Source organism: Silene latifolia, chromosome 4 (assembly GCF_048544455.1).
Source record: "Silene latifolia isolate original U9 population chromosome 4, ASM4854445v1, whole genome shotgun sequence".
NCBI classification, from domain to species: domain Eukaryota; kingdom Viridiplantae; phylum Streptophyta; class Magnoliopsida; order Caryophyllales; family Caryophyllaceae; genus Silene; species Silene latifolia.
Window position 1 is genome coordinate 6,319,869 of NC_133529.1, and position 72,089 is coordinate 6,391,957.

Sequence of the window (72,089 nt, forward strand, 5' to 3'; positions counted from 1 at the left end):
TGGAGGTTTTCGCGCGCACAATCAGTGATTGCAAGGCGGAGGTGATCGTGCCCATAAGAGCACCTAGTATTAACCCATCTTGTTTCAACCAAGATAGGTATGCAGGGTTTGGGGTCTCGTGTTTGGCATCATCAACAATGGTGGTGGGTGGTGCTTTCTCAGATCCGTCGAGGAATCCAAGGAGACTGAATCCGAAAAGGATATGGGTGAGTTGAAAGTGCCAGGCCGTGTAATTGAGAGGGGTTAACTTGACACAGTGGTTCAAGTTCAAGGAGGTTAAGGGTTTGGTTGTTTCGTGAGGGTTTGGGACAGAGAGGTCATTGTTGGGGTTTGTCATGGTGATTGAGGATGGCGGAAGCAGGGAGGTTTTTCGTTTGAAGGAGGGTCGTTTAGGTCGGAGGTTAATTGCGGATCGATTAGGGCAACGTGATACCATATAAGACTTGGTTTATTGTATTGATGAATTGTGTTTTTACATTGATATGGGAAAGCATATATATAGCATTACATACAAGAGAGACCTAGAATATTTACTTTGATTTACAAACTATCTTTTCTATAATTACAATATTTATGAGATCAATAACTTGCATAGGAGGGAAGGGTAGATATGAGATTATGTCTTGGAGAGTGGAATATTATTTTCTTTAGATGAAGAGATATGGTTGATATATTCTAGTCATCGAGTGTCATGAATCGGATGCTAAGCACGCGCAATTCAAGTAATAAGAAATTGCCGAAAGAATAGATGAATTTCAATTAAACTTTTAAAGAAATTCATTTAAATCCCATGTCGGGTTTTGTATGACCTATGAATGTCTAATTCATTTAGCATGCATTCTACATATTATTAATTTAGCCAAGTTGTGATTTAACAACGATAAATGATATAACAACATGTCTACATCATAAATTGAATAAAACGAACTAAACATGCAATTTAATTCTAACTATTTCATAGCTAAAATAAAACGAGTCATTAAAACATGTGAATATAACTAAACTAATTAAAATTTCATTTTAATCAATTTAAAGCAAGTTGATTCATTTTACAATTTAAACATGCAATTATTCTAGTTAAACATGTTATCGTCATAAATTGAAAAAAAAACATATGATTGACAAGCTATTTATTCTAAATAGCGATTAAACATCATTAGCATCATAATTATGAAACATATTAACTAACATGAGACGATAAATAAAAGACGATAAAAAAACAAATAAAAAGGGATCCTTGGCGTGTATTAACAAACACGAGCAAAATGGAGGATTGATTCGGGATTTTGTGCACCCTCAACTTACATGTAGACTTGGACACCACTCAGGATCCCATATGCAAGTGTTTCTTAGAAGGCGCGCCTTCGTCGATTGTAAAACAAATATCGAAACTATTTAACAAAATTAATTTCGAAAATCAAAAACAAATTCTCGCGTAAAAGGCACTTCGTGCAGCCATTTTCAAATGAAGATTGTGACTTCGTTTCTCAACCGAAATCGATTTCGAAAGATGTTCTGAAATTCTTGGACTCCGAATTTTGAAACTTTAGCAAAAGAACAGAAGTAAAAACGACTTAAAAACAGAGATAAATGGACGACAACAGTAGCAGTTCAAAACTCGAGAAAACACGTAATCAAATACTCCACACCCACTTTGGTCTACTTGTAATCAAATACTCCATCTGTCCCGGTCATATGTTGTCTTTTTCCATATTGGGGTGTCTGAATCATTTGTTATTCTTTCTATTTTAAGAATGAATTTGATGAGCAATTTGATCATTCACACTCAATTTGTTCCACTTGTCATTTAGTAATTGGCTCCTTCCTCTTTCCTTGGTCTTTGTGCCAAAACCAAAGGACAACAATTGATCGGGACGGAGGGAGTAATTGGTTCTCTCATCTTTTAGGTCTTTGTCACAAAATTAAAGATAAACAAATGACCGAGACAGATGAAGTATTAATACAAAATAAGTACTCCGTATATGATACTCTAGTACTACTAGAGCCTGACATACACATAAATAGTGTGTAAAATATATGTATCCATATCCATTACAAAACTTTGTATACCAGGATAAGTGAAATAATCCATTGTCATTGTACGTTGTGACATTGTACATAATAGGACGAGAATTGTAGAGAGAATAAATACTTTTACTCAAAAACGAGTTGGGTACATTTCGACTCCATATTATCTCATGCTTTAAAAGCCATAGTTTTTGAATGCCGAAATCCCGCAGAAATTCTCCACATTCATTACACTAGATGCATTTGAAAGGTGTCATACAACAAATCGTACGAATGTTCGCCATAGATAGACCCGTAAATTTCAAAATATTTAAATTAGTTGAGTATTATAAAGTCGATGTACACCATATAACAGTGTTATTATAGGAGAATAAAAAAGTATTGATAGTAAACAAATCATCAAAATGTACATTATGTAGAATCTAAAGGGATGGACAAAACCAAAAAGGACAACAATAAGAGGAATTTGATCTATGTCCATCGTACAAAGGGAGAATTGTTCTATCATCCATCTTAAATATACCCATATCATGCCCTTTGAACCTGTTTGTAGGTGGAACTCGATAATCATCGCAAAAATATACGCAATTAGCTTCACAACCAACCTCCGTACTAGACACGAAATAGCAAGCATTATCACCCACAAACAATGCAACGTTACCCAAATCATGCATTTCTTTTAATTTTTTGGTCTCAAACTTAATCTTATGAACCCTAAAATTGAAAGTCAAGTGACTCTCAAATTCACCATAATCTTCAATTTTAAAATCTTTGTGGTAACCAACATCCGTCCTTGGCATAATGTAGCGTGCAAGTATAAGCGTTTCGCCACCCAACTCAACAAAGTAGATTTTATCTGACCGGATTGACGGTCTTTCCATCCAAATTTTTCGACCCTTAAAATATGGTATCAGAACTTGAGGACGTTCCATGTCACGAAGGTCGCAAATATAAACCTTCATATTATTGTCGACAAATAGTAGCGATCTCAAATGAGTGCAATATGTGACGTCCTCCAAGTAACAAAAGTCGCTATCACGGCGGGATGGCCTAAGAATTGGTGTCCATGAGGAATCCCCTGGCTTGGCAATAGATGCAAGAATATCATGGTGTAGTACCACCACAAGCCAAATGCCATCATTGTGATCAAGAGCGGAACAAGGTGAGTCGCGGCTTATATGACTATGACAACCATCGTCTCGAGGCACTAGAAGTAAGACTGCTCGTTCCATAAACGTCAATCGAATAGTTTTTCCACTCGCTCCCTTCCATGGAAAGGGGAAGGTCTTTTGGGAAGGGAGGGGGAGGGTAGCTTTGGTAAGAGGGTTTAACAAGCACATTTGTCGATCACAACCTAAGGTCACAATCCAACCATAACGCGATCCCCAACAAGACCTCCCATAGGCTTCAGGGAGACTTGCTTTGTAGCATTTATTCTTCCCACCACTCAGGTTCAGCATACATCTTGTAGCATTCTTCGTCTCTTCACCATTATTATTATTATTATTATTATTATTATTATTATTATTATTATTATTATTATTATTATTATTTTCGTTATCTTCATCACTATGAGGATATCGGTGTATCTCCAAATCATAATCCTTGACATAGTCTTTAACATTAAATAATCGTCGCACATCATAGCTATTCAACGATTTATAGGCATAGTAACTCCTATACTTTTTCATAATATCATATATTTCAGTGTTGCCATCGGTTAGCATTAGCAACGGCATTTGGCGAGTCCACTTTTTCCTTAGTTTGGACGTATCCGAATCACAAGCAACCGAGTACCAAGATCGACAAACAGAAGAGAACATGACATAATCTTCAACTGTTGCCATGTAATTCTCAACAATTCGCCTCAATAAATCATCCTGGAGTCGAGACCAATCAACCCGTCTTATCTTTGTGTTTTTCAATTTCTTCATTTAGATTGCTAAAAAATAATAATGCTCAAACGTTATTATTCACTTGTAGGCCAGAAATGAATAAATTTGCTCAATAATTATCACAACTGCATTCTAGAAAACAAAAGATAGCACCGAGTTTGAACTTTAAAGGTCATCGAATGAAGACGCCTTTCTCGATTATGTAGTAACGAACTAATTACAGTTACAACCATATAACTGATGTTACTTTGACACTTCATATGAACTCGTGTATCCGTGTCCGACACTTGAAGCTGGACAATGATATTGAAACTCCGACACTTCATTTTAGACCAGAAATTTGACAAATTCTCATAAAATAGCCGAGTCCTACACTTAGGTACGGTAAACCTGGCAAAACGGGTCGGGTACGGGTCGGGTACGGGTCGGGTTAATTCGGGTCTCTCGTTGAGTTCAGGTTAATTCGGGTCGGGACAGGTCTGTTTCGGGTTGTTGTCGGGTCTGTTTCGGGTCAAGTGGGTCGGGTTGTTTCGGGTCAGGTCAATTTCGGGTCAATGAATAATAGAGAAATAGTCATTTCAAGTCTTTTCATTTCAATTAGAGTTATATTTTGTCGGGTCATTTTCGGGTTTGGTGGTTTCAGATCGGGTCATTTTCGGGTCGGGCAGTACGAGTCAAGAAAGTTCGGGTCGGGTCGGGCCAAATCGGGTTTTCATGTCACTATCGGGTCACTTCGGGTCTCGGGTCAGTTTTTCGGGTCGGGTTGCTTTTGCCAAGGTCTAGTACGGACCCGTTTTTGTTCAACCCTTTTCGGGTCGGGCAGTACGAGTCAAGAAAGTTCGGGTCGGATCGGGCCAAATCGGGTTTTCATGTCACTATCGGGTCACTTCGGGTCTCGGGTCAATTTTTCGGGTCGGGTTGCTTTTGCCAGGTCTAATACGGACCCGTTTTTGTTCAACCCTTCGAACCGAGTCTGACTAACATAACTCATAAGCATATAACTACACTGACAAGCGGTATAAGACTTGGAACCCGACTAATTGTAACTCTAAAAAGGAGCATAACAACATGCATTTGTCCAACAATCTTCTCACCCTTAAGACACCTACACGATGGCAGTGTATATAAAATAATAGCATCTACTTGGTGTGTAAGTTGATTAATGCGGATTATATTTGAAGAAGAGATGTGACAAGGGGACTGAGGGATACAGATTATAAATTATAATCAATATTATAGATATATTAAGGGTATATGAAGAAGAGATGTGCCAACTAAATATCCCTCATACTTGGCCGGTATATGAAATCAGATTAGTCCGATATCATAATCACACCTTTTATGCTAGGAATTAAATTGTGAAAAATTCATGTGTCATTCGGGAGGACGGTACACCTTATGCCTAAATCTTTATAATATTTTATTTGGTGGACAACTTTTAGGTGTGAGGAGGACAGTTCTCCCGCAAAACACAAAAATATTTCTTAAATTGTATGTAAGGGACAGAAAAATAAATAAAGACCGAGGAGACTAGAAAAAGAAAGAAGAAGATTAAAGCAGGGAGAAGTTTGTGTGTACCTTTCCAATACTTGAGCGTGGAGACTTACTTAGCTTCTTGAATTGGCGTGAAGCCGTGAATGAGCGTGAAGAAGACCTACTTATTGACTTGAGTATATGTAGGTTTCGGCCAAAATAATAACCTAGAAACCTTTCCGTATTATTATTATTATTATTATTATAGAAGGATGCGCGCAACTTTCATTAAAACAAAAATAAAAGTTTACATGAAATTGGTGGGGAGCCGTGAAACAATCTGAGCTCCCACACCCTTAGCAACAGCAAAGCTAAGTCTAGTAAAAATGTAAGCGGCAACCCGAGCCCCTGCATCCTGAGATACCGAGAATTTCTGGATCCGCTTGAGCAAGGCAACAGCATCCGAACCCAGCTCCCCTAGTGAAGAGAAAGAGAAAGGAAGGAAACCATAACCCGCTACCGCGCACAAATCCCCATACTTAGCACACTTTCGCTGAGCAGCATCAGCAACAACCCGGCCCGGCACAAAATCTGCCAACCCGTCCCGAGTCAAAGGTGAAGAACCCGTCGGTCGACGCACACATCACGCCCGTCCCAAGAATAAAGCAATAAATCCGCAGACGAAGAGAGCCACCATGCCCATCAACCAAACCGATATCAACCTCCTTCCCGCGAAATACCGGATCTATAGCGGATGTCGAAAAGGGTGTCCGGACAAGGTTATGCCGATGTTTAACACCCACAGTGACATTCAAAAGACAAGAAACGTGGTCCCCAAAAACATCCCCAACAAAACCCGAGAGGAAGCGGGGACGGGGGCCTAGATACCGTGAATAACGGAACACCAGACGATACCCCAAAGACACTCCGGTAAGTCCTCCCGTTCATAGTCCGCCCAACCCCGAGATAGGAACCGCACGTAACCAATCGAGAGGAGTGAGAACCTGCCGAGAGGCGCCATAAAGGCAAAGTGGCGCGGTGTCGAGGAGAAAACAGACAAAGAACCGTCGTGAAATAAATGTCGCCAATTTCTTCATAAGTTTGGGGGCGACAATTTCACTAGGGTGACCTAATATATCGAGAACTCGTAGTCGCAGAAACACTGCGCGGCATCATCAAAGCGGGACCAGCGGCTACAATACTAGAAGGGCCGAAGAGCTTAGCCTCGCAAAACCAAAGAGATCGCAAGCGGGACGCAATAAAAGCATAAAATAAAACATCTCCCGCCGCATAGACACCAAGACCACCAAGATGAAAAGGGAAAGTAGCAAGGCGCCACCTTTGCCGATCCCCAAAACCCGGCCCTGACGCGGTGACAATACGTTCCAAGCTAGAACGAAGAGCGGCATCAAAAGGAAGATGGACAGACCCAAAAACACTAGGGGAGCAAGTACGAAGGGAGAAGTAGAGCTTAGAGATACCAGTACAAGCTCGAAGAAGAAGCAACTCACATTGCGGGTCCTCAATCCTCGCAACCAAGTCCATTAGCTCAATGGTCTTAGTTACTCTCGTCGCCACAATCTCGCCGCTAAAACCAGGACAAAACCGACAGTCCTCCCAAAGCTGTAACACCACGCAAAGGCCGAGAAATAGAAGTGGGGAAAACCCGGGAAGCCGACTCAGGGATCTCTCAGCCAAAAGACCTCCGTCTTGGAGACATTAAGATGCAATCCAAAAAGAGGGCCATCCAACCTAATCAAGTCCAAAACCTTCCCCACCTCCAAAGTATCTCCCACAATGGTGCCATCATCTAAGTACCAGGCCTGCAAAGTGAGATCAAAAGTGTCCCGGATCTTGCAAACCAAAGGATGCAAAACCAACGCGAAAAGCAAAGGCCCCAAAGGATCACCCTGCTGAACACCCTGACAAGACCACAAGCAGTGCTCCCCATAAAAAAGGCGGGCCGGGCTGGAATAACAAAACTCCACCCAACGGGAGAGAGCCGGGCACCGACGGCGGACCTCCTGAAGCATGGTCGAACGGTCAACAAGGTTGAACGCATTCTGGAAATCAACCAGCAACATAGAAAGCCCCACCTGTTCCCCCCGAGCCTCAATGAGCCGGTTCAAGGCATGCAAGATAGCCTCTCCTCCACCGGACACACCCACCCCGAACTGAAGCCCATCAAAATAAGAAGATAAGGACGGGCCAACCATAGAAGCACCAACCTTAGAGACAAGCCGTCTCCAGACCGTACCGACAGCAATAGGACGAACTCCACCACCCGGTTTAACGAGTGGTGTGAGAGGGCGCTGGCAATGTACTCACCCAGAGGAAGAGGGCACCGACCCTCAAGAAAAAGATTAACCACCCTAGTAATAGAAGTGATCAAATCATCGGAGATAGCCACAGCAGCGCCACTCAAACAGTCCATAAGGTGCTGGGCACGAAAACCATCCCTCCCACAAGAAGTACCACGAGGGAAGCTCCGAATCATATCCAAGACCACCGCGGAAGAGGCAACCAGAGGATGATGATCCCCAGACAGAGGAGGCAATGAAGGAGGCGGGGCGACAGGATGCTTCTCACGCAGGGCCACGAGAGTGGCATCGGAGTAGGGGGCGACCCCAGAGGAAGAAAGCACTCGTACAGCAGCAGTATAATGGCCATCTGATATCTTCCGCCGGCATTGGCGGAGGTTAAGGTCACTCAAATCGAGATCCTCATCCACAGAAAAAGAAGAAGGACCCTCATCAAAGCACTCCTGTAACAACTGCAAACCCCCCCCCCCAGGCGTCCCCCAAGCAAGAATAGCCCTGGCAATACTCTCCTCCTGATGCTGACGCCGAATAGCAGTCCGACACTCATGATTACTCCGAGGAGCGAAAGTCCTGAGCAAACAAAGAGGTAAAGCAAGCAAACGAACCCAGCGGGAGAGATCACTAGGGGCATCAAACACCGCATCCAAGGCCCCTTTCAAAGCCCGAGCAAACCCAAGACGGCACTTAGGAGGAATAGATTTCACGGTGCGAAGGCCCAAAGACAGCAAACGATCCAACGAAGATATAGACCACTGAACGAGCTCCACACTATCATCAGAAGAAACCGAAGTAGAAGGAGCCAAAGGTCTCGGAATACCATGAATATGGAAGGTGTAAATGCCATCAACACACCCCGGATGCTCCACAATATCACCCCGATTATGCCGACATCTAGCACCAAGAGTATGGGTCATAAAACACACCCCACACAACCAGAGCCCCATCCGTCTCAAAGAACTCTCGGCATTGGAATAAACAGTCAAACTATCAGAAAGAGTCTGCCGCGTAAGGTCCAACGATTATTATTATTATTACTATTATTATTACCCTCTTCCATGTACTATTTTATTCCTTACTAGATTTTGTGCCCGTGCGTTGCACGGGTTTCAAATTTGTCCTTCCTCTAATTGTTTAGATCTTTTAATATCATTTTGAATGATACGTGAAAGTTGTATATCTATTGCATTATCAATAAAATTGATTTAAAATCTATATTAGATGATGGTTTGAAAAAATAAGACTCTTCAATGTATCTTCAAAACTACTTTCAATGAGGGCTACTTTTAATTATTAATAAGTCTCCCTTAAAACGGATGTATCCGTCATAATATAAGTTAAGAGCACCCACAATAGAGAGGAAGATCTCATTTCTTTTATTTTCAAATCCCTTCTAATTTTTTGACATCTCACACCCTCTTTGATTCACCTCATTTTCCACTATTCCTCTACATTTATTTTTCTCTCACAATAAAGAGATCCTCTTATATTACTTTTCTTATTTTATTTATATTTTATATTTAATATTATAAGTCATTTTATATTTGTTTAATAATTTACAAATCAACAAAATTAATTTAATATTGAACATGACAATTAAATATTATTTGAAGGGCACAAGGGCGTATGTCTATTTTCCTCTAAAATTAGAGAAAGACCCATCTTCTTCTAAGTAAGAGGACATACAATATAATTTAATTTTCACAATAGAGAGGATGTCCTTTTAGAAGAGAGTCTATTGTGAGTGCTGTAAATATCATCCCACTTTTGTATATAAGAAAAATTTGTTGTTTTTTCTATGCATTCTGTTTAATATTATCTTAGTCATATTATTTGATCCGTCTTAAACTTGAGACGAATATACCTATCTTAAATGAGAATTTGTGTTTTTTAAGTTATTGTCATATCAATATAGCAGCGCAACTTATAAATCACTTTGTTAGCAAAAGGCGGCATGGGATTAAGAAGCTTTGATTTCTAATACAACTCGATACTTGTTTATTTCATCTATCATTGTACTCTTGTGGAAATTGTAACAATATTATAATATTATTTTGTGATATGAACATACTTGGACACTGATTATAGTTCTCATAGACCATTCATAATAATAAATTATTGACCTCTTAACCATGATAGCCTCTAAGTTTGCAATGTATCAATATGAGCTATAGTATCAATGGGGACATGAAGAAATAGCATCTGGAATATGATCGAGTTAACAGTGCTCATCTTCCCTAGGATTCACCCTAACTAAACGATTCTCATGACCAAGCGAGTGCCTAAAGTATGACTGAAAAACAGCCATTTTGTCCCTCTCGTGTCTGTGACGGATGGGCCCAGTGGCTCCTACATTGGAGTTAGAGGGGAAGCTATATATATATATCCCTCCATCACCTTGTGTACCAGTAGACACCTGTGAAGCAGGAGATGCCTATGCTTGTGGGTTTTTGTATGGAATATTACGAGGAGTATCAGATTTGAAAGACGTGGGAACATTAGCAGCAGTAGTTGTTGGGCAACAGGGCACTCGGCTTAGGATTCAAGATGTCGTGGATTTAGCAGCAGAGTCCTTTGCTTTCCACCTTGAGAATTCTGGCTGAGCATTAACTTTAGACATATTAATAACCTAATATTGTCAAGCAATATTAAACCTCTATATATGTTTTAAGAAAGGTAAATGATAATGATAATTGTTACCTTTAGGGGGTGTTTGGTTCATGTAGTGGTATGGGTTTGGAATGAGGAATCATTCCAAGGTGGTATGGGTTTGGAACTTGATTCCTCATACCATGTGTTTGGTTCATTCTTTGGAATCAATTTCATTCCCATACCTTGTGTTTGGTTAAAAAACATACTGGTATGGGTATCAAATTAAATGATTTATGATATTAGTAAAATAAACTCATAATATTGAAAGTGTAAAACAAAAAATGTAACTTATACAAACCAAGTACTAAAAAAGACTTTATTTCACCAAAGTAAGATTCAAATTCTCAAACTTCCACAATAGAAATGACAATCAAAGTGAACGATAATTATTATGAAGCATTATTGTTCAATGTTTATTACCCAAACAAGCTATTATAGTTCTAATTGCATGATAATTTATAATCTTAAGAAAATCATTTAACCAATTATCTCAGGACGGTTTAACATGTCAAGCACTACTTCTTTCTTCCAATCATCATTGGGACTTGAAAAAAAAATACATCCATTTGACTTGTGTTTGATGCAAACAAGCTAGCAGCTCGAATAGCCTCAACTTGACTAATACCGGGCAAAGTAGCATATTATTTTATCCAAAAAGCAATATGAAGAGCATGACATATTATCCAAAAAGCAATATGAAGAACATAGCAACAAATTAGACGATACTCACAAATCGAAATTTCGACACTAGGATAATGATGATTATCCAAAAAGCAATAGGAAGAATATAGCATATTATTATTTTATAATAATTAAAATTTTAAAAAAGCAAAATTACCTTGATTAATGGTGAACAAGGGTTGAAAAATGGGCAAGCAAAAGTGACAAGCAGAGAAGCAAAGTGACGGTAGTAGGTTTCTATATTGTTTCAATTCTTTTTTTTTTCTTCCTTTTTTTTTTTTTTTTTTTTTGATTCCTAAGGGTTTGGAATGAGTGATACCCACCTCCCCCCATGGGTTTCCAAAACCCATACCTCATGGGTTTGAGGTATGGGTATCAAAATACAAAAATTACCAACCAAACACAAGGTATGGGTATGAGTCATTCCAAACCCATACCTCATACCATAATTGCTTGAACCAAACACCCCCTTAATTCGTAAAGAGACTACACAATCATCAGAATGCACTTAGTCCACACTATGTAATTAAACGTAATTGTGCTGCAAAAAAGTAAAACCAAATTATTCAATCAGGAAAAATATCATGAGCAGAAGAAAATAAAAATTAAGTGAAACATTGATGAAGACGTGTATATATATAGCATTAGAGATTGGTGTAATTTATAAGATAGATATTTAATCATATTAGACTTCTATATCACGTTTATTTTCTCATAAAGTCATAAACTCTATCTTGTTTTATTTGCATTTTTTTAATCTATTTTTATGTAGAAATATTATATATATTATCTTTTTTTCCTAGGTAGATATAGATAGATATTGAGTATTAATCATATATTATTACTTTTTTGAGTTTAGGTTCCAATAAAATTCATACGGAATATATACTAAAATTATTCTTTGATTTTTTATTTAGTGACTTTTTTTTATTTATGTATATTTTATTTCAAGTGTTTTAGAAAAGTTTGAGTCTCTAAAATTGCCTGAAAAAAGCCTCTTATATATATATACTAGATTTAATGCCCGTGCGATGCACGGGCCACTTGTAATATTATGTTTTATAAAGAGTTGATTGAATATCACATATAGAAAACTGATGTACTAAAAAATTCCAATGACACTCATGAAAAGACTCAATTCAAACTGCGATCCTATGTTGATTAAACTATGTCTCATCGTACATATTATTTTGAAAACGCTGAATATAATTTCGAATTTAATTGAATTATTACTAACTCTAATCGTGCGAATGAGTAGACACACGATAAAAAACACTATATGAAAGGCGTTTCATTTCACAAATTTTCAAGGGAGACGGTCTCTCATTAATGTTAGTAAGACTAAGAGACTTTTCTTATAATAGGTAGTTATAATTTTTAATTTATTTCTAATTTTTTAATTAGTTTCTAGGGTATTTATTACTTATTTCTCATTAATGTATTAAGAGACGGTCTCTCAGAAGACTTACTGATTTTATTTTTATCCTCTCTTCTCATTGTCTTCTACAGTAATCTACAATTTCAAATAGTGATGAAAACTGTTCTAAATGTTTGGTTTGTTCATAAAAGAATCCTATTACTAACTCTAATATCGTATTAACTTTTCTGTTGTTGTATCAGCTAATCTGCGGAACACATCTTGAAAATTTGTAGATAAAATATGAAGATAAAATCTACTCCATTATTAAATTACTCTAAATTGCCAAAATGGTTGTAGATATCTAAATTTTTACTTTTGAAATGTACTCCCGTGTGTCCCGGTCATTTGTTGTTTTATTCCATTTTGGGTGTCTCAGTTAATTGTTGTCCTTTCTATTTTAAGAATGAACTTGATGAGCAATTTGATCATTTACACTCAATTTGTTCCACTTGACATTTAGTAATTCACTCCTCCTCTTTCCCCGATCTTTCCACTTGTCATTTAGTAATTGACTTCCTTCTCTTTCCTTGATCTTTGATAACAATTGACCGAGACGGAGAGAGTAGCTTAATAAGAGTCTCAATCGAACACAACTAACTTTCCAGACTTGAACTTGAAATCTTAACTTAAAAAGTAAGGGAAACAATCTTCATTAATACATCGATGATTCAAAAGACACGTTAAGTTACATGTTAGATTGTGGACTCAAGAATTAACATTGCTTACATATATTGAACTTATTGCAAGACTAACGCTATGCATATTTGTATAATTGTATGCAAGGATCTCATAATAATGCAAATCTACTCAAGAAAACTTGTTAACAACAACCACGCGATTATAATTATTAGGGCTTCTTAATATCTAATGATCTAATAGGTAAGTAATCCCAACCACTAACATGCACATTTACAATAATATAGTACAAATTATTTATGAGCAATGCTATAGATTATTTTTTTCAGGTTTTCTCCGTTCTTGTCTTCTCGTAAAGAAGATAAATAATACTCCATATAAAATTTTAAGGAGAAGGTAGTAGAAAGAGAGGGGTTTATCATTGATATTACATGTATGCTAAGAACCGTCTCATCACTCATGTAAGATTTTGAATTTGATGACAACTTTTAATTAAATACATTCACATTGTGTTATCTGATCATTATTTTGATGTCAGCAAGTTGACGATTGATTAATTTGTGAACTCTTCCGTTTACACAATCACCTTACTTTCCGAGGACTAAAAGATACAACATGTGCCATACTGCTGGAGTTTACACAAACATGGCTTTCGTGTATGAACATCCAGGTCAATTGCAGGAGTTGAACAGTAGAATGCCGGTGGAGAGAATTAGCACCCGTGATGGGTTCACTAAATGGAGTATGCTACATCACTTTAACTAATCCACACAAACAAATTAGTCACAATCCAAGCCGACGAACAACAACAAAATATAAACAACTCGGTGAGAAAAGCGACAATAAACATACAACAACATGAAACATTAGAGACAATTATATTCATTGTTGAAGATTAAGAACATTAGGATTTTTGCAAAATTAACGAAGAAGAATTTTTGAGATAGAGGATAAGAACGTCATACCATACACCATGATGATTCTAATCTCAGATAATTGTGATCTACGGTGGGAAGGTTGTGTTTATATACACTGCCAAAAGCAAGTTGTTTACAAATTCAAAGTCTAATCAATTACTATGAGATAGAATTCTAATCAACTACTTTGTTTAACCGTAATTGCCAAATAGGCTAGAATATCTTCATAATATATTGTACGACAAAGCAATATTAGTAGGACTAAAGTTTAAAAAAGTTGGGAGTCTTTAATTAATAATAATAATAATGCTTGAAAGTCTTTTGGGAATGTTGGACTCTCTATAATCGCTCGAAAAAAGCTTACTTTATTAATATAGATAGATAGATATTGATTTTCTAAAACGATTATTCAGATTTTCTTCTCCTTTCCTTTTTGGGAAATTTTTTATTAATATTATACTCATACCTCTCTCTAATCATCAAACCCCACCATATCCTTTATTAATATTTAATCATAATTATTCCTACCTCTCTTCAATAACAAAACTTCACTCATCTCCTTTATTAATATTTAACTAGTTGGAAAGCCCGTGCGATGCACGGGACTCCTATTAGGATTATCTGTAAAAATATATTCTTAAGTTGATAAAAAAAGTCCTACTATGTTATCATTGATGGAAACAAAATTCGTGATTGGTAATTTGGTATAGATGATAACAAATGAATTATTAGTGATTTTAGCATAAACGTTTTGCCAACGATTAGTATAACATCAAGTGACATAGTTATAGCATGTCGCTAGCTTTTAAATTTTTACAGGCACAACCGATTTTTAATTAAATACAAAACGCTTTCTCTATAAACATGGTAGAGCTCATCAATATGAATCCTTAATAACGGAGACATATCTTTATGAGTTTTGCAAATTATTTTACAACTACGTAAAACTGAATGATGTTACAAAAAACAGCAGGTATCATAATTATATATATTTAGTGCGTTGAGAGGAAATAGTAGATCTCTTACAACATAATTATACCTTGACTATTTACGCTTAAGAGTATTTGCTCATTATAAACATCACCCAATATCTCTCATTCTATTACATAGAATGCACGAGCACCTAGTAGTATTATTGTGACAACATCAGTTAGTAGTTTATGTCATTTTTTAAAATAGTTGGGTTACCAAGTTAGTATAATAATGTCAGTTAGTAGTATATATTTTATAGCACCGCAGAAACGTTATTATATACATTACCATGGTCTGGTAATAGAAAACTATTAAATTTAACAAAAAGTCAAACTATGCTAAAAATGGAAGCAACCAAAATTTCGGGGGTTGATTTAGATGAAGACAGATTAATCATGAGTTCCTATAACAAAAACGCAACGAAAGCGTTGTGGCATTTGCTATTTAACTATGTCAGTTGTATATATACTAACATTCAGAGATATAGTTGGATTATAGAGTTACCGTTCTTATTGTTTTAGCACCATCTATTTTTTTACCGAAATAGTCTTTGACTACTTATCCTTAAAAACTCCATGCAAAATATATAATACGACATCTTAATTTGGTAAATTATGAAAACTTCTTTGTAAACAATGTCCTTCATGTGGCCGTGATACATTTGGTCTCTATCATCGATGTGACGATGTAGAACGTTAATCTCTCGGATGACGTTATTCTTGAAACTACATAAAGCTTGCCATTAATATGCGAGGTATGACCAAGAAGAGTCCAACAACCTTGACCTTTTGCATTGGTGGCGAAATCAAAGGAGGTCGCTTCCGGTGATGTCGGCAATAGCAAGGGACTTCTTAAGCATTCAAGTGTCTTCCGTTGCATCCGAAAGTTGTTTTAGTGGAGCAAAAAGGGTATTAGATGAAAAACGAACTCGTCTAAGATCCGATACACTCAAAATGTTAGTGTGCTATAAGGATTGGATGGATGCCAAAAATCGACAAGAAGACTTTGTCCATCATGAACACGAACTTGATTCCGACGAAACAAGCACCTCGTCAGATTCATAGTTGCATATCATATTAAATAAACTTGTATTTTGTATTTTTTTCTTATTATTATATTAGATTAATATCGTTTCTTAATCGTTTCATCGTTTTTTTAATTAAATAAACTTGTAGACGTGTAGTTACATCGTTTCATACATTTTTAATAAAAGATTGAGGTATTTTTTTTTAACATTGTTTCTTAATCGTTTAATAAAAAAACTCTTTTTTTTTCATCGTTTCTTAATTATTTGATTAAATCGAATATATTAAAAATAGAAGTAATCAAGTACATTAATATTTGATAAAATATATATTTTATTTAAATTATTATATTAATAAACAAAAAGTACTGAAATCATACAATTATTATAAAAAGTTCTTTGTTTAAAAAAAAAGGAAAATAGCACGATGGGTCGGCCCATGAACAAGGCACGGCCAGCCCATGGGCCAGGCACGGCCCAGCACGAAAATAACCGTGCCATGGGCGGGCCGCGGCTAGGTTTGTCAAGTACGGGCCAAGCACGGCACGGCACGGTGGGCCAAATAAGCGTGCCTGGGCCGGGCCATTTTTGGGGGGTGGCACGGTGGGCCGGCACGCGGGCCGGCTCAGCACGGCCCACTGCCATCTCTAGGTGCCACTTTGATTTTTTTTACGACTTTGATTTTTTTTTTCTTTTTTTACCACGTGTTATTGTACTGTTATTCTGCTATTATTGTGATGTTATTCCGGTGTCACTTAGATTTTCTTTACTACTTTGATTTTTTTACTCTTTTTTTTTAACGCATGTTATTGTGTTGTTATTCTGGTGTTATTGTAATGTTATTCCGGGGAAAAAAACTTATTCACAGGTCGATCACTCACCCCTAATATAGTAATCGATCAACTCAAACAAAATCCTCGATACGAAACGAAAACGATAATCAACAAAAGTAGAAATCCCTGCATTGAAACATGTATCTTTATTTTTTGTTCAGGTTATTAATCTCATCTAACTCAGCTATTGAGCCATAGTACTGGAAATATTTTGCGTCCAAAAACAAGATAAAAAAGTCGAATGCTTTTGAATTCCGACAGGCCAGCATGAACATGAACCGTCAAACGGAACCGTGACAGAGAGCATTTTACGCACTACAAAAAGGAGGAATGAATTGAATCCCATCATTCATACCTGGCCATCTTACCTTAAAGTAACATGCGTAATTTAGCATAAAAAATCTGAAGTGTGAATACTAAACCCATGAACATAGTAAAGACCAACAAATCACCATTGCCGCCACAGAGTTCCATCAAAATCGACCACCAATTCATTCACTACAAACCTGAAGCACTCCACCGCGACAAACAAATCATTAACCATTATGACATTATCTGAAATCCACCAACTCACCACAATAAACTACCATCAGCGTTCCGACTTGAACATATCTACGCCTTGGTCACCAGTCGACAATCGTACCATCACGCATCACCAATTAGTCACCATCGTGCTGCTCACCTTGTTCACTACCACGCTGCTTCTCCCTTGCTCATTTACTATCCTCCATGAACAACCTAACGGACTTGGAATCTATACTCCGAGCTCAGTTTGCCACAATTGCAGACCATCACACTCTCCCCTGCTCCGTCTCGTGGACCAATTCTCATAAATTCAGAGAATCAACAGTCACCGTCCGTTATTTATCTTCGATTAAAACTCTTCACAAAAAAATCTGCTAAGAACAATGCTAAATTGCTTAATGAATTAGTTAAAAATAGCATTAACACGAATTAATGATGTATAAAACAAGGCTGAAGGTTTAATGTCCTGAAAAGCAACGACATTATCATCCTGATTAAAATAATAACAAAAAAATTAATTACAAATTTTAAAAATAGAGAAAATGCGAAACCGTGGAGGTAGAAAGGACGAGAAGAGAGAGGAGAAGAAGTGTAAAAGTCAGCGCTTATATACATGTCGAGCAATTTGGCAGAATATACATGTCGCCGCCGCCATTGATTTATCTAATAGAAGAGTTTAGAGAGAGATAAAAAAAGGAGACTCAGTAATACAATGAGTAAAAGTCAGCGCTTGGAATTTGACATTAGTTGTTTGGTATAATCTCAGTCGTCCGATCCTAATTATCTAATGGTTGAGATTTGTAAGCACATAAACTCACAACTCACCATAAGAACCAAACTCACGAGATCCCGCCTATATATATATATATATATATATAGATAGATATAGAGAGAGAGAGAGAGAGAGAGAGAGAGAGAGAGAGAGAGAGAGAGAGAGAGAGAGAGAGAGAGAGAGAGAGAGAGAGAGAGAGAGAGAGAGAGAGAGAGAGAGAGAGAGAGAGAGGATCCGGGATGAAGGAAACCTCATTATATGGCGAGGCGGCGGTCTCACCAAATTACTACCTTATTAACGTCAACTAGAAATAAACCGTCGTGTGAATTTGACTTCCAAGTGAATTTCTTCGCCTTCCTATGTTCCACCACTTCCACTGAGAAACTCTGCAATGACTTGTTCAAAAATCCCCAAATTTTCATCTTCAATTGAATGGCGTCACTACTCTCAATTAACGCCGACTATTGCGGAATTAATCCTTCATGATTATCTTGTTCGAAGGTATCTCAACTGCTTATTTAATTTTTTGTTGAACAAGTTGACGTTTTCTTTTTGATTTGTGTCCTTATCTTCATTATTTATTATCTGCAATTCTTATTATTTTGGCAAAACTTACTAATTGAACCGAAGAAACATCAATCTTTTATGAATTTGAGATGTTATTTTTTTGAGATTGTTTTGCTATTCTCCTTATTTTGTGAATCAGATAGCTTATTTTGTAAATATAAGAGCTAATTATGTGAATTTGATAGGTTATTTAGTGAATATAGACTATAAGATTATGAAGCTTGGTTTGTGGCAAAGATTGTTTAACATTGTCTATTTTGTGAATCAGAGTGCTTATTTTGTAAATATAAGAGCTAATTATTTGAATCTAGTAGGTTATTTATTGAAATATAGACTATAAGATCCCCGAAACTTGGTTTGTGGCGAGATTATGAACCTTATATGCTAATATTGTGGAACTTTATTTGTTAATCTCCTATCTTGCACTTTTGATGTTTTACAGCTTAGTTTCTATTTCAGGAACTTTATAGTAGAATTTTTTGTTGTTACTTTTTAGCTTTTTTCCTTATTTGGTGAATCCGAGACTTTATTTTGTGAATCTTAGACCTTGTACGGTGAATCTGAGAGCTTGTTTTGTGAAACTTGGTCATCATAAGTGGTTAAAATCACCTATTTTGTTCTTTGCCTTATTTTGTGAATCTCAGTCCTTATTTTGTGAATCTCATTCCTTATTTAGTGAATCTTAAGGCTTGTTTTGTGAAACTTGATCATCATAAGTGATTAAAATCACCTATTTTGCTCTTTTCTTTATTAGGTGAATCTCAGACTTTGTTTTGTGAATCTCAGACCTTGTTAAGTGAATCTTAGAGCTTGTTTTGTGAAACTTGGTCATCATAAGTGGTTAAAATCACGTTTTTTGCTCTTTTCCTTATTTGGTGAATCTCGGACCTTATTTTGTGAATCTCATATCTTATACAAAGTGAATCTTAAGGCTTGTTTTGTGAAACTTGATCATCATAATTGGTTAAAATAACCTATTTTGCTCTTTTCTTTATTAGGTGAATCTCAGACTTTGTTTTGTGAATCTCGGACCTTGTTCGATGAATCTTAGAGGTTGTTATGTGAAACTTGGTCATCATAAGTGGTTAAAATCACGTTTTTTTGCTCTTTTCCTTATTTGGTGAATCTCAGACCTTATTTTGTGAATCTCATACTTTATTTAGTGAATCTTAGGGCTTGTTTTGTGAAACTTGGTCATCATAAGTGGTTAAAATCACCTTTTTGCTCTTTTCTTTATTCGGTGAATCTCAGACTTTGTTTTGTGAATCTCAGATCTTGTTCAGTGAATCTTAGAGCTTGTTTTGTGAAACTTGGTCTTAAAATCACCTTTTTTGCTCTTTTCCTTATTTGGTGAATCTCAGACCTTATTTTGTGAATCTCATACCTTATTCAGATTTTAAATGCATATAATGTGCCTTATACGGTCATCGACGGAACTAGTTTGTCTTCAGATCATTAGAATTGGTTTTTCGCGCTTTATAATCCGTAACTATAACTATGTTATCATAATAGGATATTGTGTTATAATACCTGGCTTTTGTGTCACGGAATATTATTTGGCTCTATGGAATAACGTAACAAGTTAATAGAATAACACGGTTACTCTATGTGATAACATGACAAGTTACTAGAATAACACTACATGCTCTTTGGAATAACATGAGAAACATATGACTCGAATACTCAGGTGAAGTGGTGACTTATAAACTTATATTGTGGCCATTACATCAACTGTAGTGTGTTGGTGGAATATTCAGTTTCTACTAAACTAGCTCATTAGCTCAATTGGTAGAGCATTTGTGCAATTGCATAAAGGATGTAGGTTCAATTCCTACATGGGCTTCTATTATCAATATATGTAACATAAGTGTTACTTTATCAAATAAACAGTGTTATTATATATACGAAACAATGTTACATTATCAAATAACTAGTGTTATTCTTAGCTAGCATCACTTTGTTCGATAATTATTGTTACCACATAGAACAACTAATGTTACTACAAAGTGTAACTAGTGCTTTATATATGTTCGTCTATGTGGGGCTCGAACCCACACCATGTGCAATAACACATTGCTCTACCTTTTGAGCTAATAGACGACAATGGCCAAATCCGATATGAAAGTAGACAAATAACAACTTATACTCGTAGATAAGAATTTTTCAACCCAAACTAGCACTAACAAGGCTCGGTGAGTCGGTGCATGTGTAGCCCTTTTCGTGGTATAGTAGAAAACCTCTACCGCATTCGGGTTAGTCCAATGTTAAATTACATATGTAAATGCCTTAAAATTCCATGTTAACATCCCAAGACACCCCTATCTCCATTTATTAAGATTCCCATGATTAAGTGAAAAGTATTGACAATATGCTATGTATCCATGAACATGCCATTTAAAACATGAACTTCGCATCTGGTAAAAGCACAAAACAATGTGTATAGAGCGAAGGTCCCTGTAAACAACATAAGAACCAGATGAGCGCAGTAGATTAAGATTAAATTCAATACTTCCATAATCCGTTACCTAAATTGTGAGGCAAAGTTTTTACTGAGACTAAAACAATATCTTTTTGGGTGTAAAGTGAGCCGCAAAAGCATCTTTGATGTCGATGAGTTTCAAAGCCCGATCATGACTCATGAGTACTAGGCCTATTAGCACTCATTGATTTACCGGGTAATTAAGCTAACCTTTGCAGACTAAACATTAGTATTGGAAAAAAGGCAAGAGAGAATTCGGTAGAAGAACTTTAGTATTGGAAAAAAGGCAAGAGAGATGACCTCCACTGTTCCAGCTGAGCATCAAAGGAGCAGTCATTGTGATCCCCCAGGAAGTCATGAAATTGGCTAATGTTGCTACACTCCCAAAGATGACTCTTTATACTTACGGGAAGGATCTGTTCGAGCAAACCGGATGCGAAGTTCATCGATTGTTGCAAAGTAAAGTTACAATAAGGTGTTCATCTAATCTAAAACGATAGATTTTAAATACTTTATCCAACAAACTCGAAATGAAAGTGACCCTTTTTTATGTCTAACCATTTTACCATCGACTGAAACTTTACAAAGACTTCAAAATCAGACCGGACTTGCAGGGCATGATAGCTCCTAACTACGAATGAGTTGGGGTGCCCACAGTACCAAATGAAAGCTACAAGTATTTGAGTATAACTACCTGAATACTAAAATCGCCGCCAAGCGAAACATTATGAGAAACCTCAGCATTAAAATCACCAACAGTAGTACCTTGAATCATCATCTGCCTTTCTTTACGATCAAGATCCCAGCAGAGCGGCCAAATCGAATTCGCTGAAAAAAGGACCTTGAATCATCGTATTCACACAATGTCTTTCGCGCAAAGTTTTGCTTCTTGTACTTCGTGGTATAACATTCCTCCATTCTTTGGATCCCTCCATTGTTTGACTGATCGAAATTGAAGTGTGTGAAGGGGGAATTGAATTATTAGCTAGGTTAATTGAAGTGGAATTTGAGGATTTGTTCGATTGATTTTGTCGGAGATTGAGAAGAATTGGATGAAACCCTAGATTTTGAAGATTTGTTCGATTGATTTGTGAAGGGGGAATTGAATTATTAGCTAAGTATATTAGTGATTAATTGAAATGAATACTATTAATCAAAAGTACCTAAGCTGAGGACGATAACGGAGGTCGGAAGCTAGATGAAACGCAGTAGTAATGGCGGTTGGAAGCTCGATGAAAGCTCGGTATTAATGGCGGAAAAAAGAGTGAGCTGAAATCCAGATTGAAGAGAGAGAGAGGAACATGCAAAAAAAAAATGAACGAGTAATGACGATGATGAGTTAGTTGGGGAGTATATAGAGGGACACGTGTCATAATCTGGTGACTCTATAATTCTTAGATCCGATGGTTTTAAAATGAGTCCACCGCCTCACCCTAAGAAGGGTGCCTCACATGATTCAATCTCTCTCTCTCTCTCTCTCTCTCTCTCTATATATATATATATATATATATATATATATATATATATATATATATATATATATAGAGAGAGAGAGAGATTGGATTTGGTGTTTTTGGTTCTTATGGTGAGTTGTGAGTTGGGTGAATCTCAACCATTAGTTTAAATTAGAGATGAGTGGCCAAGATTAATCTTAGTTGTCATATAAAAGCATTGTTATTTAGTTTATTTTCTCTTTTTTTCCTTTTTCTCTCTCTCTCTTCTTTCCCTCATTTACTCTCTAACGATTTCTCTCTCTAATTAATTATCCACATTTACTGTTAACCGTTTATATAATTATCACCACTGCAAAGCGTTCCTCTCTCTTCTATTATTCCTGTGTTATTCTTCTTCAACTGTTCGTATCCTTCGCTTTTTTCTCCCGTTTTCTCTTCGCCGTTCATCGTCTTCCTTTCTATTGTAGGTAATTTCATGTCATTTTCCTCTTTTATTTTGTAATTTTGTTTAATTTCATGCTTTTGTATGCTTTTTACTTCGTTTTTCAGTGTAATTATCGCTAGGTTTACTTAATCGAGTACTTTAATGTCGTTATTATCCGCATTTTTGAGTTTTCTATAGTTTTGAAGTGATTCGCATGTTCTATGTTCTCTCTGGACTTTAGTTTTGTGTTACTCCATTTGTTATTCTATCGCTTAGTTTGTTGTCAAGTTATTTGTCATGTTGTAATTGTTTAATGTGTTTTTCTAGGGTTTTTGTGTTTGTTCGTGTTGTCTTCATTTTTCAAGATTTACATTATTCATTTGTTATCGGGTCGTATGGTGTCATTGCGGTAGCCGCCATTGCGGTCATTGTAGTGTTTTTCTTTGTGTTGAATTTTCTCGCTATTCTTTTCCTGTTATTCTGCTGTTATTCTAGTGGTTTTGTTTGTTTGGCTTTGTTTGTTTGTAGGTTTCAGCATTACTAATGGACTTAGTTTGTGAGGGATGGGCAATAAATATAGTGAATGAAGATAAATTGTTATTTGCTAGCGAGTTCGCATTGAAAAGAAAAAAATTGGGATGGTTATTGGACGATAAGACTGAAAAGTGCTTTGAAGTTAATGTACGAGTTCGTCGTCGTAATCAATCAATGTCGGCAGTTTTAAATAGCCAGGACCTAATGGAAAGAGTTTTCGATTATGTAGAGACTACTTTGGACAAGAGCAATATGTCTCTTGTTTGTAAGAAATGGTCACAAATGTTCCTATTTCATAAAAGTTCGCCCGGTGTTCACGCCGAATATATGAAAGTTCTAAGAACAAGTCACAGTCAAGGTTTTAAGATTTTGTCAAGGGGCTCGACAGTGGTTTCCAAACGATGCAAGTGCTATATGCTTGCAAGTGAGCCATCAAAGGCGGTGTTGCATGCTTGCCAGTATATATACGATCATGACAAGATCCTTGATGCACTGTATCCGAACGGATGAGTCTAATTCACGAGTACTTTGACGCACTCAGGGACTTTCCTTCTGCTTATGATCTTGCTCACCAATTGTATTATAAGTCAGTCGATGTTGTTGACGTTGGTGACTTTTTTATGTTATGTCCTGTATTTTCGGAAGTACATTTTGGTTCTTTGTGGGAAAGAATGTATTTTGGGTTTTATGTAATTCGAAACCTTCCCTGGCTATAATTTAGTACGTTATTTTGTTTTTATGAAGGCTTATGTAGGCTGTATGTAATTTTGAAACTGTCTTTGACTCTTTATTCAAAGAGGCTTTTGTTTTGATTCTCTTTCGTGTTTTTGTTTACACATCCATCATGTTCTTTTTGTGTTTTCGCTGCTGTTATTTGTTATACTAATTGTTAGTGTTCTGTTATTCTGGTGTTACGGTACTCTCATTCGGGCGTCATTATTAAAAAAGTCTAGCTGAATAGCTATTTATCATTGAAAGTGATCCTTATCTTTATTTTCTGGATAGTAAAGCAGAAAATGAAGTTAAGAATCAAATCCACCGCTTCATCAAAGTCTACTCAACCGTCATCATCAAATTCTCCGGGTCCGTCTCCATCCAAATCCCGTGTCACATCTCCATCAAAGAGCACTGCTTCTCAGAGAAGGAGTACTCGTAGTCAAGAAATATGTACAACCGAACCACCCACGAAAAAAACCAAACGAAAGGCCGAGACCCAACTTGTGAAATTGTCGTCTAGTCCACCCAAGACTAGTAGTAAGTTGGGTGGCAAAGTTAAGCATGAGAAGGGAATTGTGGTAAGTAGCAAGCAACCTCAGTGGAGTTCTTTAGGAAATATCCCACTTTGTATGTACCTTTGTTATTCTACTTTTATTTTGCTGTTATTTAGCTATTAATATGTTACTTTTCGTGTTATTTTTTGATGCTCTGCTGTTATTTTGCTATTATTCTGCTGCTTTTGCTTATGTCATCTTAAATGTTTTAATGCATTGTTTATTTTTTCCACCCTTTTGTGTGGACAGTGCCGATCCATTTATTAGCTGCTGTCGGCCTGCTTTTCTTTTCAAAGTTATTGAAGCCCTCACCGAGGAGCAGAAGGAGGCTGTTAGGGAGATGGGATTCGGGGGTTTACTTGAGTTGAAGCTTTCTTCCCTCCCCCATGTCATGTTTCGGGAGTTTGTATATGCTTTTAGGAGTGGGAAGTATTTTGAAATATCTGAAACGGAGAAGTTCGAGTTGACTGCAGATGATGTGCACGATGTGTTTGGTTTACCAAATTCTGGTGCGAAAGTGGATTTGGTTATTCTTTGGATTTCTGGTTCTGCCGCTATTTGAAGGAGAAGCTTTGAAGCGTGCTTGGCGGGAGAAGTATGGTATCGGCAATAACAAAAGTGGGATACCACTTAACAAAGTTCGGAGACCCCTTTAGAGTCTGCAGTTGCGGACGATGAGTTTAAGAAGACTTTTGTTCTGCTTGCCATGTCGTGTTTCCTTGCTCTGTGTCGGGTTATGTGCTTGATCTTAGACTTCAAAGCGCTGTGGAAGATGTTTCTAGGATCAAGGAACTTAATTGGTGTCGTTTGTCTTCTCGGACTTGGTGACTTTCAGACGTGAAGCCCTTATCGGGAGGAGAAATATTCGTTGTAGTGTAGTGTTGTTGGCTATCACCTATTTTCACCGTTATTTCTTTAGCGGTGATCGGGTGAATAATGAGCTACCGCTCATTAAACATTGGGATTTTAAGTCTTTCAATGAGAGGTTGCGGCGTGAGGCACTGCTTTGGTGCTGGGCAATCGGGGAGCGTGTTCGACGTTGCTTTCCCATTGTCTCGCCCAAACATCGTTGGCTCTGGTCAACGTACTCAACGTCGATGTCTTGTTCGGATCTACCGATGATATTCTTACGGATGAGCAAGTACAGTCCGCGCGGTCGACGTAAGCACTGTTTGATTGTTTTTAAACGAATCATTCTAAAATGTTATTCTGTTATTGTCTTCGAGCATTAGTTTTCATCTTTGCTATTATTTTACTATTATTCCACCTTTGTTATTCCTCGTTTTCCTACTTTGTCATTCCACTGTTATTCTAATATTCATTTCAAGTGTTATCGCTTTGTTATTCTCTTTGTTATTCTACTACTACTCCACTTTGTTATTTATTCTAACATTGTTAGTGTCGTTATTCCTTTGTTATTTTATTACTTCCTGTCGTTCTACTATTAATCCACATTGTTATCTATTTTGCTGTTAGTGTACTATTATTCCTCTGTTATTCTACTATTATTGTACTGTTTTAAGTAAAATTTTGGGATTTTAACTTGACAGGATGTTCATCAACTTATACTTCTTAATGAGAGGGACTCTCAGATTTTATGTCGCCGATACTTGGAACGGGCGGAACTTATAAAGTCGAAAATGATGAAGACCCAGAAAGGAGGCTATGGGTCAAGCACTGCCGCTAAGTTGCTTGACCAAGTAACCCGACGAGACTAAAGAAAGCACAAACAAACAAATCGAGAAAAAGTTGGTTGTGAAGGGTCGAGAATTTGGTTGCCACCCCATCTTTCTTCACGGATCAAGTTATCCGTGAGTGGATTTAACGGGTAAAGCATGTATTGGCTATGCAAGCGGCCAATAAATCGCGATCAATCTGTTCTGAAGAACCGACTTCCAAAAAAGCTAGCCATGAAGATGTCATCATTGAACCCCATCATTTAACCTGTTTTCTCAATTCTATGAGGAGTGTGTCGGGTCATCGGATGTGCGGCCGACTATATCTCGAAAAGAAGGGTGTAGCTGAAAAGAAGGGTGTTGAACATAGTCCCGTCATTCAACAAAGTGCAAAGGTGGGGACTCCACAATTGTCACCACTCGGTTTAGATTCTATTACGACGGATATCTGTGCTGACATTGAGTTTCGTTATGGAGAGCCAGCTGATGTCGGTGAGAAAGTAGTTGATGTTGGGGATATTACCATTGACGTGGAGGATGTTAACAATGATGTGGAGGACGTTAACATTCAAGTTGAAGACTATCTTGTTGATAATCCGCCAGAGGAGGTGGCTAATACTGTTGAGTGTCCACCGGTAGAGGTTCAAGCAACTGAAATTCCAAAGGCGATGCTTGTTTGCCGAGACGGAGGTGACGGATACCCGTGCTGACATTCCATTGCGTAATGACACTCAGCATTCCACTCAAATTGGCAGTGAAGCATTCGTGACTGCAGAAGAGGAGGTAGCGGATGTGGTGATGTCTTGTCATGCAGACTTGTTGCTTGGGGCTGCGTCTGAGATAGATAAATCTGATAAACAGGATTCCGAGGTTGTGTCGGGAGGTCGGCATCGTTGTTGGTGAGGTCTGTCCCAGAGGACAATGGCGTTCTTTGGGTTGAATGCTCCTACTATGTGTACAAGTTATTTCTTTGCACTCTGCGCACATGAGGAGCTACTCGTTGTCTGTCATTGTGCCTCGGAATTTGGATGCGGCTATGATTGTGGTCCTGTGGCTCCGAGCTAGTTGTCTGTCAAAATCAATGATAACGATGGGACATGTTTTCAACCCAATGCTATCCAAGCGGAAAGAGGTTGCGATCATCGCTTCTTGAATGATCATAACCTTTCGCAAGGGTAAGAGCTTGTTTTTATTGTAAAAATTTTCGCTTTCTCGTTAAATATATTATACGCTTTTTGTTCTTCAAAAATATATTCATGTGACTCTTATTTTGCCTTTTTATTCGGTTTTGAAGGGATAATCTTGTCACTTGGGGTGTGGACAGATTACGAATCGTGAGGATATGGAATCGATGGTTCCATTCAATGATAATGCTTGGTGTTGTGCACTTTGGTGGTCCCTCTTTCTTAATGATACTTGTATAAGAGGAAGCCCAAGTCGACTTTTCTTTGGGATGGGTGCAACGGTTAGTTATTCTATCTTATCTTTTCTTTTACTTTATTTTTCATGTTTGGATCACGTTTCAACTCTTTTCTCCACTTCTTGTTTAGTATCCATTGCGGCAACTTTGTATGCCGTCGAAAGATGATAAGGCTTCCAGGAGTGATTTATGTGCGGAAGTCAAATTGTCATTTATTGTCTTTGTCAATAACAACAAGAAAGAGTGTGATCTTACTTCTGATATGGTATGTTTTTTCGTACTTTGTGTGTTTTCTACTACTATTCTCTTTGTTAGCCTACTATTACTCTGCTGTTATTCGATGTGTTTGCTTTTTTAAAAAGAACCACATAATTAGTAAAAATTTTTTTGGCCAAATATTTTCCCAGCATTTTCATCCCAATTCTTTTGCATGAGCACTTTAGTTGTTTGTGCATCAATTTCATTTCGAAGAGGGTTGAATATCTTGATAATGTATTTCAAGAGGCGATGTTTGCCGATGATCAACAAGCGTGTGTACGTTTGGTGTATTGTCAAACCTATTGTAAGTCATTTATTGTGTTTTAATTTTCTCTTGGTGTTTAGCCTAGTTTTGTTTAAGTATTGTTAGTAATTATGTTTTCTTTTTCCTTTTTTAAAAAAAGGTGAACTTGATGTCTGATTTCCTGGTCCACAAAGGAGTTGCCCGAGGTGGGGAGGTTAAAGATTATAAAATTGTCAACGTCCCTTTTACCTGGCAAACGGCTGAGATTGAAAATTTGGACTGCGGTGTATATACGATGTTGCACATGCTCTTTTACCGTGGAACTGTTTTTGATTGTGACTTGGGTAATCTTGATTCAAGAGCCCTCTACCGCTACCGAGATCGTTGCCTTGTTGGCGCTGTCTGATATGAACGAGTCCAGGGAAGATTTGTTGAAAAGTTTGGAGGAGTTGAACAAGACAAGAAAGGAAACCCTGAGCGTGCTTGAAGAGAGACGGCGTATTGAGGATGCGAAAAAGAGGGCTTCTCAAAGCGGTAAGAAACGTCGTGGTTCCGGCAGGGTGAAAACTGTTGGTAAGAAGGTTAAGACGTCGCAGCCTGTTGACGAGCCCGTCGCTTCTCCTACTGTCATTGACGGCCCTAAATTCTCTAGAAAGACCCCTACTGCCAGCCGTCAAGTGGGAAGCAGGGGTGTGGATAGCCCCGTGAGTCCACAGTCGGCTTTGGGTAGTCGTAAAAGGGGTAGGGCAGACGACGGGCTGGGTTGCTCTATGGATTGCGGGCCAGACGACAGTAGGTTTGTTGCGGTGTCGGATTTGTTTCGGAAGAACAAAAAACAGTTCTCTAAGATGCTGAAGGTGCGGAAGCAAGTGGTGGACTTTGTTCTTCGTGAAGACGCTCAGTTGACAGACGAGTATGTGTCGATTTTCATTTCTTTGATTGTGGTGTTTCTGTTCAGTTAGTCTTTCTGTTTCCCCTTTGTTAGTCCGCCGTTAATCTCTTTGTTATTATCTGTTATTTTTGTCAACCTAGCGAGCCGTCTAATTTCTTTGTTAGGCCCCTTTGTTATTCTCAACATATTATTGACTGTTATACCACTATTATTCCATTTGTTAGTCCACCGTGTAATCCCACTTTGTCAATCCCGTTTTGTTATTCTCATTGTTATACCGCTATTATTTTTTGTTATTGTTCTGTTATTGAACTGTTATTCTGCTGTTATACCACTGTAATCCCACTGTTCTCATCATATGTTATTTTTTGTGAATGCAGGGAGCTGTTAGTGTTGTACAGCGACGACGTCGGCGTGTTTTTGGACAAGGGGGATATTGTTTCCCTTGTAGATGCAGCTAGTATGATGTCAACAAGAGTAGTTGATGTTTGGTCGGTTCTTTTGAATTCGTTGGAGTTTGAGGAACGCTCAGCACCAAGCTCAATGTTTTTCGGAGTTCGTCATATGGTATTTTAGTTTTTTCCTTTGCTATTTTGCGTTATTACCTACAGATTGACTCACAAGTATTGATATAAAGTTAACACTTGTGCACTATTTTTGGTTGTTTATGCTTTCTCTTTTGTAGGATCCTCTTTATTCACTCTTAGAGAACTTTGATTCCTCAAGTCCTGTTGACGGTCCGGGTAAGAAGCTGTTGGCATTCTGGAATGTGTTTTACGATTCTGCAATGGAAGATGTCCCTCGAACTCCGACCTTGTGTTTGTGCCGATTCTGTACAATGATCACTACTCTTGTTTCTGCATCAACTTTTTGAATGAATCGATTGATATTTTGGACAACATGACTCACGATTCCAAGCAAATAGCCGATTACAGAAGATTGGCCGAGATTGTGGCAAACTATATGCGTGTTTTTATGGAGGGTCATAATGTTCTGAAGGGTGAAGATTGCCGCAATTTCGAAATTGTTGATGTGCCTTTTAAATGGAAAAAGAAGGAACTGCTGAATTCGGAGTCGGGGTGTTTCTTGCTGTACACGATGGCGGAATATGGTGGAAGCGTGTTTGAGTGCAATCTTCACAGCAAGATTGCTCGTCGAAGCTACTGTGTTGAAATGTCGGCTTCCCTGATCTTGGCGGATATTAATCTTCATAGGCGAGTAGTTCTTGACAAAGTGAAGGCTTGTGAGATGGAAGGCCAAGACGTTGGGTTTGGCGGCAGAGGAACAAGTTGCGAAGTGCCCCAGTGCAACCCCAATCATCTCCGTAGTAGTGAAGAGTCGCATCGTCATGAATGCGAGTACCTTTGGATGTTGTGTATCCAGGGAAGTCAGACTAAGTTGGTGTAAACTGTGTTGTTAGACTATTAGTGTGCTGTTATTGCACCGTTATTATGTATAATTACTAGTTTATTGTGCTGTTATTCCCGTATTACTCTAGTGTTATTCCAGTGTGTACTCTAATTTTAATTGAGTTTTGATATTCCTTGTACTTTTTTCAAACACCATCCATTTTTACTCTAATCCCCTTTGTTCGTTATTCTAACGTTATTCGGGATAATGAGCGAGTTTGTTGTCTTTGTTATTGCACAATTAGTCTCTCTGATTTTTAGTCTAATTAAGCTTTCTTATTACCTTTGTTTTCTAGAAACACTATCCATTTCTATTCAAGTGTAAATTTAGTCAAGTGTAAAAGCAGTGGTTTAGACTGCGTTTTTGCCAGTGTTATTCTACCATTATTCTGCTGTTATTGCAGTATTACTCCGCATATTAAGCAGCTACTCTGCTGTTATTGTACTATTAGTCTACACTTATTCTGCTGTTATTCCACTAGTTTAATTAAGTTTTACAAATTCTATCCAATTTCTACGAAGAATATGCATTTTCTATTCAACTGCCAATGGCTGTTTTTTCTCAGCTGTGATTCTATTGTTATTGCACCGTTATTCTTCTGTTATTACACTATTATTCCGCATAACTAGTTTATTCTGCTGTTATTACACTGTTAGTCCAGCATTATTTTGTCAAAACTATTCATTTTTATTCAAGTGTAAATTTAGTCAAGTGTAAAAGCGGTGGTTTAGACCGCTTTTTTGTTAATCGTTATTCTACCATTATTCTAACATTATTATTGCAGTATTACTCCGCATAATTAGCGTTATTATCTTTGTTATTGCACTATTTTTCTGGCAAAGACTTCTGTTATTTCAACATTACTTAGAAATAGTTTTAAATAGCACTTAAAGATAGTACTTACATAATAAACATTAACGTTCTAAAATATTAAAGCCATTATTTCTAAAGCAATATAATATTTTAAACATATTTAAAAGCAGCAGCCCTGGACCATCATCGTTAGATTTTTTTATCTTTATTCTATTCTCGACGGCGCGCGCCGGTCCTTGGACGGTGCTCTCAACTTCCACCGACTCATCCTCAAAAGGGTTTTTGTACGCTTCCATTAGTTCCATGGCTTTTTAATGGTGTCCAATGGCCGAGAGATTGAGATTGAAATATCGGCCGGTGTAATACTTCTTGAGCATTCACACCAAAGCAATGAATTGATTGTCCATGTCGGCTTCCGTGTAGTTCCTATTTTTCTTTTCCTTTAACTGTCTACGCATACGTTCATTTTGAAGTTCAGCAACCTTCAATTGTGCCTTTACACTGTCGACCTCTTTTATTAAGTCCTCTTCACGGGTTTCTGCTGCCTCTAAATTTGTCCTTGTGTCGATCAACTCTATTGTGAGGGACTCTATCGTCCGTTTGGCTTCATCGATTTCCTGCCTTGTCGGGGACCTTCGGCTATCGTCAGTTACGTCACTCATCCTGCAGCATTGGAAGTATGAAACTTTTTGCATTATAAAAAGATGTTTAAAATTTTTGAACCAAATTAAAAGCAAACCAAAGCATAAGAAAGAGAATTACCTTTTTGGCAGCATAGAGAAGAGTGTTGACAGATATGAAAAATAAACATGAAAGAAAAATAAAGAATAGAAAGATAAAAAATTACCTTTTTGCAGAGGAGATAAAGTTTTTTTTTGGAATGGACTTTTTCAGTGTGTGTGTTTGTTTTTTTACCTCGAAGTAGCAGTAATTTATAGGGGCTTGGGGAATAGAATCAGTTTTTCTGTAATAAAGTATAGAAAGATAAGTAATTAACTGTCTACCATCAAAAAAAAAAAGATAAGAAATTACCTTTTTGCAGAGGAGATGCAGAGTTTTTTCTTGAATACAAACAGTTTTCTGTACTTATTCAGTGTGTGTGTGTTTTTTTTTAAAAACCACGCAATAGCAGTATTTATAGGGGCTTGGGGAATACAAACAGTTTTCCTGTAATTATATTAGATTAGGTTAGGTAACTGTTTTTAATAAAAACTGAAAAGTGGAACTGCTTTTTATAAATATTACTAAGTCGTTATTATTCAAATCGTTATTGTAGTGTGTAATTTGCGGTTTATTTTTGTGGTTGGTTTGTGAAAAAAACAGTCAGATAATATTAACAAAAAAAATTAAAGTAACTAGTATTAATTCTCATATAATGTAGGTCTCACTTTATTATCTAGAAGATACATTTTAGGTTAAAATGTAATTCGAACAATGACAAATAGTAAAAGTCTTTGACTTTTTTAGGCGAGGTCTTCATCGTAGTCATTTTGTCTTTTGTGTCTCTTTTGTCTTTGTTAGTTCATGCATCTCGATTCTATTCCTGCAATTTTTGCTTAGTATTTAGCAGCTACATTAATAGCGCAGAATAGCAAAGTAGAATAACATTGATAGCAAAAGTAGAATAACAACACATTAATAGCAGAATAGCAAATAATCTAAATTTAGCGACTACTGCATTGTTATTGCAGAACACTATCCATTTCCACCAAGAATATCCATTTTCTATCCAAAAATAACAACACATTAATAGCACAATAGCAGTAGAATAACACAACAACAGCAGAATAGCAGAGTAACACGGGAATAATAGGGGAATAATAGTAGAATAAGAGGATAACATATTCCGCAATTTTTGGTAGTTCATGCATCTCGATTTATATTCTTTGCAATTTTTGCTTAGTATTTTAGAAGCTACATTAATAGCAGAATAGCAGTGGAATAACATTAATAGCAGTAGAATAACAACACATTAATAGCAGAATAGCAAAGAGAATAACACAAACAGTGAGAATAGCAGAGTAACACAGAATAATAGGGGAATAACAGTAGAATAAGAGGATAACATTAGAATAATAGGAGAGTATTAGTCCAGATTCATACCTCTTCAGTTTCTGATTCTTCTTCATCTTCGTCATCAGAAGGGGGACTTTCAGCAAATGGAAGAGTACAAGTTCTACTGTTGTGGTTCACCCACTTCTTGCGATTACCGCATCTTCGCTTCCTCTTTTGTTGTTTGGTTTTGGCCTTTTCTTTGGAGGACCTTAATCTTTTGCCACTGCCCTTATTCTTGGCCTTGTTTGGCGGTCGAAGGTCAATGTCATTTGAAGTGTGATGCCTAGAAGAGCCTCGATTTCTGGTTTTTAGTCTTCGGTTCAGATTGGTCTGTGATGTTCTCCCCGAATCGTGTCGATTTTCTGCAGATTGCTTCATGTGTTTAATAAAGAGCATAACTTGTCCATCACCCCGACGATTTGCATAAATCTCAGACCAAACCTTTGACATCTCAGCTTTCTTGATGTCAGCCTCATCAATCTCTTCTATCACCTTTCCATTTTCATCTCGGACAACTGGCCTGTATGATTTCTTTGTCCATCGAGCAAGGACATAAGGGTCAGGTATCCTGTGGACCTGCCTACCATTCCACACCCAAAGTATATGGCGACAAACAATGCCATGCCTCTCAAACAGCTTACATGCACATTTGCTCTCGTTAGTTTTGGTGTTAAATTCAACTCGGAAGCTCCTGTGCTTGAGTCCATCACGAACGTCATGATACTCCACCGCCCCCATGTTGTCAAACCCCCACCCCCATGCTGCATATGGCATGTTTGACTTCATTCTGAAAGTCCCCAAAGATAGGATGGGTGTAGACAAGTGAGGCATGCATCTCCACCTTAATAATAAAGAATAGCGGTGGAATTACATTAATAGCAAAGAGAATAACAACACATTAATAGCAGAATAGCAAAGAGACTAAATTTAGCGATTACTTTTGTGTTATTTGAGACACTATCCATTTCCACAAAGAATATCCGTTTTTTATTCAAAAATAACAACACATTAATAGAAGAATAGCAGTAGAATAACACAAACAGAGAATAACAACACATTAATAGCAGAATAGCAAAGAGAATAACAACACATTAATAGCGAGAATAGCAAAGAGAATAACAACACATTAATAGCGAGAATAGCAAAGAGACTAAATTTAGCAGATTACTTTGTTGTTATTGCGGACACTATCCATTTCCACAAAGAATATTCGTTTTTTATTCAAAAATAACAACACATTAATAGAAGAATAGCAGTGGAATAACATTAATAGTAGAATAACACAACAAGCAGTAAGAATAGCAGTAGAATAACACAACAAAAGCGAGAATAGCGAGTAACACGGGAATAATAGGGGAATAACGAGAATAGCGTGGAATAACATTAATAATGAATAGCGGTGGAATACCTTCATCGCCCTACTTTCTCGAGCATACTATGCTCATTGGCATTATCCATCCTCCTTTGTGTATGCCTTTGCTGCTCTATTGCGGAATTGTACCTCATCCAAATGGCTTTCAAACCGCTTGAAACCATTTGTTTTGAACTTTCGGATCTACGGGTTGTTCGCAACAAACAACCTAGAGGAGATCCCGAAAGTATGCCGGTATCCACTTTTGTCGATTGCAAAGACATACTTCAACCACCGGTTGCTTTCCATACCATGGGCTTCAATAACAGATCTTCGATTCTGTTCAAATTCGTGTGGCTCGAGGTCGACATCCCACACAACGGCATTTATGTCGGTCATAAATTCCGTATCATTGCAGATTGCCCTTCCCACTTTCTCGGGCATTTTTCGCATGATATGCCACATGCAATACTTGTGGACAGAATGGTTGAAGACATTTGGGCAGGCTTTTTAATTCCCAAGGCACCGGGTCTGTAATTACACATTGAGGTTGTCACGCCCATTGCTTCGAGGAATTTTTTAAAAATCCACTCAAATGAATGCGACTCTCAAAGTCAAGTAACCCAGCTGCAAAAGTCACCGTCTTCTTGTTGTGGTCTACTCCGGTGAAGGGAGTAAACACCATGAAATATTTGTTTGTCCCATAAGTAGGGTTAAACGAGATCGTGTCTCCATATAACTTGTAGTTGTTTATCCCTTCCTTATCAGCCCAAATAACCTTCGTCAAGCATTTGTTCTCATCCTGATCATAAGCAAAGTAGAACCCTTTGTTTGCCTCAAAGCATTTTGAAATGCCCAATGAACATTTTAGCATCGTTATCCCCAATGTAACACTTGATATTTCGTTTGAAGTTTTTGAAGTCTAGCAAAGAGGCACCGATATTCTGATAACCATTTGAGTATTCCTTGAGAATTCTGAAGCTCAATGTTGGACCTATGTTGAGCTTAGTATGATCAATAATGGTCCTCTTAATGTAGTCATGGACGTCCCTTGAGAGCTTCACGGAACTCCCCTGTTTTTTTTGTGAGTAAAGAGAGTGATTGTGAACGTCTACAAAGACATCCACAATATACCCAGCCGGTCTGTCGCCCCTGTTTTTCACAGTTCTCAACCTCATGTTCGCCTTGCGGCCACACCTTGTCGAGCATGCTTCTTTGTGTCTTATTCGCGGTCTTTGTTCTCTACTGTACTCAAATTACCAGCTTCATGATTGGTTGCTTCAAGTCGCATTTTTCTTTTCATATCCCTATACCCCTGTCCGTTACAGACGAGTGATTTGACGGTGACGCCCCCCTTATATTGCGCATTTGTGTACCTTCTCACATCAAATCCGCAAGCCAGTGCATATATCTTTGTAGAATGATCGCATCCTCCAAGCTAAGAAAGAACATGCCACGTTTAGGCGTAAAATCACTCTCAGCAGTCCTCACCACCGCTTTCAGCCCCCGGGTGTCTTCTTTGTAATGAAGAGTTGAGACAAACTCATCGTTTTCTTCGTCTCGAACAGTTGGGCTGGTGTATATACTTGTTATTAGAAGAATCCCCATTAGGTAAGACCGCATTGTCTTCAACAATAGACACAAAAAAGAGAAAGATCTGCATGATAAATTAATATAATGAGTACGGTCATTGGACAACAAAATCACAATAACATCACAATAACTTGAGAGCACGGGGAGAGATCAACATTGCAAGAATGTGACAATAAAGATGATAACAAAGGTGTGAAACAGACGACAATCAATAACATCACAATAACACTAAATGTGTTTATCTCATGCTACTCTCTTATCGTAGTATATTTTCACGCTCTTTCGCACAATAATATCACAACAATAGTAGCATAATATCGAATAAGAGTACAATAATATCAACATGTTTCTCTACTTTTTTACAATAATAGTACAAAGAATATCGAATAAAGACTGACTGGTTCTACTTTATTACATACGATAGATAATCGTATTTATTATGTAACTCTTTTGCAAGGCATATATTTTCATGTTCTTGCACAATAATAGCACAATAATGTTACAATAATACCACAATAACAAGACAATAATATAATCATGTTATTTGCACGGTTACAATAATAGTACATTAATATCGAATAAGGTTTTTTTTTTACTCTTGTAATGCAAGCCGACAGTACAATAGTATCGTAATAACAAATTTGAGAAACACATAGAAATCAATAATTGATTTATAAACACTCAAGCTAATAATAGTACATTAATATTAGAATAACAGTTCTCTTTTTGTACTCTAATACAAGCCAGAGAGTACAATAATATCAGAATAACAGCTGAGAAACACATAGAAATCAATAATTGATTTATACACACTGAGGCTAATAATAGTACATTAATATCGAATAACGAGTTTTCTTTTTCTACTCTAATACAAGCCAGGACAGTACAATAATATCGAATAATAAATTGGTGAGAAACATGTAGAAATCAATAATTTATTTATAAACAACGGCGGATGAAGAGATAAGAATGAATAAGCAGTATTACTGTTTCCATATTCACCGTCGAGTTGATTTCTTCGCTAACATTGTTATTGATCTCATTGTCCATCTTTTATACCGAAAAACAAGTAAAATCAAGTATCGAATTCAATTAAAATCAACGAATTTACACTAAAAATCAACGATTTTTACATTAATTAGGTTTTTTACATTAATTTTGAAAATACGATTGAATATACTAAAAATCAACGAATTTACATTACCTGTAATTCGATTGCGGCCTACAAATCAACGATTTTGTGTAATTTTATTAGGTTTTTTATGAATTTCCTATAGTCGGCGTTCTGATTTTTGAGTTTTCTCTGTTTTTGATTTGTAGAGAGATGTAGAGAGAGAGAGAGAATATCGTTAGAATGAGGTTGGTGTTTTCATGTTTCAGCGCTTTTGTATTTTTCGATTTTTCTTTTTTTTTTTTTTTTTCTAATTTATCTTTTAATCTCAGCCCTTGATTTCTTTTAATCTCAAACCCTTAATTTCCCCAACTCACAACTCACCATAAGACCCCAACTCACGAGATCCATATATCTATATATATATATATATATATATATATATATATATATATATATATATATATATATATATATATATATATATATATATATATATAAAATTTTACTTTTTAGTATATCTCATAGATCTTAATTCTTAAATTGATTGATAACCCATTAATTTTCAATATTTTTCATTCTCCCATTTTATTTTTCATCCTCACGAAACTAAATGATATCAATTTATATATTTTCTCAAATTATTTAAATGAAAATATTTATTTTTGTTACAAAGCTAATAATATCAAACCAAACTTTTTTTTTTATATTCTAATCATTTGAAGATTTTTTAGAAAATGAAAATGATATCAATTTATATATTTATTTTTGTCATGATGCTAATAGCATCAAAATCAGAGAGAGAAGAGGGAATGAAGAAGAGAAAGAAGAGTTAATAATACTGTAAGGTCTATGCTTGGTTAGGGTTTCTAGATGATTGGTTAGGGTCTCAGAGGGAAGCTTGAAAAAACAGTGCTCGTTATCAAGCTTCTGAGCTTCAATGCGAGCTCGAGCTAGATTCGAGATCAACTCCAGCCTACGAGTATATATAATTGTTAAATTTTCATTAATAATCACTACTAGAAAAAAGGCCAAAGAAACCATTGCAAATTGACCTAAGAAACCAACATAGAGATGGTCTCAAGCTCAAAGGTCTCTTAGGGTAAGAGACCATGTAAATAAAAATGGTTTCTTTGAATAAAAGTTAGAAAGCATTCATCCTAGATAAATGGTTTCTTTGTCCATTAAAAAAGAGACCACTAAAGTCAAAAAATGGTTTCTTAACTCAAGATTAAAAACCATGGAATAGAGAAAAATGGTTTCTTTACCCAAACCAAGGATTAGAGAAGAATGATCTCTTTGATTTTTTTATTATTATTTTTTCGCCTGACCTATTGCGTTGTTGTTATACGAGTATTACATATGATTGCCACAATAAGTCGATTGTGTGCATACTCATGTTCCACGCAACAAAACACACATACCATAAAAAGATTTCATATATATAAAATAAAGTGTATTCTTTTTTACAATCACTTGAAGCAAGTAATATTTGGTGGACAAATACAAAAAAGATGACAATATTTTCCTAAAAAAGTACGTAAAAAATAAAAATCTAACTCCCATTGATCAGCTTTGGTCCATCTTCTTCCTCCTCTACTTCCTTGCGTCTCAGAACAAATGAAATCCACATTTTCCTAACCAACAAAAAAAAATCATAACTGAAAAACAATACTAATAGATGAATTTCAACTTACTAGACTAATCATGTTTAACAAAGTAACACCAAGTCAGCAGCCAATAAGTCATCTGGTACAATATATCAGTGTCCCTCCAAAGCGCACTATAGTACCTGGAAATTGTTACATGTAAAAACATGGCATCGTAGATTCAAAAGTGTTGACATATTTCATGCGCTCAATGTGATTCTCGACTGGCAAATCACCAAGAAACCCGAGCAACCTCAAAAACGACACAATAAATCAAGAAAAAACAAAAAAAAAGGCAGCAGTAGTAATCGAAGATGTAACAACCCAAAAAAGGCGTGTAATAAAGTAGTAATAAGATGAAAAGGAGTGCAACCTGACATCAAATGTAAAACTTGTAAAAAATTGGAAGTAAAATAAATCACATAGCTCACAGACACGTAACCATTCATATGCTATGCAGCAGAAGAGAAAATGCATTTGAGGCTACATCAAAACAGATTACAAGCAGCGAAACTGTGTTAAAAAAATATAGCAAACGAAACTTGATCATAACAGATTACAAGCAGCGATGTGATAAAAAAGGTGATCGGTACCACCATAAATAACGCAGCGTAATTGGATATCAGCCTAGGAAAATTTAGGATTTTTTGGAAATTGTTACTTTAAAAAAGTAAGATGGTCTCTCCCAAGAGTTTGTTCACAAACAAATAGAAATGCAAGAACAAACAGGAGAACATAATGCCTTTCAAGTTCCAAATGACTTGTTACTCTAGAACACAAAACAAAATTAGGACGAAAAAAACAGCAACCGTCTCAATCAACATCATTTAACTCAGTGAACTTATGCTTCAAATTTTTCTTACCCAAAACATGATCACAAACACTCTGAAGGTCAGCCTTCTTTTGCTCAAACAAAGACACATTTCCACATAGATAATTCCAATCTAACCATCCCATTGTCTACTCAATTGCATCCTCAATTAATCTCTTTTCATCTTCGCTCATTACATCACATGTTGGGTTATTATGGACAGAAAATAAGTAGAAGCAACTTCTCCCGCTGCTATTTGTACAATACTCCTTAAGAGCAGACAAATGAAAATAAAAAATACTACCTACATTGATTCAAATATTTACGTTGGACCAATGTCAAGGAGATAGAAGATATGTGAGGGACGTTTTGAAGTGACAAAGGTTCTTTGGGAATACCAACCTACATACTTAGACTACCCAGCACTCCAACATTGAATAGCATTTTCCGATTGTTCAAAAATACATCACAGGGGTGCGAGTGTATCAAAATCATAGAATTACCTCAACTGTAGGGGTAACTGGGTTGATCAATCATCCTGCATAAAACATAATAGTTGAACATCACTAGTAACTGATGCTAAAACTAAAATATCTAAACATGGTTAAATTCCAAAAACTATATGAATTCACATTCCCAATTAATAAACTCCCTTCGGAACCTCATTAACTAAGACGTTCACTAAAATGCAAAAGCTAAATGAATTACCTTCCTACACTTGCCGCTGAGTAAGTAACACGTCCTTGAGCCTGAAGCGGCATATGGGTTAGTGCCAATCAAGTAACACACAACCTGTTCTTCCTCTCCCATAAAATCAAACCAATCCAAATTAGACACAGTCTTAGTACAAATTACTTAATGTCCAATTATCCAAAATGAAAATGAAACTGAAATTAATTACTGAGTTAGGGTTCGAGTAATTAATAATTTTAATTTACCTAAACAAAAAAATCAACCCAGGAAACTTAAAATTAGGGAAATAAACCAAAAATATAAGAGTAATTAGTCTAAAAGAAATTATATAATTCAATAAAAGGATCCTATAACCTAAATAAAATTGAAATTTGAGGGGAAACAAACCTTGCAATTGCGAACTCGCAGTACCACGGAGTTGAGGACATTGTGACTGCTCACAAAAGTCGACGATAGCGTATCGCGTGTGGTGGAGGTGGCCTAGTGTTGGCGGCGTATCACGGGTCGTTGGCCGGAGAGGAGGCGCCTGGTGTGAGGGAGATCCGGAGAAGTAAGTAGTGAGAGAAAAGGGGGTTGGGAGAAATGGAGTATGGGAGAAGTAGCGAGGATTTGGAAAATGAAGTCTCTAGGTCAATTATTGATAGCTGTTTTGATTTTTCTTTTTTCTTTTTTTTTTCTTTTTTTTTTTCTTTTTTTCTATATGGAACCATTTTTCAAGTAGAGTGGTTTCTTTGATATTTTCTAAGAAATCATCTATCTTTAAAAACTGGTTTTTTATACAAAACAAACCATCTCAATACTTACATGGTTATTTATTGATGATTCCTTCTCTCCTTATTCTAGTAGTGAATATTGTAAGGTCTATGCTTTAGAACACTATAATGATTGGTTTATAATGATTGGTCTTGGACCGTACTACATCCAAGACCAAAACTTTAAAAAGACCACGGACCAAACCTAAAAAAATTCAGTCCGGCTTTAATTCGGACCAAATAATCCGGTCTGGTCCATTTTTCTAGTCTCGACTTGAAGTGGTTTACCCTTGAGACGGAGAAAATATCAAATTTGATTAACCTAGCTACATGTTGAAAACTCAATGATCTCATAAATAAATAGTTGCCGTCATAAATCTTGTACCTTTTCGAATGTCGTCGACTAAAGTTGTTGAGTTGTACAACAATGTCTAAATCTTTACCAACAGAAATTATAAGCCATGAGATCTTCTCAAAATTGCCCGTCAAATCGTTATTACGTTTCAAGTGTGTTTCCAAATCCTTCTACGCGTTAATATCATCCTCTGAATTCATACAACTTCACCTTCGTGAATCCCGTTCCTCGGACGCAAATCGCGTCCTTATTCTAGCAGGTAAAGACCGTCGTAATCTCTACTCAATCGACATAGACTCCCCTGACTCGGTCACCACAATTCCCTTACCGCATAGCCTAGGTAAGTGGAGACCACGCGAGGTTTCAATTGTCGGTTCATTTGACGGTTTGATTTGTGTAGGACTAAGAGTAGGCAAAGATAATTTTATTCGGTTTAAGCATGTCCTCATCAATCCTTCTACGAGGGTATTTCGGGAAATTCCTTACAAGCACACATCTGTGTATGCTACAATTAGGATATTTCGGTCCAGTTTTGGGTTCGGGTTTGATGATTTAAACCGTGATTTTAAACTTGTCAAGATTACGGAAACTGATGGCGTTGATCTACTATTAAATACTATGGTTAAGTGTAGGGAGGTGATGGTCTATAGTTCAAATAAGAATACATGGAAATCGGCGGAGATTGAAAAAGACCGTATAGATTCAGTAAGGGAGGGACAAAACGGTGTTCTCATAAAAAACCATCTACTGCATTGGGTGTTTTCGGTTTTGATAATAAAAAACCATCAACAATATCGAATTGGTTGTTTTGATACTCGGTCCGAAAAATGGGTTAGGCACATCCCTTTGACGGAGGGGTTATTTGAAGATAATAAAAAGTCTCGTATGCTAAGCTTAAGAGTTATTAATGACTGCTTGTGTTTATACACAGGCACAGTTGTATGGATGTTGAAAGAGTATGAAGCAAAGGATTCTTGGGTTAAGTTGTTTCATATTACTGATCAATTTCTTAGATCTCGTTTATTTCTATTCACCAAAACTGTTTTTTGTACTAGTAGAGAATCAAAATATGAGGTTTTGGTTCCGAAATTGAACGGAAAAGGACTATTTTGGTACGACATCGGACCAGTAACATATGGTAGGATAAGAAAAGTTAAAAAGATTCCAGCTTTTGTTAGAGGGTGCTTTATTACAGAAAGCCTTGTTCAAATTCCAGGTGGTCCATATTAGCTGAGATAAGTTAAATGATTTATTTTCAATGTTAATGTTAATTTAGTCGTTAAGTTTTATTTTTTGAGAATGTTTTAACTAGTTATGTATCCCGTGAAGAAATCACCGGATAGTAAAAATTCAATACTCTAATTTTCGGACATGATAAAACAGTTTGGAAATTTTATGCTTGTATGGTTATTACTTACTTTATGGATGTTGTAGGCCTCCTCTTATATATATGCTAATTTAAACTCAGTGTTGTTGCATTAATTTGGTGCAGAGACATTTGCGCATTTGCACTCTAATCTCGTCTGTGTTTTGCTGGGATGTCGCTTTTATCCACGCAGTTTAGCAGCCTCGTACAGGCTTGCTCGTAGCAATCATGCTTCTATTTCGTTCTAAAATAGATTCAAATCTGTTATAAATTGATTTGGTTCTTGGTTTGAATGGCTTAATCTATGACAACAATCGCGCCCAAATTACAATCGTCATAATCCTGCACCGGTTGAATCTCAGGTATGTCTGTACTGCTATATGCCTTCAGATAAGTCGATTTTCATCGGCCCTAATTATAGCAGAATGTTCTACTTTAATCATACAGTGTGAAAGTACAAGTGCTGAACTGGTAAGACAAAAGCGACTTAGGTCAAAGATTGGCCAGATTATAAGTCCGACCAATAAAACACGGTCTTAAATCAATATAGATGATTCAATCTTGAGCAAACTACATTAGGAAAATAAAATATCTGAACAAATAATTAAACATTTACCTGTGGCGTTGCTCGTTAATCCTCTGGTGATATAATCGGAACAAGGCTTCCAGTAACAAAACACGCTTCATAGAAAACAGGAATCCCGCTTATTTCTTCAGTTTAACCATTTGCTTCGGATCCTATATTGAACCAAAATAGTCCACCAATCTTATAAGGTCTGTGAACCAAAACCTCTTGTTTTGCGCCATGGCGGACACCATAAGGGCCATAGAAGTAGTAACAACAAGGTTTACGACAACAAGGAGAACAACGAGAAATTTCAAACAATTTAATCCACGAATCCTTCACTCCATAGTCTTTCATCATCCATACAACATCAGACAGATTGGATCTCGCGGTAAAACACAAACACTTGAAAGCTGATATCTTTGTATTCCTCGTTAAAATCGGCCATTGGGTCAGTGAATAAGTCCACCAAAGGTACCTCGTCAGCCCATTTGTCAGATCGAACATCGAAACAATAAATGACGAACTCCCACCTAAGTGAACTCCACAAAATCCAATGAAGTAAATGATTCTTCATAAGAACACCATTTCGCGTCCGCAAGGAATCTGTCGGTCGATGTACATTCTCAACCAACTTCCAGGTATTGTCATTTAGACTATACACCATCACCTCGCGGTTGAATAGCTCATCCCCTTGATAAGGGTGATAGTGGATAGCATTTTCCGCAATCCTGACAAGTTTATAATCCTTCTTTATGTCATCATACCCAAACCCGAAACTAATCCCATATTCTTTTCCCAACGCAGGTGTGTGTTTGAAAGGAACTTCCCGAAATACTCCCGTAGAAGGATTGATTACGACCTGCCTAAATTCATCAGTTCCGTCAATGTCGCGTTTTAGTCCAACGCAAAGTAAGCCATGGAATGAGCCCACAATGGAAACAATGCCAACGTCTAACCACTTGCCTAGGGTACGCGGTAAAGGGATATTAACGAGGGTGGTGTCATAATCAGACGAGTCTATGTCGAACGAGTAGAGATCACTGCCATCTTTTTCAGCAAGAATAAGCAGGCGGTTTGCTTTGGACAAGAGGGATTGTTGGAGGTGAATATTGATGAAGTCTGGGGATGATATCAAAGTGTTGAAGGATTTGGAAACGCATTTGAAGCGAGCGAGTGATCTGGCGGGTAATTTGGGTAAAATCTCATCAGTTATAATCTCAGTTAGGATAGAAACAGAAAGAACTGTTGTTTTGCTGGTACAAGGATTACGACCAGCAGCCATAGCAGCTATGGTTTGGAGGCCTTCGGATCTCATTTGTTATAACTTCTCTTTACGTGACAAACCCCCGAGTTCAGTTCTGGGTGAAAAACTGAAAATAGTATTCCTACGGGCTATCAGTCTTTCATTTTTCAGTTGATCTGTGCAACGGATCCAAACACAGCCCTTATTAATGGATAAAACTAATTATTTGAAACCCGTTTTACGGTAAACTTGTGACAAATTGGTTTTTGTACATTGATTACGAACAGCCGCTACAAGAATACATTCATTCCCCTACCATTTTGAGTCAAAGACCAAGTAAAACAAAGCTTAAGTAATTCCCAACTAGAAGAATAAACAAAACACATTTCCTACCTAGAAGAAATGAAGAATAAACACAACACATCCTTTTAATAATTTCGAAAATTGTCGACTTAAATAATGCTAGATTTAGCATAAAGTGATCAAAACTAACAGCAACGAAATTATGTGTATACGGATTCTCTCCCGCTAAATAAACTAACACGGAGTAGCAACTAAACCATCTTGTTGGATCAGTACAGGTCAAAAGCATAAATCAAAATGTCAAATGGTCTATGATTGGTCAAACCACGAATGGTGCCCATTTGATAACCGTCATTTCTTATTTAAGACGGCTCTCACATCCAATTAAAATAGAATTGAAAGAGGAGGTTCTGAGAGGTTTTAAATTAAGACGGTTTTAAGCAAGATCAATTGTTTGATAACATGATGATTGCACTAGCCATTTGATTTGTAATATATCTTCTTCAATTGCAAATTTCACAAGAAATCCCCAATTTACACAAACCCTAACTTAAAAAATTTCGAAACTATCTAATAATATCAATATAATTAACCAATACTACATAAAAATGGAAGTAAATAACAATAGATAAAGTAATTTAAACAAAAAAATTGAAAAATAAAAAAACAATTGAATGTCAAACCTCCAATTTGACAGAAAGAAGAAATAAAGAAATGAGGATCGGCAGGTCCAGCGGTACGGCGATGCGGCAGTGCGGCGGTGCGGCGAAGGTGAGTGGCAGTGGTTACAGCGAAGTCTCCATTTTAGTTTTACAGAGTATTAAGAAAGAAAGAAAGAAAGTAGCAGCGGTGTAAATGTGTAATGAGAATCTATGTTGGGCCGAACAGAACTGAAATGCGCTGAAGTGAGCCGAATGAAAAATGAAAAAACTATTACTGAGGTTAAACTAGGAAATCGGTTCAGTAATATCATAAAAATACCGACTGAATTATAAATTATTGGTAACATTTTGTTAAAAATTATTGACCGGTGTATAAAAATTAGGATTATTGATAACTCGTATACTCACATAGAACCGGTCACCGGATACTCGTATCCAGTCAATTAAACTGAATCCGGCCATTTAAAGAGGGATTGCTTAATATGCATTTCCATGGCCCAACGGGTTAGAATTAGGTCTGGGCACCGGCTGAGACCGGACCGGATCGAAAATCGAAATTTTTAAAAATGTTGGACCGGTTAGAATTAGGTCTGGGCACCCCTAGTTAGAATGTCATTTGGAGTGGTATTTCCACACTAATGAGGATTGTCAACTAGCACTCAGATATGCTAAATTGCTAACAGGGAGATGAACTGTAAGCACTTAATATAAATATTCCGGTTACAAAACGATCAAGTAAAAAATTGTAACAAGATTGGTTCGGTTCATGGATTGAATGGCTTCATCCGTAAGATATGTCCTTATTTTCCGACAACAATAATCTCACCTAAATTACAATAATCGCAATAATCCTGCACTGGCAAGTACTGAACTACATTGGATCTTGATATCTCTATCATAATCTTAACATCAGAGTTTAATTAAGGAAAAATTACAAATAACCACCACGTATTTGCGTATTTTTACAAATAACCACCACATATTTACATTTTTACAAATTACCCTCAAACTTTTGCGTATACTCCCCAATCACCACCGTATAGACGCCCCGAGACTCGTTTTTCTTATTTTCCGACTCATTAATTAGCGATTTATGTCTAATACCCAAATTACCCTTCCCAACATTACTCCTTACCAATCATTCGATCATTTGTAAACAATTCAACTTACTCCCACCCGAAATCATTCGATCATTTGTAAACAATTCAACTTACTCCCAAATCACATTAATCCCTAAATCCCCAAATTCCTAACTAAATCCCCAAACCCATCTATCAATTGATCAGCATCTTTATAGTTCACACAATTAAATTTCTACCAAAAAATAGTTCACACCATTAAAGGACTTTATTATCTACAGCCAAGCTTACACCATTATCATGTCGTCCTAGATTAGTGTCCTTTGATCAACAATCCATCACAATACTCCATAAATAAATCAAAAACCACCATCAAAGCTACCCTCACTTCACAAATCTGTACTACCATCACCATGGTTGCCGTTACTTAGTTCGATTCCGATTCGGTGACGAGACACGACATCCACCATCAGCGGCAGCCCGAAAGCGATGGTCAGCACCACAATCTATGGGGCTCCTCACCTCCGTCACAACCCCAATGCCAATTGACCATCGCTGCTCCATGTTCACGCCGCCATGAGCCTCCCCTACACCACACACATAATCGGAACCGAACCCGGAGTCCACCAGGCTCCACCACTCTACTCCACTAAATAAACTAACACGGAGTAGCAACTAAACCATCTTGTTGGATCAGTACAGGTCAAAAGCATAAATCAAAATGTCAAATGGTCTATAGTTGGTCAAACCACGAATGGTGCCCATTTCATAACCGTCATTTCTTGTTTAAGACCGTCTTAACTCAAGACGGCTCTCACACCCGATTAAAATAGAATTGAAATTGAAGGAGGTACTGAGAAGATTTAAATTTAGACAGTTTGATAACATGATGATTGCACTAGCCATTTGATTTGTACTATATCTTCTTCAATTGCGAATTTCACAACAAATCCCCAATTTACACAAACCCTAACTTAAAAAATTTCAAAACTATCTAATAATATCAATATAATTAACCAATACTACATAAAAATGGAAGTAAATAACAATAGATAAAGTAATTTAAACAATAACATTGAAAATTAAAAAAAAAATTGAATGTCATACCTTCAATTTGGGAGAAAGAAGAATTAAAGAAATGAGGATCGACAAGTTCGGCGGTGCGGAGAAGGTGAGTGGCGGTGAGTAGGTGTCGAAGGCGACTGCGGTGGTTACAGCGAAGTATCCACTTTGTTTTACAGAGTATTAAGAAAGAAAGAGTATAGCGGTGTAATGAGAATCGCTATGGGGAAGTGACAAATAACCCCCATACGTTTAGTCTCATGTGCAAATCACCCCTACGACTTTCATTATGTGCATATTAGCCCCGCAAGTTTACATTATGGTGCAAATACCTCCATCTTTTGTTTTTTGGCTAATGTTCCAATAAATAATAATATATCATAATAAATAAGTTAATATTTTAATTTATTTAAATATAAAAAAAATATGCATTTAATTGATTAATAACTGTAATACCTATAATACCCTAATATGTCTACTGGCCAACACCCTTTCACACCTCTTTCTTCTCCAATCAATCGCTCAATCCTTGTTTTCTTGCCACAAATTAGTCATCTACCCAAAAATGATTCATCTACCTTATGATTACAGATTTAGTGCCACCATCATGGCATCAATTAAAAAAAGAAGTGACATAAGAACTTATTGGAAACTAGAAAACTATCGCAATACGATTAAAGTCGGCCCATGAGCAATACTAGTAGTAAACGAATCATGTGGGTTGAAATCGAGGTGGTTAGTGATGACGATTTGGCGATGATGTCATGGCGGCAACGGTATCCATGGCGGTAGCAATGTTCCTATGGTTAAGGATTAGAGAGACTGAGATTGGTAGAGATTTAAAAAGGGTAAAAGTGTAAAATGTGAGTTTGTCAAATTGGCTACTAATAATATATGGAAGTATAATTTTTGTTTAAATGTTATAATTCAATTTACATATAAAATTAATAACAAAACTAGTATAGACCCCGTGCTACAGCACGATAATTTTTAGATGTAATTGTTAGATATGTTTGCATTTAAAGTATTAGATTCAACTCATTTTCAGTTTCTTGGGGATCATATTGATAAAATTTTACTATTAAAATAAATAAAATAGGAAAGTCGACACTTTTAATCCGAATAAATTAATGAATTTTACTTGAATTACTTTGTCAACTTTATTCAAAAAATAAATATTATATTATTATATTCATTAAAGACATAAATCTCGTGAGATTTATATCATCAGATCAAATATGTACTAACAAATGAAGGATGATAATTATGGAGATGATTGCATAATAATTTTAGTGCGAAATTATGGAAATTGTCTAATAATACCCTAGATTATCATGATATAGTGGATGTACGTTTAACTACAATTTAGTGGGCTGTTATCCATTCTCATTCCCATTCCCAATGATTTAATATCCAAATAAATAGGCCCATATGAGGATTATGCAATTTAGGCGGAAAAACTATTAAGAGTTTTATTTTCTTAGTAGTAAGGGGGATTGATATGTTGTAAAGATTGCATAATATATTAGGGGTAATTAAATGATATGATGTTATTTTTTCGGTTTTATCTCTGAGGAATTGATATGAGATATTGTATATTGGGGGTAATTTATTGTGATTCTAGATATTGTGACCTGAGATTTTCGAAATAATATTGTTAGCATTGCATAATTTGTGGGGCAAATTATAATTTGTTTTCATATAGGATTGTATAATTAGAAAACTCAAATCATAATTTATTTTCATGTATAAGATTACAAGAATTATCACGTTAGAATTTTAGTAATGATGCCTGCAAAATCAATTAGTTTAAGTCGAGGGCCCAACTTAGAACGTGCTTTGTACTGTTTACAATCCATAAGACAGGCCCATCAAAGTGGAAAAACACTTAGGCGGGAAAATACTAAGAGAATTTTATTCTCTTAGTAGTAGGGGGGATTAAGGGTAAGACTCAATTGCACCAATAATGAAAGTTGTGGGGTTAATTTGCTCCTATGAAAACTTGTGGGGGTTATTTGCACATAGTGTTAAACGTATGGGGCTTATTTGCCACTTCCCCTCTCTATTGGGCCAAACTGAACTTAAACTAAAGTTTAAAGTATCCAATCAATCAGAAAATCTCATTATAGACGGCAGATATCCGTCTATAACTAAAGACGGGTTAAATACAATATCACATTCCTAATAGTACAAGTAACAAATAGGTTGGTGGAGGCCAAAAATATCACCACTTTCAAGCTATTTGACTCTGATGGGGCATATTCTGCACCCTCTGACCAAGTCAACACATTGAGCAAGGTCAAAGATATCCACAGCAAAGTCAACGACTTAGACAGCTTAACCGACGCAGCCTGTCGGCCTGTCTCATGTGCCTCGGCTGGGGCAACTAGCCAGCCGGGGCACATATCTGCGAACTCATATCCAAGACCCCTCGGCGGCGAGTCAAGAGGGACCGCCGGCTGCCATAGGTCCCTCGGCCGAGGGTAGCTCAGTCTTTCCACCTGCTAGCCACTTGGCCACTACGTGACAAAAGGTGAAAGTCTATAAATACTCCTCAACCCTCATTGAGGAGAGGATCCACAATTCAACCTAAGAATCACTATTCATCTGGTAATATCTTCCTTCTCTCTCTACAATACATACTTCGCCAAGTAACAACAACTTACCTCTCTAAGTTACTGACTTGAGCGTCGGAGTGAGTTCGCTCGGTCCAAAGCCGAGCCCTCAGTTTGTTCACTGTTTCAGGAGACCGAAAGGAGAAGCCAACCAAAGACGTCATTCTACAAGCACGGGTGGTAACAAATAACTGCTCTGGAATTACACCCGGAACAGACTCGTCTTTAACTATAAGCGTAGATCCAAAACAAATGGTAACACAAGATAAAAAAATTAAATATCGAGCGTAGTTCCTTTGATTTTGGGTAGGATCCGGCACAAAAATTGAATGAAGGAAAAAAAAATTTGTTGGATTTAGCATTACCCATTTAATATGGTGGTTAAACCTGCTACTAAAATATGTCACCAGTCAGCTCCGTATCATTTATTTACTTCTACTATTTGCCAAATAGGGCCTGAATCAATGAGCTTTATGATAACCATCTGAAATTTGAACAAGACTTTCCGTAAAAATACACCCTCCCACAAAAGAAGGAATCTTGCTCAGAAATTGATTAATACTCCGTATGAAACAACTTAACCCAAGATTCCATTGCTTCATACTCTTTCAACATCCATAGAACTTCCATTGATGTATTAGCTGTGGATAAACACAAACACTGATAGTGTCAAATTGTGACGAGTCAATAGGTTAATGTTATCACAATAAACATGCTTGATACCGTGTTTTAGTTGGACTTGTTGTAATATACCGGTTTGCACTTTTGGTTGTAATTTTAGAGCCTTAACTTATAAATTACCAAGGTGAAGGAGGAGACGCAAAGGTAAGCCAATGGAATAAGTGCAAAGTCAAGAAAAGTAAGCTAATGGAAGATTTGATGCCTTGGCATAGACAAACAAGAGCCAAAATGAAGAATTGAAAACTCGGTTTCACAAGGGTCAACTTCAAATGGATATATCTCGATAACTATAGCTCGTATCGACGCAAGGCCAATTGGAGGTGAAAGCTTGTGATCTTAGCTTTCCAACGGTAGGTCACACGCCTCGTTTGTCCAAGAAACGAGAGAGATATGGTCTTCGCAAGATGCTGCTGTCAGTCTGAGTGCGCAGCCTGCGCATAATTGTGTGCAGCCTGCGCTTCTACGCGCTGCTCTGGATTTCGCAATTCTAGTTCCGTGTTTTGGGCTTTCTTAAGGGACTTAACTTAGATTCTCGTGCCTCCCTATATATATCTAGAATTTTGAGATCTAAAGGGGGTACTCCTACTCACATTCACCTACCATCATATCATCTCATCTAATCTCATTCTTAAGGGTTTAAGCTTGTAGTAATTTAGAAGAATATTTTGATGCAAAGTTGTAATCTTTCTTTATTTCTTTGGGTTTTGAAGACTATGGAAGGCTAAATCCTTCCCTTCTTGATGTAATTCATCCAAAGTCTACAACTTTGGTATTGTAAGACTCTTTTAATCTCTTCTTATTTATCTAATGATCTTTCCTTATGCTTAATTCTTATGTTGAGTAGATGAATGTTAGAATTGATCACTCTTGCATCTTGTTTACCCAACTAGTGCAAATTCTAGAGAAATGGTTTAATCTATCTAGGATTATTTGGAGCAAGCTTGTTGTATGTTGATTTGGTTTAAAGGATTCATGCAATAAGTAGGAAATTTCATGTCTTTTCTCATTTGTATGGTTTAATCTTGTGAGAATTGATCCTAGCTTCTTGTCTTGGCATATCTTTAATGCTCATGCTTAACTTGCACTCATGGTTTAATGAATTGTTGGTTAAACTTGAAGAATATACATAGATGGTTTAATTTGTGTATATTATCATCTTGACTTGAAAGTATTGGGTAGAAATTAAGAGGAGAGTTGTTAAAGAGTTAAACTTTACCATTGTTGGTTACAAAGGAAGAATTGCACCAAGTTCTCTTAATTATTGAATCATCTTACTCACCAAGTGTTTGTTATATTGCTTGTTAGACTAAGATTGCAAATTTTACCTTGTTTCATGTTCCCAATCAACTCAAAAACCCCCATTTTCATGTCTCTCTATTGTTTGTCATTGTGAATAACCATTGTTTGTCTATAGCTTTCTCATTAGTAGTCAATAGTTTACATTTCAAGTTTTTAGCTTAAAAGACCTTCTCTTGGGACCGACCCTTACTTGCACTATATTACTTTATCATTTAGAGTAGTCTAGAGTATAGTTTGGCTTATAAATTGTTAATTTGATAGGTTAATTCTAGCTTTTTACGACACCTAGTTTTCACGCTATCAAACACCCATTAATAAATCCTAAGCTTCGCACACGAAACTTGTTATCATCTTCAAATAACTCCTCCATCGGGGGAATGTCCACGTCCCTAACCCATTTGTCGGACCGAGTATCAAAACAACCAATTCGATAGTGTTTTGAAAACACCCAATGTAGTAGATGATTTTTTATGAGAACACCGTTTTGTCTCTCCATTACTAAATCTATAACTTGTTTTACATCCTCCACCAATTTCCAGGTACTCTCATTTAAACTATAGACCATCACCTTCCTATACGTAACGTCCCTAAATTTAGCGTCCATAACTTTGACAAGTTTAAAATCACGATTTAAATCATCAAACCCGAACCCAAAACTGGACTGAATATCCCCAAAAAACATAAACATTGGTGTGCGCTTACTGCGCTCGTAAGGAATTTTTCGAAATACCCTCGTAGAAGGGTTCATGATGAGGACATGCTTAAAGTCAGAATGTCGACTACGCAAATCAAGCCGTCGAATGAGCCCAGAATTGAAACAATGGGTGGCCTCCACCTTTTTGGGGTACACGGAATAGGAATTGTAGTGACCGAGTCAGGAGAGTCTCCATCGATTGAGTGGAGATTATAATCGTCTGCAGCAGCGAGAATAAGGATGCGATTTGCGCCCGAGGAGTGGGATTCACGAAGGTGAAGTTGGTTGAATTCAGGGGATGATATTAACGCGTTGAAGGATTTGGAAACACACTTGAAGCGTAATAACGATTTTACGGGTAATTTGGAGATGATCTCATGGGTTATAATCTCTGTTGGTAAAGAAGACATTGTTGTTTTGCTACCAACGGAGAGGAGAGTCTACCCCCTCCCCTACATCCGCCAACGTGAAGTTGAGAAGTTAATTCGCATAGAACCGGTCACCGGATACTTGTATCCAGTCGATTAAACTAAATCCGACCATTTAAAGAGAGATTGCTTAATATGCCTTTCCATGGACCAACAGGTTAGAATTAGGTCTGGGCACCTGCCGAAACCGGACCGGACCGGAAACCGGAATCTTTAAAAATGTTGGATCGGTGACCAGACTAGAATGTCATTTGGAATGGTATTTCCAAACTAATGAGGATTGTCAAGAACTGTAAGATATGCTAAATTGCTAACAGGGAGATGAACTGTAAGCACGTAATAGGAATATTCCGGTTATAAAACGATTAAGTAAAAAATTGTGACAAGATTGGTTCGGTTCTTGGACTGAATGGCTTCATCCGTAAGATATGTCCTTTATTTTTCAACAACAACAATCTCATCTAAATTACATTGGCAATAATCCTGCACTAGCAAGTACTGAAGTACATTGGATCTTGATACATAACATCAGAGTTTAATTAATAGCATTCATAAAAATAAAGGATAATGATTTAACTTATCTCGACTGATATGACAACCACCTGGAATTTCAACAAGGCTTCCCGTAAAAAAGCACCCTTCGAAAAAAGCTGGAATTCTTTTAATTTTTTCTTTCTTACCGTATGTTATTGGTCCAATGTCGTACCAAAATAGTCCTTCTCCGTCCAAATTCTTACACAAAACCTCGTCTTTTGATTCTCTACGAAAACAAAAAAAAGGTTGGGTGAATTGATAATAACAAGTGTAATTATAATCAGTAATATGAAACAACTTAACCCAAGATTCGTTTGCTTCATAGTCTTTCATCATCCATACTTCTTCCAATGAAGAATTAGCCATGGAGAAACACAAACACCCATTAATAACTCCTAAGCTACGCGCAAGTAACTTGTTACTAGCTTTAGATAACTCCTTCACCAAAGGAACGTCCTTAGCCCAATTGTCGGACCGAGTATCAAAACAACCAACTCGATAGTTGTGATTTGAATCCAAAAACACCCAATGTAATAGATGATTTTTTATGAGAACACCGTTTTGTCTCTCCATAAATAATGAATCGATACGGCCATTTACAATCTCTATCAATTTCCAGGTATTCTCATTTAAACTATAGACTATCACCTCCCTAAGCTTAATGACAGTACCTAATGGTCCATTGTTGTCATGTACGTCCGTAATCCTGACAAGTTTAAAATCACGGTTTAAATCATCAAATCCGAACCCAAAACTGACACTAATATGCCCAAAGAATGGAACCTTAGGTGTACGGTTGTAAGGAATTTCCCGAAATACCCTTGTAGAAGGGTTGATGAGGACATGCTTAGACGTAGGAAAAGTCCCTCCGCCTCCTCTGAGTCCAACGCAAATTAAGCCGTCGATTGAGCCCACAATTATAATATCGCGTGGCTTCGACTCGTCTGGGGTACGTGGTAAGGGAATTGTGGTGACCGAGTCAGGCGAGTCTATGTCAATTGAATAGAGAGTGCGACAATCTTCACCAGCGAGGATAAGATGGCGGTTTTCGTCCGAGGAGCGGGATTCACGAACGTGAATATCGGCGAATTCGGGAGATGATATTAATGTGTAGAAGGATTTGGAAACACACTTGAAGCGTAGTAAAGATTTGACGGGTAATTTGGAGAAGATCTCATGAATTATAATGTCTTTTGGTAGCGAAGACATTGCTGTATGATGGGTGAATAACAGACGTACCTCAAAGTTTAGTCAACAAGGTTCGAGATTTTTTTTATATATGAGATTCAATGCTATAAGGAAACTGTAAGTCTTCTGAGAGACAGTCTCCCATACTGGGATTAGGAAACTATATATTTGGTAATATTGTAAACAGAGACTACCTCAAAGTTTAGTCGACAAGGTTCAAGACTTTCTTTACAACAACAACAACATCAGAGCCTTAATCCCAAAATGATTTGGGGTCGGCTGACATGAATCATCCTTTCGAACCGTCCATGGGTGAACGCACGCCTCAAAAATGCGAATAAAAAGGGAAGATAAAAAACAAAAGGGAGAACGAAAATGTAATGGAAAGTTAAGGTGAACTTAGGGGTTTTAAAATCGAATTCCGTCTTTCTTTTATAAAAACTTAAAATTTAAATCGAGAGAAAAGATTAAAACGATTTTTAAAAACCGAAATAGAGTTAAGGATCCGGAATGAACCAGGTAAAATCTATGAGAAAGTGGTTGTTGAAAAAGTGTGTAATAAAGGAGAGAAAAATAAATAAATTAATTTCTTTAAATTAAATAAATAAATAAAAACACTAAATCTGTCAAAAAACATCAAATACTAAAAATCCACATGTATCCTTTCCCTCCATTGAGCCTTCTCCGTTACCATACTCTCCTCAAGCCCCAGAACTCTCATATCGTGCTCTATCACTCTCAACCATGTCTGTCTCGGTCTTCCTCTACCTCTAGGGATCTTTTCTGTTCTCCAAGTCTCCAGCCTCCTAACTGGTGCGTCCATAGGTCTCCTTCTCACATGGCCAAACCATCTTAGTCGGTTTTCCATCATCTTGTCCTCTATTGGCGCCACTTTAACCTTTTCCCTAATCACCTCATTCCTTAACCGATCTTTCCTTGTATGTCCGCACATCCACCTCAACATGCGCATCTCCGCCACACTCATCTTTTGAATGTGACAATGTTTCACGCCCAACACTCAGAGTCAGTAGTAAAGTAGGGCAGCCTAATTGTCGTGCGATAAAATTTTCCCTTTAATCTTTGGGGCATATCTTTATCGCATAGAAACCCAGAAGCACTCTTCCATTTCAACCATCCCGCTTTAATTTTCGTGAGCCACATCTCCGTCTAACTCCCCATCTTTTTGAATAATAGATCCTAGATATCTCAAGAAATCCGAACCCTCAACAACATTCCCATCGAAAATAATACTCCCCCCCTCTGTCGATCTCAACCCCGCCACCTTAGTGAACGACACCTCAAATACTCAGTCTTACTCCCGCTCGCTGAACCCACGAGTCTCTAAAGTCCGCCTCCACAATTCCAACTTTCTCTCCACCCCTCTTTTGTCTCATCAATCAACACAATATCATCAACAAACATCATACACCAAGGGATGTCGTCCTGAATATCCCTTGTCAACTCATCCATAACTATAGCAAAGAGAAAAGGACTAAGTGCGGAACCTTGATGCACCCCGATGGTAATAGGAAATTCTTCCGTTCTCCCAACATTAGTGCGAACACTTGCACTAGCCCCTCATACATGTCCTTTATGAGGTCAATATATTTTCGCGACACACCCTTTCTCGCCAAAGCCCACCAAAGTACTTCTCTTAGTACCCTATCATATGCCTTTTCCAAGTCAATAAAAACCATATGCAAATCCTTCTTCTTGTCCCGATGGTATTCCATCAACTGTCTCATGATAAAAATCGCATCCATAGTCGATCTCCCAGGCATAAATCCAAATTGGTTTTCCGAGATGTCTACATATCTCCTAAGCCTTTGCTCGATTACCCGCTCCCATAACTTCATTGTATGACTCATAAGTTTAATTCCCCGATAATTGGAACACTCTTGGACATCACCTTTGTTCTTGTACAAAGGGACAAGAGTGCTTTTCCTCCAAGCCGATGGCATCTTGTTGCTCCTCCAAATCTTGTTGAAGAGCATGGTTACCCATTCAATCCCTTTCTCCCCGAAGCACCTCCAAACTTCTATGGGTATACCATCCGGTCCCTCTGCTTTCTTTGACCCCATCTTCCTTAACGCCTTTCTAACTTCACTCTTTTGTATTCTACGCACAAATTCCCGGTTAACCATGCTTGGTGTTACCTCTACATCCCCAAAACCTTGTTCCTGATGTCCATTGAATAAATTATCAAAGTAAGAACTCCATCTAGCCTTTATCTCGTTATCCCGAACTTAACCTTGTCGTCCATATCTTTCACACACCTAACTCTCCCAATATCTCTCGTCTTTCGGTCTCTTATGCGAGCCAGTTTATAGATATCCTTCTCTCCTTCTCTCGCGTCCAACCTGGCATACACTTCTTGGTTAACTTTTGCCCTCGCATCCCGTACGGCCTTTTTAGCGGCTCGTCTAGCCTCTTTGTACTTTTCAAAGTTCTCATCACTCATGCATTTCCCCAAAACCTTATAGCATTCACGTTTAGTCTTTATCGCTTGTCTCACCACATCGTTCCACCAAGATGTGTCCTTACTTGATGGTCTATTCCCTTTAGATTCCCCTAATACCTCCCTCGCCAACTCCTTTACAACATGCTCCAATTTATCCCACGTTGCATCAATATCTTTCTCCTCACAATCCGACCAAATATCGCTACTTCCAACCTTATCCAAAACGCTTGTTGGTTTCCCCCTTGTAGCTTCCACCACTTGATCCGTGCCTCACCGATTATCTTTCTCTTCCTCAAGTCTCTCTTACCCCGAAAATCAAGAACCACTAGTCTATGTTGTGTTGCGGCACTTTCCCCGGGAATGACCTTGCAATCGGTGTACTCTTTCCTCCACACATTCCTTACCAAAAGGAAGTCAATTTGACTAGCATTACCTCCACTTCTATAAGTCACCAAATGAGAATGTCTTTTCTCGAACCAAGTGTTCATTATACCCAAGTCATATGCCAAAGCAAAATCCAATATGTCACTTCCTGCTTCATTTCTCTCCCCGAACCCAAAACCCCCATGAATGTTCTCAAAGCCAACTCGACTAGTACCCACATGCCCATTGAGGTCACCACCAATGATCAATTTCTCTCCAATAGGGACACGTTCTACAACCTCTTCCAAATCTTCCCAGAAGGCTCGTCGAAAAGAAGCATCCAAACCTACTTGGGGTGCGTAAGCACTTATAACCGTCACCACCTCATCCCCGACTACAAGCTTAATACTCATAATCCTATCACTCTTTCTCGATACTTCTACCACATCATCAATGTAATCTTTATCAATGACAATACCCACTCCATTACGACTTTTGTCTTTACCCGCGTACCAAAGCTTATAACCCCAAGGCGCTATCACCCTTGCTTTATAACCCGCGTACCAAAGCTTATAACCCCAAGACTTTCTTTATACAAGGAAATTAGTATTACTCGGATTAGGAAACTACTTTAAATAGTATTCCTCGGATTAGGAAACTACTTTAAATAGTATTCCTACTTTAAAATCTATAATCTCAGTTGGGATAGAAACAACAACTGTTGTTTTGGTACAAGGATTACGAACAGCAGCCATAGCAGCTATGGTTTGGAGGCCTTCGGATCTCATTTGTTATAACTTCTCTTTATATGAAAAACTGAAAATAGTATTCCTACGGGCTCTCAGTCTTTCATTTTTCAGTTGATCTGTGCAACGGAACCAAACACAGCCTTTACTAATGGATAAAACTAATTATTTGAAACCCGTTTTAGGGTAAACTTGTGACAAGTTGGTTTTTGTACATGGATTACGAACAGCCGCTACAAGAATACATTCATTCCCCTACCATTTTGAGTCAAAGACCAAGTAAAACAAAGCGTAAGTAATTCCCAACTAGAAGAATAAACAAAACACATTTCCTACCTAGAAGAAATGAAGAATAAACACAACACATCCTTTTAATAATTTTGTAAATTGTCGACTTAAAAAATGCTAGATTTAGCATAAAGTGATCAAACTAACAGCAACGGATACGGATTCTCTCCGGTTAAACCATGTTGTTGGATTAGTAATGTTTGTTGATCCAACAACCAATCATAGCTTTCTGCTCATAAGTACAGGTCAAAAGCATAAATCAGAATGTCAAATGGTCTATAATTGGTCAAACGATGAATGGTGCCCATTTGATAACCGTCATTTCGTGTTTAAAACCGTCTTAACTTAAGACGCTCTCACATCCGATTAAAATAGAATTGAAATAATTGAAATAGAAGGAGGTTCTGAGAAGTTTCAAATTAAGATGGTTTTAAGCAAGATTAATTGTTTGATAACATGATGATTGCACTAGCCATTTGATTTGTATATCTTCTTCAATTGCGAATTTCACAAGAAATCCCCAATTTACACAAACCCTAACTTCAAAAATTTCAAAACTATCTAATAATATCACCAATTAACCAATAATACATAAAAATGGAAGTAAATAACAATAGATAAAGTAATTTAAACAATAAAATTGAAAATTAAAAAAAAAAATTGAATGTCATACCTTCAATTTGGGAGAAAGAAGAAATAAAGAAATGATGATCGGCAGGTCCGGCGGTACGGCGGTACGGCGGTGCGGCGGTGCGGCGGTGCGGCGAAGGTGAGTGGCGGTGAGTAGGTGTCGAAGGCGATTGCGGTGGTTACAGCGAAGTCTCCATTTTAGTTTTACAGAGTATTAAGAAAGAAAGAAAGTAGCAGCGGTGTAAATGGGCTGAAGTGAGCCGAATGAAAAATGAAAAAACCATTACTGAGCTTAAACTAGGAAATCGGTTCGGTAATATCATAAAAAATGATAAAACCATTACCGACCGAATTATAAATTATTGGTAACTAGTTTAGATAGTATTTATTTTGTATTACTTAATAATGCTAAATTAAAACCTCATTAATTTTTAATAATTCACGTCATTATATTTTGATATGGAAAAAAATATTGAACTGTAAAGTTATTCAAGAAAATTGAGTAACATTGAACGTAAAATAATAGTAATATCTCATTAATTGTTCATGTTTCTAGTTATTGTATTTTGCTTCGAGCAAAAAAATTAAAACTGAAAATTAATTCAAGAGAATCGAATAATGTGCTGAATTGTAATTTTTTAAAAGTATTTTTTATATCACAAAGCTGATGATTCCAATTTTATAAATTATCTCAATTTTTTTTTGTCATGAAAGTAATCAAAACGATTTATAGTTTTATCAATACAAAGTATGAGTGAAGTCATTCTTAAATAATAGCATCAATAAAAGATTTAATCTTTTATAGTTTTATATTATTTATATTTTAATTAAAATATTATAGTTTAGTATTTAGTAAAAATTATCTAATTTAATAAAAAAATTAATTTTAATGAAATACATTATAATTATTAATTTCTTTATTTAGTGAAAACAATTAAATAAATAGCTTCCTTATTTAAAATGATGCTTTTTGGAGGTAAATTCATGAATTTACCTATTCTTTTAGTAAATAGGGGATTACTTGTTCGGTCGGTAATTTACGGACCAGTATAAAAATTATTGATAACATTTTGTTAAAAATTATTGACCGGTGTATAAAAATTATTAATAACTCGTGTACTCACATAGAACCGGTCTCCGGATACTCGTATCCAGTCGATTAAACTGAATCCGACCATTTAAAGAGGGATTGCTTAATATGCATTTCCATGGACCAACATGTTAGAATTAGGTTGGGCACCGGCCGAGACCGGACCGGATCGAAAATCGAAATCTTTAAAAATGTTGGACCGGTGACCAGACTGGAATTTTTAATTCCATTGACCGGAGGCCGGTCCATTTTTCCGGTCCGGACTGAATTATGCCCACCCCCAGTTAGAATGTCATTTAGATGAACTGTAAGCACTTAATATAAATATTCCGGTTACAAAACGATTAAGTAAAAAATTGTAACAAGATTGGTTCGGTTCTTGGATTGAATGGCTTCATCCGTAAGATATGTCTAGGGATGGCAATGGGTGGGATATGGATGGGTGGAGCTATATCCATATCCATATCCATTTAATTTATGGTCATCCATATCCCACCCTCATCCATTAAATATTTTTTCATCCATCCATATCCATATCCATCAGGTGAAGCGGGTGGAGCGGGTACCCGTTGGATATTTCCACAACTTATAAAATTTAAAGATAATATATCGTAAAAAAATTGTGGCGATTAAATTAAAACACATATATAATTCAAGTAACAATATGTGTTAGCAACACAGCATATATCCAACAACAAAGTGTCTTTACAAAGCAAGTGACCATACAAATACGTCATGCCAACTACAAAGAAACCACCAACGCATTATATTATTGATTAAACTAACAAAAGTAAGTTACTTTGATTAGTGAAAAAAAACAATATCCACATAAATACAAGTTTTAGTTTTCCTAAATAACAGTATGATATTAAAATTAAGTAAAATTTCTGATAAAAAAAATATACTTTTGAAGGGAAATCATTAATGACCTAAATAATTATTAATTTAATAAAAAATTAATTATAAATATTAATTTCGGATATCCACAGGGTGGTTAAGCGGGTGAGAGACGATAATCCATATCCCACCCTAAATTCCCTCATATCCATATCTTACCCTAAATTCGAAAAACATTCGTCATCCATATCCCACCCATTTAATTTCGGGTGGATGGATATCCACAGGGTAAGGGTGGGACTGTCATCCCTAGATATGTCCTTATTTTCCGACAACAACAATCTCACCTAAATTACAATAATCGCAATAATCCTGCACTAGCAAGTACTGAAGTACATTGGATCTTGATACATAACATCAGAGTTTAATTACTAGCATTCATAAAATAAATCATTTAGCTTATCGCGACTGATATGACAACCACCTGGAATTTCAACAAGGCTTCCAGTAAAAAAACACCCTTCGAAAAAAGCTGGAATTCTTTTAATTTTTTCTTTCTTACCGTATGTTATTGGTCCGATGTCGTACCAGAATAGTCCTTTCCCGTTCATATTGGTACCCAAAACCTCATCTTTTGATTCTCTACGAAAACAAAAAAAAGGTGGGGAGAAATGATAATAAGAAGAATAATCAAATTGATCAATACAAAACAACTTAACCCAAGATTCCTTTGTTTCATAGTCTTTCATCATCCATACTTCTTCCAATACAGCTGTAGTTGTGGATAAACACAAGCAGCCATTAATAACTCCTTGGTCCGATGTCGTACCAGAATAGTCCTTTCCCGTTCATATTGGTCCGATGTCGTACACGAAACTTGCTCGTAGCTTTACATAACTCCTTCGGCAAAGGAACGTCCCTAGTCCAATTGTCGGACTGAGTATCAAAACAACCAATTCGATAGTACTGATTTGAAACCAAAAACACCCAATGTAGTAGATGATTTTTTACGAGAACACCGTTTTGTCTCTCCGTTAGATCAGTTGGTCTTTCCATAAATATTGTACCGATATGGTCATTTACAATCTCTACCAATTTCCAGGTATTCTCATTTAAACTATAAACTATAACCTCCCTAATGACAGGACCTAATGGTCCACGCTCGCCAAGTAAGTCCATAATCCTGACAAGTTTAAAATCACGGTTTAAATCATCAAACCCGAACCCAAAACTGACCAAAATATTCCCCCAGGATGGAGCTTTAGATAGTGTACGGTTGTAAGGAATTTCCCAAAATACCCTTGTACAAGGGTTGATGAGGACATGCTTAGACGTAGGAAAAGTATGTCTGCCTCCTATGAGTCCTACGCAAATTAAGCCGTCGATTGAGCCCACTATTGAAACCTCACGTGGACTCGACTCGTCTGGGAATTGTGGTAAGGGAATTGTGGTGACCGAGTCAGGCGAGTCTATGTCAATTGAATAGAGATTGCGACAATCTTTACCAGCGAGGATAAGATGGCGGTTTTCGTCCGAGGAGCGGGATTCACGAACGTGAATTTCGGTGAATTCGGGAGATGATATTAATGCGTAGAAGGATTTGGAAAGACACTTGAAGCGTAGTAACGATTTGACGGATAATTTCGAGAATATCTCATGAGTTATAATGTCTTTTGGTAGCGAAGACATTATATATTTGGTAATATTGTAAACATTATATATTTGGTAATATGGGTTCAAGTCTTCAAGACGTGCCTCAAAGTTTAGTCAACAAGGTTCAAGATTTTCCTTATATATGAGATTCAATGCTATAAGGAAAGTGTAAGTCACCTGAGAGACCGTCTCCCATACTGGGAGTAGGAAACTATATATTTGGTAATGTTTGGAAACAGTAAGTCTTCTGAGAAACCATCTCCCATAATAGGATTAGGAAATTATATATTTGGTAATATTGTAAACAGAGACTTGATTAGTCTAGATGATTCAACCTTAAGCAAACTTTACTCATTATGAAAATTAAAATTCGGGTTCATCAGAGACGGTTCTGGTTCCTGGGTATTAGGATGGTCCACCCGTTTCCTTGGTCAAAACCCTTACCTTTGTGAGATCCTTGCCATTCGGGATGGGCTTTTGCGTTCTAAAGTCCTTGTGAACAATGTCTTAATTGCTTCTGATTGTCTTGATGCGGTTACCACTATTTTATGCCCCTCTGCCCCCATTGGTCCGTTTACTAACATCATTCTTGAGTGTAGGGCCCTCTTGCAGGACTCCCCTCATTTGAAGCTGGTGTTTGAGAAGAGATCGGCCAATCGTGTTGCGGATGCCATTGCTCATCATTCCATTAGAGACTCTAGCATTTTATTGGGTTGTTTTGAGTGGGATCTTCCCCCTCCGTTTGTAGTAGATTTATGCACTTTAGACTGTGTTTTGGCTTGCACGCCGCTTTCTCCCGACCCCCCCCCGTGATGTATTCGTAACTGTTTCTGACTTGGTTTGGTTTGTTATTTATTTCATGCTCTTTTCTTCCAAAAAAAAAAAAAAAAAAAAAAAAAATTAAAATTCTGTAAAAATAACCAAACATTTACCGGGACGCTGCTTGTTAATCCGCTGGTGATATAATTGGCTTACTACCAGGAATCGGAACAAGACTTCCAGTAAAAAAACAAGTTTGGTCGAAAACAGGAATCCCACTTATTTCTTCAGTTTTACCATTTGCTTCGGATCCAATATTGCGCCAAAACAGACCAGCAGCAATATTACCCGGTCTTCGAACCAAAAACTCTTGTTTTGAGCCTTGACGAAAACCATAAGTGTCATCGAAGTAATAACAACACGGACTATGACAGCAATGTAAACAACTAGAAATTTCAACCAACTTAATCCACGACTCCTTCACTCCATACTCTTTCATCATCCATACAACATTAGACACCTTAGATCTCGCGGTAAAACACAAACACCCATCAATAACACCAAGACTTCTCACTATAAACCTCATATTTTTCTCTTCCTCGTTGAAGTCGGCCATTGGATCAGTGAATAAGTCCACCAAAGGTACCGGGTCAACCCATTTCTCAGATTGAAGATCGAAACAATAAATACTGTACTCCGAAAGGACTGTTCATAGATAGAACTTAGAAGTCAATAATCCGGTCCTTGTGAGACCTGTCACATTTAAAAACTTGTAAAAAACGGGATAACGAAATACATACTTTATGAGCGGATAATATTTTTTCTTCAGCTCGGAAATACAGAGTTTCTAATGTATTCACCCTGTGACACAGTAAATAAAACAACGTTGTCAACAATTGAGACGAAGTCGGAATATAGAGAAGACTTTACTTACTTTTGTGTATGTAAAAGACGGGATCGAAACTTGTTGTATCCTCCAAGCTTCGGAGTACAAGCTATTTAAGTATTTATTATCTAGAAAAGTAAGAAAATTACTCCAGATGGTTTTTTATCCAAATAAAAGGCACGTAGCCATTCATGCAAGATAAGCACGAAATATTACAACTTTATTACAAGTAAACGTGGTGGCCTCCAAGACTAAAATGGATATGTTTCAGTTCCGATCTCTTTGTACAAATGTCTTTACAGGGAGGGTACTCTTTGCACTCAATTTAAATGCAATCACACTTCTATTTTGCATACGAGTGGTCTCTTATAACTTAGTAAGAGACCGTCTCTCCAAAGTTTTAGGACAAGGGGTTTATGTTGCAAAATATATTCAAAATCTTTTGACAACAATCTCACCCAAATTACAATCGCCATAATCCTGCACTGGTTAAATCTCAAGTATTCCTTCAGATAAGTCGATTTTCATCGGCTCACATTATAGCAAAATGTTCTACTTTAGTCATACAGTACGAATGCAACTGTACAGGCGCAGGACTGGTAAGACAAAAGCGAGTCAAGTAAACGTTAGGCCAGATTATAAGTCCGGCCAATAAAGACAGGGTCTTGAATCAATCTAGATGATTCAATCTTAAGCAAACTAACTTAGGAAAATAAAATAAAAAAACTGAACAAATCATGAAACATTTACCGTGGCGTTGCTTGTTAATCAGCTGGCGATATAATCGGCTTACTACCAGGAATCGGAACAAGACTACCAGTAAAAAAGCACGCTTGATCGAAAACAGGAATCCCACTTATTTCTTCAGTTTTACCATAGCCTTCCGATCCTATATTGAACCAAAATAGTCCAGCAATCTTAAGTGGTCTGCGAACCAAAACCTCTTGTTTTGAGCCTTGGCGGAAACCATAAGGGCCATCGAAGTAGTAACAACAAGGTTTACAACAACAAGGAGAACAACGAGAAATTTCAAACAATTTAATCCACGACTCCTTCACTCCATACTCTTTCATCATCCATACAACATCAGACAAATTAGACATTGCGCGTGTTACAGTAATACATAAACAACCATCAAGAACACCGAGGTTTACCACATGAACCCTCTCATGTTCGTTATCCTCGATAAAATCAGCCATGGGATCAGTGAATAAGTCCATCAAAGGCACCTCGTCAACCCATTTATCAGATCGAACATCAAAACAATAAATGTAGTACATATCTAAACACCAAAAAATCCAATGAAGTAAATGATTCTTCATAAGAACACCATTATGACGCACCCGCAATGAATATATAGGTCGATGTACATCCTCAACCAACTTCCATGTATTGTCATTTAGACTATACACCATCACCTCCCGGTTGTATAACTCGTCCCCTTGATAAGGGTCATATTGAATAGCATTTTCCACAACCCTGACAACTTTATAATCGTCGTTTATGTCATCATACCCAAACCCAAAGCTAACTCGAATCGCGTTTCCCAATATAGGTATGTCTATGTACGGAACTTCTCGAAATACTCCTGTAGACGGGTTGATGACGACTTGCTTAAATTCATCAGGTCCGTCAATGTAACGTAGTATTCCAACGCAGAGCAAGCCATTAACTGAACCCACAATGGAAACAACGCCATTGTCCAACCAATAGTCTAGGGTATGCGGTAAAGGGATGTTAATGACAGTGGTGTCGTAATCTGGCGAGTCGATGTCTAACGAGTAGAGATCACTGCCATTTTCTTCAGTAAGAATAAGCAGGCGGTTCGTGCTTGACGAGAGGGATTGTTGAAGGTGAATGTTGATGAATTCAGGGGATGATATCAAAGTGTTGAAGGATTTGGAAACGCATTTGAAGCGGGCAAGTGATTTGACGGGTAATTTGGGTAAGATCTCATCAGTTATTATCTCAGTTGGGATAGAAATCATTGTTCTTTTGGCAGAGGGATTACGGACAGCAGCCATAGCAGTACCGTTTTGGAGGCCTTTAGATCTTATTTGATATAACTTCTCTTTACATGACAAACCCTGAAGTTCATTTCATTTGGTTTAATAACTGAAAATAGTAACCCTACAGGGTTTCAGTTCATCTTCTGCAATGCAATTTAAACCAACATAGTGTGAAAACAGATCCAAACGCAACCTTATTAGTGGATAAAACTAGTTATTAGTCTTATAATCTTCAACTGATAACTTATGGTCTTATTTGTTCAATATTCAAGTCTTTGGAGATGCTTTGTCTCTTCAAACAACTGAATTTTGCACAATTAACAGTGTTTGAGTATTGCGCTAGAAGCCTAGAAGCCGTAAGCAGACATTGACAATTGGAACCTCTAGCTTCTATACGACATAAGTGTGCCTCCGAAAGTTTAAAGTTTCTACAAGTCTACTTATTCTCAAGATGAACTTCATTTCGGTCTGTTTGATCTACGGATTATGAATTTTGGTTGATAAGTAGATGCATTAGCATCTGAAATTTAGTTTGTGCTACCTATAGCATCTCCTGTATTACTATATTAGCATCTGAAACTCGACAGGGTAAGGTTGCGTATATCAAACCCCAACGGCATAAGCAAGACTTTGAGGCATTGTGCTATGTTGCTATTAGAGCACCCACATTGAAGAGGAAGTACCATCCTCTTAGTACTCTCTCATCTAAGAGAATGTCCTCTTCAATGTGGAACCAATATTGGATGTCCTCTTTGAAAGAGGAAGAGGAAGACTTCCTCTACTTTTAGAGGATGTACAACATTGGCCCTTGTGCCCATTAGTCCACCATCATCTACCATGTGGAATGTAATTTGTTTTTTTTTTTTTTTTTTTTTTGTTAACAAAAGGTTGAAAGAGGAGGAATATGAGGATCCTCTTTGATGTGGAAAAAATATGAGAAGAGTTTTAAGAAGAGGATGGAGAAAAGAGAAAATGAGTGAGATGAAAGATATTGTGATGTGTCAAAATTTGAGATGGAGAGTGAAAAAATAAGAGGATGATGTTCTCCTCTTGGATGTGCATGCTCTTAGTCTTGAGTCTTGACCGAGACAGTTATGTTTAACATACACGTCTCGGCCATTGTTTACCTTTGGTTTGTAAAGTGTACTCTCTCCGTCCCTGTCACACTAACTTATACTCCCTCTCTCCCGGTCATTTGTTGTCCTATTTTATTTTTGGGTCTGAGTCAATTGTTGTCCTTTCTATTTTAGGACTGCATTTGGTGAGCGATTTGATCATTCACACTCAACTTGGTCACACTTATCATCTTATAATGGGCCCCTGTCCTTTCATTGGTTTTTGTGCCAAAACCAAAGGACAACAATTGACATGGACGGAGGGATTAATTTTAAAATAACTTAAGAATTTCATAATCAACTAAATTAATGGTCTTCATATTTCCCCTTTTAAGCATAATCATACAAAAGACAGACAGTCTTAACTACACAGCCAAAAAAACTACACAGCCTGCTTTTATTTTAACCACTATTTTAATTGGGGGTGAGAGACGAGTTAAGACGGTCTCAAATAAGAATTATTGATAATAAGAAACTTAAACGATCAAAAACAACACCAAGGAAACACATAAACCCTAAATTAATCCCCAAATCACATCCCGTCTACAAAAAATGTGCATTATATTAAACGAATTAAAAGGAAAAAGGTGAATTACCCAATAAATAAGTGACGGTAACGGAAATGCCGGTTACCGGTGACTTTAGTAGGTGGCGCCGTGGCGGTCTTTCAGTGCTAATCAGCTTCGCGGTTGTGCATTATTCTGATTTGATTAAAGAATAAGTTGGAGAATGAGGTAGTGGACTAGGAAGTAGGGACTGATGGTTTTGTGAATTGCGTCAAACTAATATTGGCGTGTGTGTTTGTCTAAAAAAAATATTGGCGTGTGTCTTATCCAAACCATCTTTATTTAGCGTTGAACTTTATATTTAATTAAAGGGTTTTTCTATCCTATGTCCACTAGGCATTAGATAATAAACCAAAAATAGAAAGTATTAAATGATATTTTCATGGGAAATTGTAATATCTCATCACTTTTAATTTTATTCACAAAAAATACATTTAATACTTTCCTATTTTAGCTTCTTATCCTATGCCTAGTGGGCATAGGATAGAAAAACCGTTAATTAAATAAAGTATTTAAAGTTTTATATCTTATAAATTTATCATTAATATATATTTTTTATTTTTGTAAAAAATAAACTCGCAGTCACTTCTTTATGACAGATTTAGGTAATGTTTGGCCAAGTTTACCTAAAAGAGTTTTTACTTTTTAAAATGAGTTTTTCCACAAACTACTTCTTGAAAAAATTGTGACTGTTTGGCCTAACTTTTGTAAGAGTACTTTTTCCAAATTTGATGTGTTTGGCCTAATTACTTTTATTCGACTTTTTTGATTTTTTTGTTTACTATATAATTTGGGTCTGCATTATACTTGTCAAACTTTTCACCTTTAAGCGTATTTTTTCTAATAAAAATTATGTAATGTCATAGTTATAACCGCAATTTTATATTGTGTAATACTCATAATCATGATATTCATAACCGATGTTATCTCCTCGATTAGAAAGTTGCAATATCAACTTATTATGTTGCAAGATGATGAAACTCACATACAAATATAATAGTCAAACTATAAACAAAAGCATTAAGCATTTATATTGGTGGGCAATTTAACTACAAAACAATTACTACGTACTTAGCCAAAGAAAAAATAATTATAAAATAAGACTGTCTTATAGTTTTATACTATGAGATATTACTTTTATAAGTCAAACATTCAATTTTTACATATAAAGGATCGTCTCACACTGAAAGGCGGTCTTATACATTATTAAAAGGGTCGTCTCATGCTCTTTTCATCTCAAATCGTAAATTATTTTTCCTTTTTATATAATTAATATTGAGCTTATATTTAAAAAATACCATAAACCCAAATCATAAGCAATATACGGAGTAAATATATAGCAATAATCAATATCCACATGACTTAAAGAACTTACCATTAGAAGCAGTCGATTAAAAAAAAAAGCAATAATAGAGTGAAAAATATTATAATTATAGAGTACAAAAAATAAAAAACCAAAACAATTGTCCATCTAGTAGAGATTGTGAGAAGTAGAAGTAGAAGTAGGTATTTGCAGCTTCTGATTTTAGTGGCTTTTTTTTTAAGTTTTAACTTTTCAAAAGTTGTTTTACACCCATCTAATTTATAGTGTTTGGCCTAGTTTCTATTTTTTCAGTTGTAAAAGCACTTGTAAATCTTGGCCAAACAGCACCTTAAGTCTATTAAACATAATCTCATACCCTCAGATCATAAATACTCCATAAAATTGCTCTTAAAGAGATTTAAATCTAAGTTCCTTAGAAATTTTAACTAATTATTACAAACTAATTAATTATTTTTATTTATGAAAAAACATTAAATCAAACATAAATATAAAACTTAGCTAGATGGAACTGAAACAAATCCATCCATTTGGTCTTGGAGGCCACCACGTTTACTTGTAATGTTGCATGAATGGTTACGTGCCTTTTCTTTATTAAAGCTAGGTGGACTACTTACTCCGTACGGGTTAATCTCGTTTTGGAAGAGGAGAGAGAATAAGTATATTAAATTGAATGTAAATGATTAAATTGTTAATTAAGTTCATACTTAAAATAAAAAATGATAATAATTGATTTAGACACCCCAATATAAAAAGAGACAATAAATAGTCAAAACATAGAGAGTAATTTTCTAGGCAAGCCATGACATAACATAACCTTGAACTCTTGAAGCCTGATAGAGTCAAAAAGTGTCGAGTCACTAGGGCTTTCTTAGGCCAAGTATGTTTGAATTAAGGGTTTTTTTTTGTCGGAATAAAGAGTTAATCTTCCCGTCCCAATGATTGTCATAACCAATGCATTTTGATTCATGTGTGGAGCTTCGTATGAGAGGAGAACCCGGAATCCCGAGCACGAGCCTCTAGCCATACTAGTAGACAAGCAATCACGCGGAGACGGCCTTACATGAACCAATTTCGGAGCCGACATTCCTTGATAGGAAGCATGGAGGCTAAGTATTGGAGAACTCGTGTTGAGGAAGTGAAGAAATAATTTGCAATCAAGCATTTTGGCAGACTGCCACCAGCCACAGCAGTCTGCCATTCAGCCGGCAGTCTGCCACTCAGCCGGCAGTTTACCGATGTGCTGTACTCGTGACTTTTGCTTAACCCTTTAGCATAAATGAAGGCCCAATTTTCCGTGTTATCCTAGAATTTCGTACAACCCTATAAATAGTTCACATTTTGGAGACCTAAATCTCATCTTGTTTTAGCAATAATTCAAAAAGGCTCGTGTGTTAAGAAAACTTGATATTTTAGGAAGAAAAGTGTAATCTTTGACATTGGATGTTAATCTTTCTTCATTTTGTTGGTTGTAACAAGATTATGGAACAATTCTTATATCCTACACCCATGTGTAGGATACTCTATACTCCTTCCCACTCCCCCACTCCTCACTCAATCTCAACTTCCTCCTTTTTTTTTCTTTTTTTTTTTTAAAATAAAAATAAAAATTTAACTTCCAATTATAAGAAGTAGTCACCACTATCATATTCAATTTAAGTGTTTTGTGTTTGTAATAATGCATT

At 36.8% G+C, this 72,089-nt stretch overlaps 1 protein-coding gene, 1 long non-coding RNA gene and 1 pseudogene across 3 annotated transcripts; all 3 read right to left on the reverse strand.

Annotated features, from left to right (window-relative positions):
- Positions 1–39,119: 39,119 nt before the first annotated feature.
- LOC141652736 (uncharacterized) lies at positions 39,120–41,481 on the reverse strand. Of its 2 annotated transcripts, XR_012547236.1 has the most exons (4): positions 41,239–41,481; positions 40,867–40,950; positions 40,662–40,696; positions 39,120–39,335 (listed from the first exon to the last, which is right to left on the reverse strand). It is a non-coding gene; the product is annotated as an uncharacterized LOC141652736 (long non-coding RNA). The 2 variants fall into 2 exon arrangements; XR_012547235.1 differs by lacking the exon at positions 41,239–41,481 and having other exon boundaries at positions 40,867–41,206.
- A 2,498-nt stretch (positions 41,482–43,979) lies between these two features.
- On the reverse strand, positions 43,980–45,245 carry LOC141652739 (F-box protein CPR1-like; annotated as a pseudogene).
- A 20,007-nt stretch (positions 45,246–65,252) lies between these two features.
- On the reverse strand, positions 65,253–69,288 carry LOC141652740 (F-box protein CPR1-like). The gene is made up of 3 exons (XM_074460333.1): positions 69,114–69,288; positions 66,144–67,545; positions 65,253–65,368 (listed from the first exon to the last, which is right to left on the reverse strand). The coding sequence occupies exon 2, from the start codon at positions 67,415–67,417 to the stop codon at positions 66,158–66,160; it is 1,260 nt and encodes a 419-aa protein (XP_074316434.1). The 5' UTR covers positions 67,418–67,545; positions 69,114–69,288; the 3' UTR covers positions 65,253–65,368; positions 66,144–66,157.
- Positions 69,289–72,089: the final 2,801 nt, after the last annotated feature.

Excerpts from the sequence above, each read along its gene's own strand:
- LOC141652740 (XM_074460333.1), bottom strand. The coding sequence starts at position 67,417 with ATGGCTGCTGTCCGTAATCCCTCTGCCAAAAGAACAATGATTTCTATC.